Raw genomic sequence first — 72,089 nt, 5'->3', positions numbered from 1 at the left:
CCCGCATGCCCACTATACGCCCTCGCTCAAAGTCCGTCAACTGCACATACGGTTCACGTCCACGCTGTCGCGGCATACTACCAGTGTTAAAGACTGCGATGGAGCTCCGTATGCCACGGCAAACTGGCTGACACTGACGGCGGCGGTGCGCAAATGCTGCGCAGCTAGCGCCATTCGACGGCCAACACCGCGGTTCCTGGTGTGTCCGCTGTGCCGTGCGTGTGATCATTGCTTGTACAGCCCTCTCGCAGTGTCCGGAGCAAGTGTGGTGGGTCTGACACACCGGTGTCAATGTGTTCTTTTTTCCATTTCCAGGAGTGTATATTAATCCCAAAGAACAAAGGCAATGTTCTGACTGACTGTCTGATTCATAATCGACCAGCCCAAACGGCTAAGGACAGAAACTTGACATATGAAGAATTTTTGAAAAACGTCGCTATCCAGGCAATTTTGGAGCTAGACCTACAAAAATTTGTATTTGGTTTCGCGGTAAGAAATAAAGAAATATATATTTCAGCGTTTTTGAAAATTTAATCCTATGGGGGTGAAAGAATGGGAGAAAGCTTTTTTTTAAATTATTAAAGAACTACTAAAGTATTTTTAAAGCGACATCTATGAACATTGGTACTTGACTTCTCTGTTACAAATTAAAAAAAAAAAAAAATACGTATTCCAGTGTTTCTGGAAACTCAACGCCTAAGTGAGTGTAATAGGGGATGAAAATTTTTAAGAAAACATTTGGTCATATTAAAAAAAATTTAAAGCTAAATTCATGAAAACTGATATATTTTAATTCTCTGTTAGATGTAAGGATACATTTGTCATGGGATAAAAGTTGCTGAGGAAATATCTCCACCAGAGCGCATAAGGCATGATTAACAAAGACTCTGGGCTCAAGCTACCAGAATCGCTTGTTGGTCAGAAGGACATTCGAAAAAGACCATGCTTATGCGGCCTTAATTGGCATGCAAAGCTTAGAAGGTGTTGCAATTTGTGAGAAACATAGAAATTCGGTTAAATGAAAAGATCTCTGCAGGTTATACAGCCTACGCGAGCGAAGCAGCGGGCGCTAAACTATTCTGAAAATATAAACATATAATAGTTGTAAATAGCCGTAGTAAATTATAATGATCTCGCAAATGAAAAACATTGGTTGGTCGAAAGCACAAAGATGAGCAAGTTAAGTACTTTTGCTCAAAATTCTGAATAAAACCTCATGAGACAAACGAATTTTCTCACCATATGACGCTTTAACCGTCAGCACATTAAAGACTGATAAACTGCTGACCTAACCCCCCATGAACCATGGACCTTGCCGTTGGTGGGGAGGCTTACGTGCCTCACCGATACAGATGGTCGTAACGTACGCCCAACCACAACGGAGAGGTATCTGTTGAGAGGCCAGGCAAACGTGTGATGCCTGAAGAGGGGCAGCAACCTTTTCAGTAGTTGCACGGGCAACAGTCTGGATGATTGACTGATCCGGCCTTGTAACACTAACCAAAACGGCCTTGCTGTGCTGGTGCTGCGAACGGCTGAAATCAAGGGGAAACTACAGCCGTAATTTTTCCCGAGGGCACGCAGCTTTACTGTATGGTTAAATCATGATGGCGTCCTCTTGGGTAAAATATTACGGATGTAAAATAGTCCCCCATTCGGATCACCGGGCGGGGACTACTCAGGAGGACGTCGTTATCAGGAGAAAGAAAACTGGCGTTCTACGGATCGGAGCGTGGAATGTCGGGCAGGTAGGTTAGAAAATTTGAAAAGAGAAATGGATAGGTTAAAGTTAGATATAGTGGGATTAGTGAAGTTCGCTGGCAGGAGGATCAAGACTTTTGGTCATGTGAATACAGGGTTATAAATAGAAAATCAAATGGGGGTAATGTAGGAGTAGGTTTAATAATGAATAAAAAAATAGGAGTGCGGGTAATCTACTACGAACAGCATAGTGAACGCATTATTGTGGCCAAGATAGACACGAAGCCCATGCCTACTACAGTAGTACAAGTTTATATGCCAACTAGCTCTGCAGATGACGAAGAAATTGAAGAAATGTATGATGAAATAAAAGAAACTATTCAAGTAGTGAAGTGAGACGAAAGATTAATAGTCATGGGTGACTGGAATTCGAGAGTCGGAAAAAGGGAGAGAAGGAAACATAGTAGGTGAAAATGGATTGGGGGTAATAAATGAAAGAGGAAGCCGTCTGGTAAAATTTTGCACAGATAATAATTTAATCATAGCTAACACTTGGTTCAAGAATCGTGAAAGAAGATTGTATACATGGTAGAACCCTGGAGATACTAAAAGGTATCAGATAGATTATATAATGGTAAGACAGAGATTTAGGAACCAGGTTTTAAACTGTAAGGCATTTCCAGGGGCAGATGTGGACTCTGACCACAATCTATTGGTTATGAACTGTAGATTAAAACTGAAGAAACTGCAAGAAGGTGGGAATTTAAGGAGATGGGACCTTGATAAACTGACTAAACCAGTGGTAGTGCGGAGTTTTAGCGAGAGCATAAGGGAACAATTGACAGGAATGGGGGAAAGAAATACAGTAGAAGAAGAATGGGTAGCTCTGAGGGATGAAGTAGTGAAGGCAGCAGAAGATCAAGTAGGTAAAAAGACTAAGGCGGGTAGAAATCCGTGGGTAACAGAAGAAATATTGAATTTAAGTGATGAAAGGAGAAAATATAAAAATGAAGTAAATGAAGCAGGCAAAAAGGAATACAAACGTCTCAAAAATGAGATCGACAGGAAGTGAAAAACTGCTAAGCAGGGATGGCTAGAGGACAAATGTAAGGATGTAGAAGCTTATCTCACTAGGGGTAAGATAGATAGTGCCTACAGGAAAATTAAAGAGACCTTTGGAGAAAAGAGAACCACATGCATGGATATCAAGAGCCCAGATGGAAACCCAGTTCTAAGCAAAGAAGGGAATGCAGAAAGGTGGAAGGAGTATATAGAGGATCTATGCAAGGGCGATGTACTTGAGGACAATATTATGGAAATGGAAGAGGATGTAGATGAAGATGAAATGGGAGATACGATACTGCGTGAAGAGTTTGACAGAGCACTGAAAGGCCTGAGCCGAAACAAGGCCCCGGGAGTAGACAACATTCCATTAGAACTACTGACGGCCTTGGGAGAGCCAGTCCTGACAAAACTCTAGCATCTGGTGAGCAAGATGTGTGAGACAGGCGAAATACCCTCAGACTTCAAGAAGAATATAATAATTCCAATCCCAAAGAAAGCAGGTGTTGACAGATGTGAAAATTACCGAACTATCAGTTTAATAAGTCACAGCTGTAAAATACTAACGCGAATTCTTTACAGACGAATGGAAAAACTGGTAGAAGTCGACCTTGGGGAAGATCAGTTTTGATTCCGTAGAATATGGGAACACGTGAGGCAATACTGACCTTACGCCTTGTCTTAGAAGAAAGATTAAGGAAAGGCAAACCTACGTTTCTAGCATTTGTGGACTTACAGGAAGCTTTTGACAATGTTGACTGGAATACTCTCTTTCAAATTCTAAAGGTGGCAGGGGTAAAATACAGGGAACGAACCAGCTGGCAGTTATAAGAGTCGAGGGGCATGAAAGGGAAGCAGTGGTTAGAAAGGGAGTGAGACAGGGTTGTAGCCTCTCCCCGATGTTATTCAATCTGTATATTGAGCGAGCAGTAAAGGAAACAAAAGAAAAATTCGGAGTAGGAATTAAAATCCATGGAGAAGAAATAAAAACTTTGAGGTTCATCGATGACATTGTAATTCTGTCAGAGACAGCAGAGGACATGGAAATCAGTTGAACGGAATGGACAGTGTCTTGAAATGAGGATATAAGATGAACATCAACAAAAGCAAAGCGAGGATCGTGGAATGTAGTCGAATTAAGTCGGGTGATCCTGGGGGAATTAGATTAGGAAATGAGACACTTAAAGTAGTAAAGGAGTTTTGCTATTTGGGAAGCAAAATAACTGATGATAGTCAAAGTAGAGAGGATATAAAATGTAGATTGGCAATGGCAAGGAAAGCGTTTCTGAAGAAGAGGAATTTGTTAACATCGTGTATAGATTTAAGTGTCAGGAAGTCGTTTCTGAAAGTATTTGTATGGAGTGTAGCCATGTATGGGAGTGAAACATGGACAATAAATAGTTTGGACAAGAATAGAATAGAAGCTTTTGAAATGTGGTGCTACAGAAGAATACTGAAGATTAGATGGGTAGATCACATAACTAATGAGGATGTATTGAATAGAATTGGGAAGAAGAGGAGCTTGTGGCACAACTTGACAAGAAGAAGGGCCCCGTTGGTAGGGCATTTTCTGAGGCATCAAGCGATCACAAATTTAGCATTGGAGGGCAGCGTGGAGGGTAAAAGTCGTAGAGGGAGACCGAGAGATCAATACACTATGCCGATTCAGAAGGATGTAGGTTGGAGTAAGTACTGGGAGATGAAGAAGCTTGCACAGCAAACTGTGGTATGTCCTCTCTCAGAAGGTATTGATAGTCGTACACCTCGAACACCACTTGTTAGCTGATCGTTTCGCTGAACTGGGAATCTTTATTTATATGTTTACTTATTTGTAATTATAGGTACGGTATGCCGTCTAGTGGCTGTGGAATACCGTGCTTAATACTACATAGAAAGAATAAGGTAAGCGATAGATTCATAGCTCTCTTCCTGCTTTTTAAAAATTGTGCATAATATTTTATTGATACTCTTCAGTACATACATTTTAAGTTGTTTGTATGAAATTAAGTTAAAGTTACATCTTACTTACATTTCCTGTGTAATACGTATTGGTACCAGCAGACTTAGATACCAATGTGCACAGCTGAATCGTTCCAGTTAAACGCATCGTCTGTCGTTGGTTACTTGACGTGTACAATCTCTATATTATGTTACCTAATCATATCTGGTACCTAACAAATAATAATAATAACAATAATAATAATAACAGTAATAATAAGAGTAATAACCTTTATCTATTAAACTGATCTCTCCATTTGTCTTCTCATTTGTAAGTGTAACACTACAGTGGTAAATCATTTTTGTATCCTGTCATTAAGGCAATAAAATTTCTTACCATTATGTTATCAGTGCAAGACACGCATAATCCTGGACGGACACACTGTTTCCTATATCTGTTATGTACTGCTTCCTTGATGTAATGTCACCTAAAATCATCTTTCAGGAATTAACACTTTTAAGAATACAAGATTGTTACAGAAGTCAGTTTTTTTTGGGTGTGAGCGTGGTGCCAGACCACAGAAACTGTTCATCCACCTGGCAGACACAACTCAACAGATTTCTATTAGCCTTGAAAACAGCTCGACTGTACGAATGCACCCCACAGCCTCGTGATATGACGGGTTTACACGCCTACTGCGGATCTAAACATAAGCATACTAAATGTTTTGCATGATTCTCTACAATTATATGACTTTTGAACCTTTGTATAGCTGTAAGTTCGCCCATGATGGCGGAAAGACTCCTTTGTGGCAGTGTAGACTTAGGTCTTTGGGAAGTGAACGCTAGACCGTAACTCGTCGACCCCTTTCCAGTCAGCAGTGTTAAGAAAGGCTGGAAATCAGTTTGATGGGGACAACGAGCCTGTGGCAACTTTGGAGTAAGTACTAATAGTTTATAGTGGCTGTGGACATGTGAAGTAATATTTTGGCTGCCTCAGACATACTGTCGGCGGACACGCAGCTATCAGATTCTTCAGATAACAGAGTATCAGATGATCTGATGGCTTTGGACCCAAAGTGTCCAGCTTTTTATTTATGTTAGTGATAATTATTCCTTTTGTAACCTCACGTCGGTCTGATGAAAGCACATCTTTGTAGATGTACTTAAAATCCCTGATATTGATGCTGGCATAATTGTTACGTCTGAATAGAAGGGTCAGTTCTCGGTACTTTATTTACTATTGAAACGAAGCATATGAATTGTCTTGCAAGTTTTTGACTTTAGTATAAGACCTCTGTTTTCATTACCTAATAGAAGTGTCAGTGTCATTAAAAAATACAACGCAATGTCCCTTCGGACTTGCACTCAGGTCCGAAGGAAAAGGCACTGCAGTGACTACAGACGTCAAGAAATAAAGCAAATGTTTTCACAATTGCGAATATGGACCACCTCCGGTAGTACATTAGATTGACGACAGTGAAAATTTGTGCCGCAGAGCGACTGGAATCCGTACTTCTTGCTTTACGCGAGCGGTCGCTGTAACTGATTCGGCTATCTGTGCACGATTCACAGTCAGTCGCAAACTTTCATACATAGTCGTCCCTGTGTCACAATGCATAATGCCTAGTTATTAATAGCAAATTTCAAATTATGTTAAAATTTTATATGCTTTATTCACGCCAATTAAAATAAAACACAAAATAAAATATAGCGGTACGTACGTTACGTCCATTTCTGTAGTAATATACCTAATATGCAAAGACTTAATGAAAACTTCGATTCCCTGACATCGTGTAGTACAATACCTCACTTTAAAATGATTGGTACTGTGGTGATTCGTGAATTTAATAAAAATGACACTAAATTGGAGACTAATTAGCAGACACTATTACAAAATAAAACAAACGACGGTGTATTTTAACAATCTGTGGCATTCATTGTAGTAATGGGAAAGACTTGAATCATTGAAAATGGTAGGAATAAAATATATGGTATTAATCACCAAGTGTAATTATTCGTGTAGTTGGACTTTTACGAATGTAGTTTACTCATTCAAGAAGTTATTCTATCGCTTGCAAATGAAGGCACATATTGTAAAACGTAAATTTAGGATGAAAGCTGTAAAGAAAATTCCGTCTTATTGACTTTATTAATTAAACTCGTATTGTTGTAACCAGATATACGCCTAATTATAAAATTCTAGGCATCTCTTACAAATTCGGTCAATCAAAACCTGTTTCGTTTTAACATCTTAGCTTCAATTCTTGTTAGGAATGTGAGTCGTTGTGTAATTAGCGTGTATTAATTAATTTTGGGAAGTTAATTATTGTACTCATATTTAGATGGAATTTTCACATTTAAAAACATTTTTACATTACAAATTTCACATATTATTCAATTCTGTAATTCTGGACGTGTTATTCTGTGTAATCAGAACGTCTTAGTTTTGAAACTTTTAATTGTAAATACGATTAAGCATACGTTGTCATTATTAAGTAATAATGGTCCAAGTGACCATCCATTATTTAGTATATATAAATAGGGAAGCAGCGAGGCTGCTGGGACGGGCAGTTTGAGCTGATATCTCGAAATGTAACCTGTGTTAGTTACTTCAATATTATTTCACTAAGATTTAAAGTTGTGAAAAAGTATGTTTCTTTATTTTGCGAAGACATACTGTACAACTCGGCCTCTTTGCAATGTGTCATGATGGATTTGATCAGCTGTTGCGAACGGAAGAATAAATGTTTAAAAACTGGAACCGATCACTTTCATTGTAAACCACGCACTTCATGAAGATACAGGCAATCGACGAATATTTCAGTTATGTGGAGAAAAATTTCGTTTTAACCTTCTACTTATGATTCTAAATAACATCAGATGACATGCACTTTTGATAAGGCAGTTCATCTGCCTTCGAAGTTTTGAGGATTACCTTACCGACGAGTAGCTAATAATTAAGTAGAAGTGTTAAATTGTCCAAAAAGGACATACTTACTGAGAGACGAAGCCCAGGTATTGCCAAATAAATACGAAATATCAGTAATTGTGTTTTTGAGAAGTACCATGCAATGGTCCTTCGGTTATGGATGCACTTACGAAGGAACAGGGATTGCAACAACCACAGCCATCAAGAAATGCAGCATTCGTATTCGCAATTGCGCCTATGGACAACCTTCGGCTGTATATTGAAATGACGACTTGAAAATTTGTGCTTCACTGGGACTCGAATCCGGATTTCTCTCGTTACGCAAGCGGACACATTACCCACTTCGGCTATCCGTGCACGAAGCACGGCCAGTCCCAAACTTCCATACTTCGTCGTGCTTGTGTCACAATGCATAATGCTTGGATATTAGTCACACATTTCAAATTACATTAAAATTTTATGTCCTGTTCTCATGCCAATTAATGTGCAAATTGCGGTCTGTTATTTCTCATCCAGGAAGGAAATATTTAGTGAGGGTAGAGGGCCTGTTATTGGCGAATAAATAAATATTTGTGCTTGTTCTGTGCATGCATGTTCGAAGGAACAGTGCTTCGTACTGCTTAATAACAGTGTTATTGCTACTTAATATTTATTCGACAGTGCCACCCCCCATCTCTCAACAAATACGTTCCTTCACGACGAGAAAGTACGTAACGAACGACTGCTTGTTAGGACAAAGAGACGGAGACGTATGGAAGATTGTGTGTAGCCGTGATTCTTACACGAATAGCATAGATAGGCGACCACTTGCGTGGAACGGGAAATCTGGGCTCGAGTCAAAGTGCGGCACAAATTTTCACTGCCGACATTCCCTTATACAGCCGAAGGTTGTCCATTTTCACAACTTCGAACACATTACTTGTTTTGAGATTCAGAATTAGAGAGGCTTAAGGTAACGAGAATGTACGTAACGTACGAGCCCTTGTTATAATATAGGGATGGCCACACGTGGAAGTTTGTGTGTGGATTCAATTACAACCGCTGGCTTTGTTATCATTATTCAAGTGCTTTGTGTCCGACTACAGTCCCACTTTCCTTGATAGATTACCAGAGATCTTTTATGTTGGTATGGTTTATCTGTAACTCAAATTAATCGGATTTCTTTTAGTACTCACACTTTTATTATTTAGGGTCGCCTACATAGGCTTTCCACAGATAACGATGTGCCAAATGAAATGTCCAATTACACATCAAAACTGGAGTCAGAAAAGCGTTATATCACGTCTGAAGCATGTGTCTATGCATTCTGATTGGGATCAATTCAACTAAAACGTCAAGTTAATTTAAAGAGAACCAACAGTGACCTCTACTCCTTGAGTCTTGATTTGACGACTACAGTCGCCTTGTTGATATGATTATGCTATTATGTTGATACGTATGTTACTCTAAATTATACACCACTTCAGTGTGTGTTGGCACAATCTCGTGTTCAGCGAGTTGAAAACACTAGAATTGACGCGTTTCGAAGGTCAAGTCTTTATCTTCATAATTACTGTACGAGTAATGTGTAGGAGAAACACACATAAAAAATTAACAATAGCAGTAAAAATAATAATATAACGTGGCTTCTTCCCTTGTAGCCTGGTATTCTTAAGATGTACATAAAAATGCCAATCAACTGATAAAATAGACTAGAATTAAACCGCATATGTTGTCGTGCGTATTTGGCAGCGTCTCAGTAATAGCCTAACGCATGTACAGCTCATGCATCTACCTGAAAGGCACATCCCCCAGACAACCACGTAAGTAGCTTAAGTGTGCTCTTCATGAATGTAAACGTGAGATCAAAGATATACCGAAGAAACAAAGGTGGTTTACAACGATTCCTGGTACCCCAAAAATTCGAATCGCCTCACGATGCACGAACAAGAAGGTAACGCCATACTGAAACTCCTGTAAGGAACTACAGGTACTGGAAAAGATCTGAAAAAGTTATTTGTGTCAACTGCAGGCCGTTCTTTTAATGTATTATGATTTTCCACCCTATGCGGTAATCTACAATTCTTCTAGTAGATACAGTTTCTCGCCTTTATCTTGTGTATGTAGAATTGTGAGATTTTCATCAGTTTACAAAGTGGTGTCAGCAGTTCCCTGATATGCATGGCTACTGCTGATTTTCTCGAAATTGTTAAGACTAAAAGCGTCCCTTCGGTTTGGCGTGTGGAATTCACATTGCATGGTTTACATTAAATTTCATAGACACCAGATGTTTCGTATTTGTCGACTTTATGTTGTAAATTGTTCCTTAGCTTAAATCGCAGCTATGGTTAGCCTTAAATACGACATAAGCTGGGAAATGTTAGTAAATATAAGCTACTTTCTAAGAAAGATTACTGAAATAGGAAACTGTGACTTCTTTAATACTCCTTTACATTCTTGCGTAGTAATTTGCTTATTTTCATGATAGCTCGAGTTAGCTGTGTTATGTTGCTTAGCACAATCGCTCTGTCTTGCTTATTCATTGGGATTTTATTGGGACATACGCACTGGATGGCAGAACGTTTTTGACTGTTCATATGACAGGAGTTACTGCGTATCAAAAAAAATATTGTTTTCGCCGGTTTCCTACATAATATGAAGACGTGCCTAAAATATCTCTTCATAGTATGTCAATCGAGAAATTGCAGTTCACCATTTTTCTCCTGTTCTATAGTGAATTCACTTTTATTGTTTCAGTCATTAAATCTATTTACAATTTCAATATCTTCTTTTTCCTCTCCACCTATCAGAAGTTGTGTATCATCAACAAAGAGCTTGTAGTGGCCTCTAATATTTAACGTACGGGGTGTGTCAGGTTAATGAGGATCCTGTTTTCAAGATGATTAATGACAATAACATATACTGGAGACTATAGCCAGTTCGTCTTCTTGCATATAAAATTCATTATTGTAAGAAAAACAGTTATATTTGAGGATAAATTCTAGAAGTTCAATAAATCAGACAAATTCTTGCTGAGGAGTCTTTTATACTTTAGCAAATTTGCTTTTATATCCTCGGCGATCTCATTAGCAGGCCCATTCGCATGATGATTTTTAATGTCTAAATATATAAGGCAGGCAGTGTCTGTAACAGGTTCATCCTTGATTTCATTAATCAATGCTGAGTTGCCACTGATCGAAAAATTACGATTGAAGATATAAAACTCTTTTAACATTTTATCAAGAATTTTGGTGATTTTGCCCTAAAGGGCCGTTCCTGGAACTAACAGTTCTAGACGGACGATTTTCTGTGTGTATCTTTAAATGGGACCAATGCCATGGTGCTTTTAGGATTATGACAGAGAAACTTTTCCCGTCAGCGAGCAATAAAGACGTTCTTTTAAATAACTTTTTAAAATCAGCTTGTATCGCTTTCATTGGATCCTTAACACTTTCGGTAAAATAATAGCATTTCTTTGTTGAAGTATTCTGTTCACAGACAATGACCTGACCACCGCATTTTTCAGTCTTTGCTATTCATTAGCAGAACTAACAGTTCTGTAATCTGTTATTATAGTCTTTATTCGACAGTATGTCTTTTCAAGTTTGAATGGCTTTAGCGCGCTTGTGTCCCACATGCCCCTTTTCATCTAAATTAAAATTGTCGACATCTGATGCGGTTCTTCTGCTACAAACAAATCCGTTACCAATTTTTTAACGCGCGTTGCATGTTATATTTCAGACCTTTCTGAGTAGATTTAGTGCGTCAGCTTTAAAAGCAATTGATTTTTATAACAATGATCTCATATCCGTTATGGATAAAATAAAAAAATTACACCCCCTCACCTAACAAGCTGTAGTGAATGTACAGTTCAAAGGGCAAACTGAATCAAGTACAGGTTTGAACGTCACGCAAAGACAGACCATTGACAGATACTAATAAGTGACTATTTACTTGCCTTTCTTGTCCACAGTGTTCGACATGACCAATGTGAAAACACGGGAAACGGTTAGCTGTAGAGAATGATTTGAATAGGATTTTAGCACCAGCTCCACTTTCATTTTATACAGATCTGGTTTCCATCGCCCAGACCATTATCAAGATTGCTCTGAAAAAAAAAAGTATGCATTATCGCGATTCCCAGAACTCCTGAAGACAGACGTTGATAGTAGATATTTTATCAGAGACACGGTCCCTTTCTCTGTACAGAGATGTCACTAAAACCGCCAGAAGATGTAAACAACCATACATGGGCAGCGCCTATTAGACGGAGGGGCTCCGACAGCCGATCAGTTCCAGTCATTCCACTAGGGAGGAGGTACACGGCTCGTTTTATCTGTAGTTCAACCATGCTTAGACGGTCAATGCCGCGGTTCGATCGCGTCCGCATTGTTACTTTGTGCCAGGTAGGGCTCTCAGCAAGGGAAGTGTCCAGGCGTCTCGGAGTGAACCAAAGCGATGTTGTTCGGACATGGAGGAGATACAGAGAGATAGGAACTGTCGATGACATGCCTCGCTCAGTCCGCCCAAGGGCTACTACTGCAGTGGATGACCGCTACCTTCGGATTATGGCTCGGAGGAACCCTGACAGCAACGCCACCATGTCGTATAATGCTTTTCGTTCAACCACAGGACGTCGTGTTGAGACTCAAACTATTCCCAATAGGCTGCACGATGCACAGCTTCAGTCCCGACGTCCATGGCGAAGTCCGTCTTTGCAACCACGACACAACGTGCGCGATACAGATGGGCCCAACAAGATGACGAATGGACTGCTCAGAATAGGCAACAAGTTCTCTTCACCGATGAGTGTCGCATATGCCTTCAACCAGACAATCGCCGGAGACGTGTTTGGAGGAAACCGGTCAGGATGAACGCCTTAGACACACTGTCCAGCAAGTGCAGCAAGGTGGAGGTTCCCTGCTGTTTTGGGGTGGCACTATGTGGGGCCGACGTACGCCGCTGGTGGTCATGGAAGGCACCGTAACGGCTGTACGATACATGAATCCGATCCTCCGACCAACAATGCAACCATATCGGCAGCATATTGGCGAAGCATTCGTCTTCATGGACGACAATTCACGCACCCATCGTGCACATCTTCTGAATGAGTTCCTTCAGGATAACGACATCACTCGACTAGAGTGGCCAGCATGTTCTTCAGACATGGAACCCTATCGAACATGCCTAGGTTAGATTGAAAAGGGCTGTTTATGGACGACGTGACCCACCACCACTTTGAGGGATCTCCGCAGTACGCCGTTGAAGATTGGGGCAACCTGGACCAACAGTGCCTTGATGAGCTTGTGGATAGTATGCGACGACGAATACAAGCATGCATCAATGCAACAGGACGTGCTATCAGGTATTAGAGGTAGGGTGTGTACAGCAGTCTGGACCACCACCTCTGAAGGTCTCACTGTATGGTGGTACAACATGCACTGTGTGGTTTTCACGAGCAATAAAAAGGACATAAATTATGTTTATGTTGATCGCTATTGCAATTTTCTGTACAGGTTCCGGAACTCCTGGAACCGAGGTGATTCAAAACTTTTTTGATGTGTGTAAATATTATTTATTCCTTTTTTGTTTATATATGTATCTATTTATATTTGTAGGTTTGCCTTCCAATGTAATGATAATGGCTTCCGAAGTCACATGGGATCTAAATTCAGCCGTAAACAAAGAATCGACATATTGCAGTACGACCGCTAGAATATCAACAGAGCACGAGGAAATTGTTCATCAGTCTATCAACATATCTGGAAATACGTTTGAGTTCAGGTGTTTCATAACTGCTGATGGATTAATGAATAGTTTCGTCATGGGCAAGTGGTATGTTGACCGACGTACTATGTATTGATTCACGATTCATGCTCAATGCGCGAAAATGGATACTTTGCTTTTAAAAATAATTGCAGTTAAACTCCTAAGAGACAAATATAGCTATTCCTATGTAGAAATACACATTTTCTCTTGTGTGACTGTATAAATGACCTGTACGAGTTGGTTGCCATAGCTGATGCCTTTTGATGAAAAGACTGGAATAACTTTTAACGCAAAATTTGGCAAGGTAACACAATCCGTAGGACTTTTGGAATAGTTTTGTTCAGGGGGCGTAAATGTTCGGTCTTCACGCTCCGTAATATAAAAAGCAATAAAATTTGTGAAGGTTTTTGACAGTTCTACAATTTCCGCTAAGATCATTAGCACGTGTAGAAACATCACCACAGTCAGAGCTTTTCGAAATTTCTAATATGTAACCCTGATAAAAATTTTGAAAACTTTGTTCAGGCGGACAGAAATTTTCGCGAGTTCAGAAAACTTTGTTGAATTTTCAGAAATATGCTATAACTAAAGAGCGAAAAATTTATAATGTAGTAGGATGAAGTGTGAATGTATGTAGTATTCAACGACACTAAACTGAATAGCAAAATACATTCGAGGAAACAAAAAAAAGTCGCAGTACCATGAAGGAGTTGTACGACGTAAACGTAAGTTGCTAGGTACGTTTCTACATCTGAAAGACGATGTCTTTTCAGATTTTGCGCTTGTCGGTCGTGTCCCTTAGTCACCTTTGAAATTGTATGCGGTGAGTTGCTGTTAGTCAAGAACGGCCTTAAGGAAACGAATACGCCATCATCTACACCTAAGTGAGTTTCTAGCATTTGTAGACTTAGAGAAAGCTTTTGACAATGTTGACTGGAATACTCTCATTCAAATTCTGAAGGTGGCAGGGGTAAAATACAGGGAGCGAAAGGCTATTTACAATTTGTACAGAAACCAGATGGCAGTTATAAGAGTCGAGGGACATGAAGGGGCAGCAGTGGTTGGGAAGGGAGTGAGACAGGGTTGTAGCCTCTTCCCGATGTTATTCGATCTGTATATTGAGCAAGCAGTAAAGGAAACAAAAGAAAAATTCGGAGTAGCTATTAAAATCCAGGGAAAAGAAATAAAAACTTTGAGGTTCGCCGGTGACATTGTAATTCTGTCAGAGACAGCAAAGGACTTGGAAGAGCAGTTGAACGGAATGGATAGTGTCTTGAAAGGAGGATATAAGATGAACATCAACAAAAGCAAAACGAGGATAATGGAATGTAGTCGAATTAAGTCGGGTGATGCTGAGGGAATTAGATTAGGAAATGAGACATTTAAAGTAGTAAATGAGTTTTGCTATTTGGGGAGCAAAATAACCGATGATGGTCGAAGTAGAGAGGATATAAAATGTAGACTGGCAATGGAAAGGAAAGCGTTTCTGAAGAAGAGACATTTGTTAACATCGAGTATTGATTTAAGTGTCAGGAAGTCTTTTCTGAAAGTATTTTATGGAGTGTAGTCATGTATGGAAGTGAAACATGGACGATAAATAGTTTGGACAAGAAGAGAATAGAAGCTTTTGAAATGTGGTGCTACAGAAGAATGATGAAGATTAGAAGGGTAGATCATACGACTAATGAGGAGGTATTGAATAGGATTGGGGAGAAGTTTGTAGCACAACTTGACTAGAAGAACGGATGGAGCATCAAGGGATCACAAATTTATTATTGGACGGCAGCGTGGAGGCTAAAAATCGTAGAGGGAGACCAAGAGGTGAATACACTAAGCAGATTCAGAAGGATGTAGGTTGCGGTAGGTACTGGGAGATGAAGAAGCTTGCACAGGATAGAGTAGCATGGAGAGCTGCTTCAAACCAGTCTTAGGACTGAAGACCACAACAACAACAAGTGAGTTTGAACGAGGTCGTGTAATAGAGCTACGAGAAGCTGGATATTCCTTCTCCGGTAGTGCAGTAAGACTTTGCATGACTCCAGCCACTGTATATGATTACTGGCAGCGGTGGTCACGAGAATGTACGCAAAAATACCGGGCTCTGGATGACCATCGTGTTCGGTTTGTGGCTCTAGCGCGTCGTACTGCATCTGCAGCAGCAATTTAACATAAAAAGCTGTTACAAATCCGTTACTTCAAGGACATCTCCGCGCCAGACGTCCTGTAGCGTGCGTTCCACTGCCCCCAAACCGTCTCCATTTGCGACTTCAGTGATGTGAAGCGACAGCTCATTGGAGGGCAGGATGGAGATCTGTTGTTTGTAATCAAATCTGGTTCTGGCTCCGTGTCAGTGATGACCGTTTGTTGGTTAGAAGGACACCAGCTGAGGACTTACAACCAACCTGTCTGCGTACTAGGTACACTGTACCTACACCAGGAGTTATTGCTTGGGGTACGATTTTGGGTGCCAGCAGGAACACTCCTGTGGTTTCCTTTAATTTACGTCTAAGGTCACAAACTTTTTTTGTTAACAAATTACCGGTTTCGGTCTTTAATGACCGTCATCAGATCTGCAGCTAAAATGGGAAAAACATAAATACACTCCCAAAATGTATACAGCTTACATAATGAAAAGTGGTACTGACCAATTTTACATTTGCGCGCTTTAAATATGAAGAGGCATACCTGTTTCATAAAAACAAAGTCCAAAAGTGCTGCAGCCATATTTGCATCGTCAAATGTTAAATGCGGAATCAGCACCAGCATCGTCAAATATATATAAATAACAGCACATGCACGAGTCATGTTGTCAGTAAATCTACTGTTTAAAACAAGTTTCCGTACAGTAGCCACAAGATGTTTGTGTTGTAAGTTCACCAGATGTCGCTATTGTAGGCATACACTAGTTTTCAATAATTAATTGAAACAGCGAAAATAAAGGGGGGATACAATAGTTGAAGTCTGCAATAAGCTTATAACGTATAAAAGGCATTACAGTAATAAAATCAATAAAAAGAAGAACACGACAAAAGTAATATTGTTAAAAAGAGGAAGAGTTAAGAAACAGTGGTTGACATGTGCTCAAGTGCCAACATTCTAGATAGTGTTCCATCACCTTTCGGGCGTGCACTGTCTATGTAATGACCTAAACATTAAACACCGTTGATAGTGCACCGGGTAATATTATACAACCATAAAACAAATCGCTAAAGGAGCCACAAATGAAAGAAAACATAGTGCTGCACATAGTCAGGGCCCTCTGTTTTATGAAACAGGTATGCCTCTTCATATTTAATGCGCTCAAATGCAAATTTTGTCAGTACCACTTTTCATTATGGTCTATGTATTGTTCTGAAGTTGTATACAGTTTGTGAGTGTATTTATGTTTTTCCCATTTGTGCTGCAGATCTGATGATGGTCATTAAAGACCGAAACCGGTAATCTGTTAACAAAAAGGTTGTGACCAGAGACATAAATTAAAGGAAACTTATAACATATACGGGTCACTGTTTTTTCGTGACGATGTCGCAGCTTGTCACTCTCGTGGTTATCCTACACAACGTAATCGCAAAATTGTACGTCAATCTGATTGTTCGACCTGTTGTGCTGACAGTCATAAACAGTATTTCAGGGGCTTTTCCCAACACGCTAACGTTGCCCACATTCAGGTGTTGTAGCTCAACGTTCTCTATAGAGTGTTAACATGTTGTCTTGGCCTGCTCGATCACCAGATCTGCCTCCAATGAAGTACATGTGACACATCATCAGACGACATTTCCAGCGCCATCTACAATCAGCTCTAACCGTTCCTTTATTGACCGACCAAATACAGCAGGCATGGAACTCCACCACACAAACTGATATCCGGCACCTGTACAACCCAATGCAATACATGCACGTTTGCATACTTGCATCTAACATTCTGGAGATATAACCTGTTATTAATGCACCAGCGTTTCACACTTGCAATGGGCTATGCCGCGCTTACATAAACCTGTCATCTTCCGCACTTAAATGTGTCACGTAGACAAAAGTATTCGCGAAATTTCATTAACCTACATTAATTATTTGTTGGTGTTGCGATTTTTTTCCGTCAGTTTATTGCAAGCAACTATTTAATGCTGTTCTAACCAGTATTTTCAGTCTACCATCGTATGTCACCATTTCGTTTATTCCTATTATTTTTAGATCCTTTACGATCAAGCGTTGAAAATATGAGAATATACCGAAAGAAACTGGCTACATTTTTGCCACAACTTTTCAGTTCTTCGAAAGAGGTTGGGTAACTGCCTTCGAAGTTGAGCAAAAAAGGCGAAGAGTGGTTAGGAGGAGGACATTTTGCTCGTTTTATTTGCGGGCTCCGCAACAAGTTGGTTGTCGGCGAGCCCCGCGCCGCAGGGGAGATGTTGTCGAGTCCCAGTGACGCCACGCGCAGTCCGCGATTTATAGCCGGCGGGCGAGCTACTGCTCTACAACCGGTTTTTCATAAGTTTCCCGATAGTTCGCAACTTTGCGTACCGGACTGTTACTTCTTCAGACATAAATTCTTGGTATATTATGAAAAAGAAGAGAGAATTTCAGCAACTGCCGGTCGCACCCACGATCTCGTTTATAGAGCGGGAGAACTGACAAGAGCAGTATTCGTGATCACCAGTTTTCCTTTGCAGTCGCAAACCGAAAGAACTGTGAACTTCGTGATGTAGAGTCCGCTGTGTTTCATAGACCAAGGGAGGCTGTTTCCAGCTTTATGATTTTTATCGAAGTTATATATGATTTTCTGTTTAAGAGGACACAATGTTTAGTACGGATTAGTACGTGTACAGACGGACAGATTTTGCACTCTGTCTCTGCCCCCAACCCCCCCTTCTAAATGCTTTTTTACGACTAAATTAGAGAGACGAAATGCTCAGGAACGCGTCTCCTCTCCGTACATTAAAAATGGCTTCGATCTCTAAGACCTCCCAGTTTTTCTTCAAACGTAATCAAAAATTTCCAACTAGCTATAAGATGCAGAATAGAATATCTTCAGCCGGCCGCGGTGGTCTCGCGGTTCTAGGCGCGCAGTCCGGAACCGTGCGACTGCTACGGTCGCAGGTTGGAATCCTGCCTCGGGCATGGATGTGTGTGATGTCCTTAGGTTAGTTAGGTTTAAGTAGTTCTAAGTTCTAGGGGACTGATGACCACAGCTGTTAAGTCCCATAGTGCTCAGAGCCATTTGAACCATTTTTAGAATATCTTCAAGCAATTTGTTTCTACGTATCTGCTTGCTGAGTAGCATATATGGCCCTCATGTAACCTCATAACGGTCTGAAGACTGAGATGAGAAAATACCAAAAACAGCATATTCATATTTTGATACAGTATGAATTGCCGTTCTTGTTTTTCCATTTAAAAATAAGTTTTGTAATTTAAATCATAGAAAAACGTTTGGCCAGAGACTTTTGTGAAAGAGGCCTAACGGAAACGAACTCTCTATATATTTTTCTGTAAAACAAACGATTACTTAATTTTTTCTCACCATTCTGTGGCGTCCTTTATTTCTAGCTGAAGTACAGACATTTCTATCTACCATATCTTTAGATAAGGCAAAGGATAGTTTTGGGAATGCGTATGTGGAATTTAATTATAATACCACATCCGCTCATATCCCATGATAATAACCATAAATTTGTATGAATAATTGTATATTTCTTATTAGATGTGAGGAATGGATTGGTGACGAACTGTTCGAGGGTAAACTGACAGAATACATTACGGGTTCTCTCGTTACCTTTTCAATATTACTAAGCAGTGTCACCATCAGATCGAGTGGCCAATGATTTCTTTTTATTTCTCAGGTGTATTTTTTACGGAAGAATTGTGATAGGTTGATCGGTCGTATACCTTCGAACACTGACGTCGACTGTCGCTTCAGTGGCTGGACTTATAACGTGCCCCACGATACTAATAGGCGGCAACTACATAATTACATGAATACGTAATTTACGCCTTTGGGCAGTAATCATCAATCCCATTTATCTACATTTGTTACTCAAGTCTGTCATCTCTGAACGTTTCTCTAACCCATCTTGGAATTTTATAATGATCAGTATGTTTATTCGCGCCGGCCGTGGTGGCCGAGCGGTTCTGGGCGCTTCAGTCCGGAACCGCGCGCCTGCTACGGTCGCAGGTTCGAATCCTGCCTCGGGCATGGATGTGTGTGATGTCCTTAGATTAGTTAGGTTTAAGTACTTCTAAGTTCTCGGGGACTGATGACCTCTAATGAAACATCTCTCTGGAATTTATAGTATTATGTTCTCTATACGTTACTTTCATTGCCGATTCTGCGGAGAACCTCCGCGTTTATTATTTTTGTCAGTCCACATACATCTGAGTCACTTATATTATCTTATTTTTCGGTTTCCCCTGATTCACTTCCACGAAATGCCGTGTTGCAAACGCACATTTTTAGAAATTTCGTTCTCGTACACAGAATTTATTCAGTACGGAAAAGCCGGATGCATTTACTGTGTCGATGATGTCGGAATAACAAGAAGGAAATGGGGAGTATTTTAACTTCAGGAATCCATTAGCAAGGTGATATTTATCCCGACAAAATGAAGCAGGAAAATCTACAAATTTCATTGTGGCTGACCAAATTCAGTAGATAAGTCTTTAGATTGCAGTAGCGCATGTTATTTCACTGCTTTAGAGTGTCTCTATTAGTCATACAAACACCCAATAGCGACGAAAACAAGTAAGCAAACATATCTTTACATCAGCACCTTCAAATTGTTCGCCTCCGCCAGGATGAAAATGGAACACAGCATAAGCGTCAAGATTTGTCAGGACACCCGTAGCAAACAAGTGGATTGATGGAAGAGACTAGAGCTGCCATTGGGGAAACAGGGCAAGTGGGAGGACGTAGGTGTTGAGACGACGTAATCGCAATCGGGAGGACTCGACTTCAAATACACGATGAGCCACCAGGATTATTTTTTCGTAATTTCCCAAACTCTCATAAGGAAAACTTATATGACGGTTTTCGTTTGCAATCCTTCCGTAATGTGAGATTCTGCTGCATCTCGAATGACCTCTTTGTAGACACGACATTAAATTCTAAACAGCGTTCCCTTTCTTCTGAATATGTTTTGTGGTTGTATCTGCGGAAGACCTATAGCTGTGTTTCTCGTCCCACACAAACCATCAATCTACGGTCTACCGTTCTCAAGATATGGCCTCGGAAACTGGCCTATAAGAATGGGCAGAGGACTGGTGTTTTTCAGCCCTCATGAAGGTGAATACTCCACTGCAGTACAGTAAGTAAATACTCAAATGAAACTATATGGTTCCAGAGACATTTCCAGGTCTAAAACATCTATGAAGTGATGAATGAAAATAATTTTATACCATGGCTGGGATTCGAACCTAGGTGTCTTGCTCACTAGTCAGATGCGCTGGCCACTATCCCGTCCTGGCAAAATGGCTGTACAGAACTTCACGAACTACCCTAGCACGTATTCCTTATCAATCCAAATTCCCATTGACACCTCAAGTACCAAGTGGGCCGAACTGTGAATGGGAAATTGGACTGAGGAAGGCAGCGTGCTGGGGGAAAGTTAGGCAGTTGTGCGAAGCCACTGTGCCAGGATTGCGTAGTGGTTAGTGCATCCACATAGTGAGGAGGAGGCTTGCTTTCTAATCTCAGCCTTGGTACAAATTTTCGTTCATCCCTTCAGTCTGCTTACATAGATGAACGTAAACTCTCATTGGTTTCAAAAGTATCAAGCAAGCACGAAGCGATAATTACCTTAGTACGAATTCATACCAACTATGGCTCTACTTCTTACCACTTACATCGTATTGGCATCGATGATAACATTTTATGTTACTGTTAGAAGTAAGAAGAAGGAAATTTACACCACTTACTGCTTTCCTGCAGTTTTTCCGAAGCACAGGAAAATCGCTTACTGTAAAATCTTGAACCAACAAGTGGCCTGTCTTACTGTATCTGAAAGGTATTCAAATTTACAGAAAACTTTTTTGATTTTATACGAAACAAGAACTTGTGGGTACTAAATTTGGTGTCAGGTCATGGTTGCATTAACGCTTTAATCTCCAGATGTCTGCTCCCTAACCTTCTTTAGTTTTCTTCACACTTACCTTACAGGTGGTATTATCTTAAGTTTCTTTAGCGATATGTTTTGTGTATATCTGCATACTGTAAAATAATCTTAAATCATGGTACAAGCTTCAAATATAGTGATTTCACTGTATATGCTTTTATATTTGTACCAAACTGTGGCATATGTATGGTCACGCAAATGTGACTCAGATAGATTGCTTTCAACTGTTCATCTATTTCCTTATTTACTTTCACACGAAAGTGCTTAACTACCTGCTAAATTGGAACCTTGGTAACGAAATGCTCTTGTGTCGCTAGTTCTGTTTTGAAATTTTCATTTAGGTTTGCCATGGTCTGCATCAAATACATGTCACGAAGCAGTGTTTTTAGGCTGCACCCTTGGATTGCACAACTTTTAATAAAAGAACTGACTTTTGAACATTTTACGATTATTCAGACGGGTCACGCTTTTATAATTGCTGAGAAAAGATACATTATATATAAAAAATCAGTTTACGGGAATTCGCATTTAAAAAATTTATTTCAATTTTTGACAATATTGCTATATCACTAGTGACTAATGCTGTCCATATCCACAATCTTTATTTTCTTGCTCGTCTTCCTCGAGTAATCTCTTCCCCTGCCTCCTTTGCATAGCCAACTTTTAAATTTTTTCTTCTGCTGCCTGAGCTTTGTCCAGTCGCGCTTCATTGATGCTTCTTAGTATCTTCTGTATGAATGCACCTGGATGAAAGCCTAGCCTCTGCAGGCACTTATTCCTACCTACATTCCCACAGCTTAACACTAGTCAGGTATCAAATACTGTTTTTAGGCAACACATCCGTATTGAGTGATTGTAGCTCTCATTTGTAGTCTGTGTTTTCGCACGAACACATTTTTTCACCTGTTGCGGATGGGCTGGGTATCTGAAAGTTAGATTTTTAACCAGAATGAAATTTTCACTCTTCAGCGGAGTGTGCGCTTGTATGAAACTTCCTGGCGGATTAAAACTGTGTGTCCGACCGAGACTCGAACTCGGGACCTTTGCCTTTCGCGGGCAAGTGCTCTACCATCTGAGCTACCGAAGCACGACTCACGCCCGGTACTCACAGCTTTACTTCTGCCAGTATCTCGTCTCCTATCTTCCAAACTTTACAGAAGCTCTCCTACGAACTTTGCAGAACTAGCACTCCTGAAAGAAAGGATACTGCGGAGACATGGATTAGCCACAGCCTGCGGGATGTTTCCAGAATGAGATTTTCACTCGGCAGTGGAGTGTGCGCTGATATGAAACTTCCTGGCAGATTAAAACTGTGTGCCCGACCGAGACTCGAACTCGGGACCTTTGCCTTTCGCGGGCAAGTGCTCTACCATCTGAGCTACCGAAGCATTTGTAACATGTAGTACAGCAACAGCAGTATGGGAATTGTAAGTCTGCCTTGATGGAAAACGTATTGTGTTATTTATTTATTTCCCAAACGAATTTCAGCGGCAAACTATCACCATCATCAGTGGGTTCTTTGAATCTAAAACATGCAGAAAATAGCATAGTTATAAAACATTGTAAAACATTATTAAATTTGCAATGTCAATTTTTTTAACATTGTTCTCTGTGAATACTTTCAAACTGTCTCATTTATTATACGTTACAGCATGAATTTAAGACAGTTATCGCTGTTTGCGGCGCATTTTCTGTGTTTCTTCTATTGCCGTTTTTCCTCGGCATTCATCATGTCATTTGAAACTGTATAAGCGGATGTTAGCAAACAAATACAAAAACGTGAATTTACATATGTCAGCGTTATACACTTGGGATTCCGGTAGTGTTGTGGATATAGTTTCGGTGTGTACTAGTCTGTTACTTAGTTTGTCGTGTACTCATGTTCGTGGGACGGCTTGCACCTAATTACATACACAGAAAAACAAAACACATCTACTGGTACCGATATGTGGATGACATCATTTGTCTTGTAGATGGAATACAAAATGGGATAGAAGAACTACACAGTAACATCAACACCGTACACCCACAACACAAATCCACTTCACAATCGACATATAAAACAAACAAAAAAAAAAAGAAAAAAAAAGAACAAGACACTAAGTTTCTTGGATCTTACAATTACAAGACACAACCACCAACATGAATTTTCCATCTACAGAAAAGCCACATCAACTAGCACGGTTATCCATAGCTAATCCAACCACTCGACAGTGGCTAAACATGCCAGTTTCACACACATGCTCCACAGGATAAACAGAACACCTCTTAAACCAGAAAACTACAGACGAGAACTAAACAAATTGCTGTATAAAACGACAACAAAACATGCATCATAAAGAATCTCAACAACAAGGTAAAAATGAAACATAAAAACAGTGGCCACCCGCTCAGGAGTACAACCAGCACAATCTCAACAACAAGATAAAAATGGAACATAAAAATATTGGCCACTCGCTCAAGAGCACAACCAAAGGATCTGAAAACCCAAAGCAAGAAAACACAGACAACACAGCGGAATCCCACCATAACAGGAAAAAGAAACATATGGTACACGCTGACATACAATAATAAAATATCATACAGAATTGGAAACATCTTTAAGAAGCAAGGGGTTCCAATAACATTCAGAACAAACAACACGGTTAACAAAAGGCTAAGGTCAGGCAAAAGAACCTCAGACAAATTCATCATTGCTGAAATATACCAACTCACATGTAACTCCTGTCGGGCCCAATACATAGGACAAAGACGTAGAAATTTCTGAACGAGGTACACAGAACACGTAAGAGATCAAAAGAGTGACAGCACACATTCCTCTTTCGCAGTACAACTAATGAACAAAAACCATAACCCTACTAATATCGAAAGCGAACAAGATATTCGGAAACACAACAACAGTTTATACCGACAACTAACAATAGAAGAAAATCACTACATATAAAAGGCTAAGTGGAATTGAAAATGGTAATAAACGAAAACACAACACTTTGCAACAACACTCTTTACCCCTCTGAGAATACTGACCCATGACACAGAACAGAAAGCACACACACGCAAAAGAATCACTCTCCCATCACACACAAATGGTTCAAATGGCTCTGAGCACTATGGGACCCACCACCACAAAACAGACATCAAGAGTACAACCAGCACAAGTGATACATTTCTCGCGACAGACGCGAACAGCAGGATTGCTTAAGGTTTTGGATTATGGACGAAATGCGAAAGTTTCGTTTTCCTGTGTTTGAAATTAAGTGGAAGCCGTCCGACGAACGTGAGTACACGACAAACTAAGTAACAGACTAGTACGCACTGAAACTTATCCACAACACTACCGCAATCCCAAGTGTATAACGCTGACATATGTAAGTTCACGTTTTTGTGTTTGTAAACTAACATCCGCACAACTAATTGCAGATGACATGATGCAAGCCGAAAAAAATGGCAGCAGAAAACGCACAGAAAAGTCTCCGCAAACAGCGACGACTACCTTAGAACCAAGCTGTAATGTAGTATGAAAGTATTCACAGAAAACAATATTTAAATAAAAGAAAAGTAGAAATGTAATAATGTTCTACAGTGTTTTATAAATATGTTATTTTCTGCATGTTTTAAATTTAAAGAACCTCCTAATGATAGGGATATTTTGTTGCTAAAACTGGTTTGGAGAATAAATAACTAAATAACCAAAAATGGACTCACAATTCCCATATTGCTGTTTTTGTATGCAAACACGGGCCAAATGGAAAAGTTCCAACATAAAATTATTGTGTAGAACAGCAAGTGGAAAACGTGTTTGTGGGTGTACGTGTTCCCACTGCCTTCTGCCTGAAGACATTTGCACCACAAGATGTCACAAAAGAAATATTGAGGATTATCATCTTTGAAAAGTTTGGAAAGAATATTGCCCACTTGGCTTACTGCATGGTTTTCTTACTATGTACGTTATCACTGATAACTTTCCCATACCGTATTTATAAAGTGTGAATTTCCTTGTCTTACAATGATAATTCTGTCACTGTCATCATACATTCTAGGGCCCTTTGACCCACAATTACCTCAGGCACATGAAACGTTAATCATTTTGTCAAGCATTTCTTAGTCAATTGACGTGAATCGCCTGGAAAACTCGTCTTGGCACTGTACACAGCATCATCAATTCCTTTACTAATTTTGTTCTTCGATAAACTCAGTGACTGTTGAATATTGTGAGTATGTGTGTTACAAACTTACTAAAAATGAAGCCGTGCCTGGTTAGATTGTGTGGGGGTTTAGCTCCGAACTGAGTAAGAGCTAGACATAAACCTACGTGAGATACTGGGGTGGGGGCCCTCGATCCCGACACGGCGCTTCCCAGTGGCTGATAGGGGAATCTCCTGTAGATATGCAGAACAGGTGTGAATAAGGTCTAGCGAAATAAGCACCAGCGGATCAACTGAAGTGGATAGAAAATGGTCAACGGCTTCAGTAACAGAAGAGGACGTATGTCGCAATGGCAGAGAGGGTGGAAGAACCGAATTTCAAATCCACTTTGCGTCCAGCTTGGTTTGTGTGGCTAAGTGGTTATCGTCTGTTTACCTTGTAGGTACGGCTGCACACCTTACGTTCGAGGAACTAGCAATCCTTGGTCCTAAACTCCCAATGGGAACACTGGACAAATCTTCTATTACAAGCAATTATGATTCGTGAGAGCAACAATAGAACTAGCGCAGATGGTAACCAATCCACCCGTCAACGGACGGCAACTAGGTCTTTGGATTCTGGGGGACCTGGGCTACCACGTTCATAGAGGAAGTCGGATTTCTCTGGCAAACTACCATCAAAGAGACCCACTTACATCGGGACCTTCAACATCAACACCTTGCGTCAGCCAGGTAAACTACACATCTTTACATAAGAATTAGATCGACAAAAGGTACAGATACTAGCTCTTCAGAAAACACGCTTTACAGATGAAAACTCACTAGGCTATGGTAATTACCGTAAAACAGACAAACGAATAGGAAGAGGTGGCACCGCACTCCTGGATATGGCATTTGTCGTTCACAAGAGCATAGTTGATTCGATTAAAGAAGTCACTCCCATAAATAATAGACTAATGACAATGCTCATACAGTGTGCAAACAAAATATACACACTAATTAATGTATATACACCTACGAAGATTGAAAATAAGAGAGATCGGCAGAAGGTAGAGTAGTTCCGGTCTAAACTCGAGAAGATTATGGCATTAGTCCCCAAAGAAGACAAAAGATATTACTAGATGACTTCAGTGCTCAGATTGGCAGAGAAAAGGAGTACCAAAAGACCGTAGGCAAATTCTCGGCCCTTAAATTCACCAACAAGAATGGCATAAGACTCATTGAACTGTGCCAACAGAACAATCTGAAAATAATGTCCACCGCCCTGAGGAAACATCCTCAAAAACAGAAGACTTGAAGATCTCCTATACAGTCTCTCGGAGAATATCAGATCGACCACATGGCCATCGCACACCCTTCACAGAAGGAAATTCATGACGTGCAAGTCCGAAGGGGAGCCAACATTGACTCTGACAACTATCTAATGCGGATCAAAGCGAAATTTACCCAGAAAAGAATCCCCCACAAGAAAACTCATCTTCATAAATTCGACACCAAAAAGATCAAAGTAAGCAACATAAAAGAAGAATGGGAAAAGGAAAAGGCAGGCAGTTAGCACCAATTCCTTAACAAGATAATCAAGAGAGCCAGAGAGGCAGTACCATTTAAGAAGAATACGAAACACATATGGTGGCGCTTCGCATGTGAACAAGCACTGGAAGAACGAAAGATTGCTTTCCAGAAATATAACTCTAGGAAGTCACTGGAGACTCAACAATATTATCTTCAGGACAAACAAAGAGGAGGCACATGAAGGACCAGTTGGACTCAATAGAAAAAGACTTTCGAGATCACAATACTCGAGACTTTTACAGGACATTCGCAGGGAGGATTTGAAGATACATCCCTCAGAACTTATGTTTCCGAAAACTAGACGGAAAACTCGCACTGACCACTCGAGATAATTGTAAAGAATTCGCTCGATATTTCTCAGAGCTCCTCAATTGACAGCAGCCAACATCAAGATGGCCCAAAGAGACTCCCGCACAAGTAAACCCAGAACCTCCACCACCTACCAAAGAAGAAATCCACAGACACATCTTCAGATTCAAGAATAACAGGTCATCTGGAGAAGATGGTATAGTTGCAGAACTATTGAAGAACATAGGCCCAAATACACTTGAAGAGCTCACACAAATCATCAAAGACATTTGCAAAACGGAAAAGACACCTGAAGAAAGGAAATGTGCACTGATCCATCCGTTACACAAGAAAGGGGAGGAACAGATGTCAATAACTACTGAGGGATTTCTCTCCTTGAAGTCACCTACAAGATTCTATCTACGTGCCTTCTTTAAAGATCACAAGAACAGCTTTAAAACACAATTAGTGACTATCAAGCCGGTTTCCGACCGGGGCGATCTAGTGTTGGACAAATTTTCAATTTGAAGATGCTGTTGAAATGTAGAGCAACCCGAGGCTGTCCGATCATCTGTATGTACGTCGACTTCAAGGAGGCGTATGGTTCGGTCGATCGATAGTCCCTCTTTAACATCTTAAAAGAACAAGTACTTGATCGAAAGACATTAGCATTCATCAAGGAAACACTCACGGGCACGAAGTCGAAAGTGGAATTCATGAGCGAACTATCAGAGCCCTTTGAGATAAAGACCGGTGTGCGACAAGGTGATGGATTGTCACCACTGCCCTTCAACCTTGTCCTGGATAAAGTCATCCGAGAATGGGGGAAAGAATTGAAAGCCCAGGACTGCTGGAGATCCATTCAACTCGGACGAAAGAATGATGACATCAAGGTCAGCTGTTTAGCTTTCGCAGACGACGTAGCGATACTAGCGGCCTGCAAAAGTACAGCGATCAAATAGATTGAAGTCCTCAAGGAAAGCGCTGAGGAAACTGGAATACAAATTTCATTCGACCAAGTTCATTTGCACTAAATTCGACATTCAGGAACTGAACACAAAATACGGGCAGATCAAACGAGTTCCACACCTCAAATATTTCGGTGAGATCATAGAACCAACAGGGTTGGAAAAGGAAGCACAGAAAGTTCGGTTATAAAAGCTCAAACGAACATATTGGAAAATGCATGAAATTTGCGACAAGACATGTATGTCCATTCATACAAAGATCAAACATTATAATACAGTGATTAAACCTGAACTGCTGTACGTGAGTGAAACCTTGGTACTTAATAGAAAAGGCGATCTGGAGAACATCTTGAAGGAGGAAAGAAAGATCATGAGGAAAATGCTGGGACCAGATAAAACAGAAGAGGCGTATAGACTCAACTCGCGCAAAGGAACAGAAGAACAGTCCAATCTTGCCGCAGATATCAGGAAACGAAGGCTGAAATTCTATGGACACATCTTCAAGGCTAACTCACAAGATTTTGAAATACACTGCAAAAGTGAAGAACATTCCATGGATAGAAGAAGTCAAATATGACATGGAAAAGTCACAGATAGGAACATCGGACGTACTAGACAGGAAACTTCATCGTCAGAAGATAAATAGATGGGTAGTAAAGCCAAAGAATGGAGTCCCTAAAAGATCGGGGGCCAAGTGGTCAGAAGAAAGGAAGAAAGCACATAGCGAAAGAATGAAAGCTATATGGGCTACTAGAAAGGCGAATCATAAATGTAATGCGTGATCCGACAGGATCCATACGCACATAATAATAATAAAAACTGAAGTAAGTTCGTAACACATACTTTTAAAAACCATGATGCAAACAAAAGAACAAGCGAAGATAATGTTTATCACAGCCTTCTAGACTCATCTGCAGTTCGTTTCGACTGTGTGAACGAAAAATTAATGCACAAAAAATTTCTAGCGTAATGAAGGTGCGGAACACTTTATAGAAAGAGGGAGTGGCAGACGCAGACGCCCAAAAAAAATTTTTAAATGCATTTCTAGCCAGAATTAGATTATGAAACTGCGGTGTTATTCTTAAATAACCAGTCTAATAACTTATGCAATAAAAAAATTCACATTTTTTCGCAGTTTTACCCTATATCTGTCCTTAATGATGTCACGTTGGCACGAAATTTCGTAATTCTCCTCAAGTCACTGTGGACGTTTTACACTATGAGACCGTCATCTCACCCCGCCTTATCCACATACCATCATTTGTTCAAAAATGGCTCTGAGCACTATGGGACTTAACTGCTGAGGTCATTATTCCCCTAGAACTTAGAACTAGTTAAACCTAACTAACCTAAGGACATCACACACATGCATGCCCGAGGCAGGATTCGAACCTGCGACCGTAGCGGTCTCGCGGTTCCAGACTGCAGCGCCAGAACCGCGCGGCCACTTCGGCCGGCTATCATCATTTGTTTCGACGCCTCCGCGATCGAGTTAGAACTGCGATTCCAAGGGTTGAAATCACGCTGTTTTCTTATATGTGGCCTAGAAAAATATTTCAGACGTGCCACTGCACTGGATCAACACGAAAAAGTCTCATGGTGGGGCACAAAAGGGCGTCAATGAGGTGTTGATTCCATACATCTCGTAGTCGGAAACGACAATTCACGGGTAATGAGCAACAGAACAGCGTTTTTGACAATCTTTGACATTGCTGACATCCCACGGACACTTCAGCCCTTCTATAAAGATATTGTGGGCGAGCAACATCACTGAACGTCATTGTATCCCTTTGGAGTGCAGCACAACAGCAATTTTTGCTCTGGTGTGCAGTGTAGAACCATAAGGAACTGTCAGAAACTATTCGACGAAATTTGAACGCGATCCGAAGCAGTAAAGCGTGCTAATGCTTTTTCAGTCATACTGGCTCGTGATTACAGAGGTGTGTGACACTGATACATACCTAAATAAAACGATAAAGGCTTCCTATGAGAACCTCCAGTTAGGCAATAGTGACAGCGTCACCCGTTCACGTGTGTTGAGCACTTTAAAACTCTACCTGCAAGGAAAAAATCATGGATAGAGTCCTGGTCACCTGCTAGTAGCCATGCAAGAACGCTGAGGTATGAAGTGGCTACTTACCTGCAGGCCCCTACGAGCCCCGTCCTTAAAGTGCTGAACAAATGTGTGTGCGACCACATGCAGTGGTGTTACTAGCCCACAATGTCCTTAGAGAAGGGTTGAAGGGTCCACGTGGTATCAGCAGAGTCGAAGACTGTCAAGAACGTTGTCCTGTTGCTCATCACGGAGTGACCTGTCGTTTCGACGGCGAAATGAGAATCAACGCCTCAAGGGAAAGGGTGGTTTCATTGAGGCTCTTTATGCCACACCATGAGGCTCTTCTTGTTGATTCAGTGCGCTGTTTTTCTTGGACATAAATAAGATAACCTCGTGATTTCAACACTGGGCGTCGTGGTTTGGATTTTCATCGTCGAAGCGCCAAAAGAAGGACTGATATATGGGGTGGGAGGGGGGGGGGAGGTGGGATGAGACGACGTTCTCGTTATGTGAAACGCCCACGGCGGCGTTGGGTGCAACTATAATGAAATTTGGTGCCAATATATCATTAACCCACCTTGCATCTCATATGAACTTCTGAGCTGCGGCCTTTTTTCCACACTTGTCGACATCTTGCTGTTTGAAGAGTCGCCAAAGCCGAGCGCGACTTTGATGGACGTCACGCTTTTGCGTCATTGCAGAGGCACCACTGAGCCAAATTTCAAAACTAGTTTTGCTTGGCAATGTAAAATACTGAGGGTGTTTCAAAAAAGTGATCCTTTAATTGTATGGCGCCATGTGGCAGTAAAAGCTTTCTGTGAAATCTCTTGAAGCACAATAGTGAAGCATTGTTGGATATCCACCACGTCACCCAAACGTAAGGTTTTCAGAGCAATAATGGAAGGAGCGGAAACAAAAAGAAGTCTCTCTGTGCCAAATCTAGAGACTGAGGATTGTGCTGAAGAACAGTCCCCTTGCTTAGAGCGAGAAAGTTAAACACACGATTCGCGGTGTGCGGATGGGCGTGCGTTGTCGTGTGGATCGCTCCACCGTCCGCTCTGCTACGGTTCTGGTCAAACCCGCCAGATGCATTACAGTAGCCGCTTCAAAATTCACTCGTAAACTCGTAGGTTGTCAGTTTAATCCTCGGAAAGCAATTCATGATGGACCAAGCTTTCCTGTCAGAGAAGGCGATGAACATCGTCTTAATCATGAATATTATCAGCCGACTTTTTGTGGGATGTGGGTAAGATGATGACTGTCGCTTGGTCTTCAGATCGTAATGCTAACACCGGGTCTCACCTCCTGTAACGATGGTGTGCAAAAACGTGTCGATGTAACCGGCATACTAATTTGTTTCTGCTCGTCGGTCAGCGTCATCGTCGTCTTTTTTCATCCTTTATCAAGTATAGGGGGGCGTTGGACACATGGCTTTTTCAGTTGCCCTATGTTTTTCCACCATTCTTTTTCTATAGCTTCTTCGTGCAAGTTCAGACGCCTTCTTCTTAAACTAGTCCTTATTGAGTGATCTTGCTGTAGGTCTCCCTCGTGCCCTCTTGCCCTCAAACCTAGCCTCGACCATTGGTTTTGGTATTCTTTCATCTTCCATTTGCTTTACACATCCAAACCATTTTAACCTGCTTATTTTCGTTTCTCTCATTCAGCATTTATGCTCCAGTTTCGTTCTGAACATCTTCATTTCTCACGTCTCACCTTGTTTTCCATAACATGCTTTTTATAAATTTCTCTGCACTTTCTTGGAGTCTACTTTCCCTTCTTATCACTGTCCAGGTGTCCATTGAATATGTCAGTAAGGGTGTAAAGTACGTATTGTACAGCATCATCATACACTTCATTGGCACCTCCCTTCTCCAGACTAAGCCCCCCACACACTGGTAAAATGCATTGCTCCAGCCGGCAGGTGTGGCCGTGCGGTTCTAGGCGCTTCAGTTTGGAACCGCGTGACCGCTACGGTTGCAGGTTCGAATCCTGCCTGGGGCATGGATGTGTGTGATGTCCTTAGGTTAGTTAGGTTTAAGTAGTTCTAAGTTCTAAGGGACTGATGACCTCAGATGTTAAGTCCCATAGTGCTCAGAGCGATTTGAATCATTTTTTTGCATTGCTCCATTGTACACTTTTCCTAACTTCTGCCTCCGTTCTTGTATTTTCTATTATGTCCACAAATTAAGTATCATATCCTGTAATGTTAATTTGTCCCTTGCGTTCTCTAACTCCTCCACATTGTGTTTCATTCCGTCTCTATTGATTTTTTCGTTTAATATGTCTCTTTGTTCCTGTACCTCCTTACAGTTGGTTCCCCGCACTACAGTACCATCGACAAACGTCATATCCCTTCCACTATGAGCTTCTTTTGTCTCTTTTATAATTTTATCCAAACCATTATATATAATTATGGCGACACCACACTTACCTGTCTCAACTCCGTAACGTTCCTAAACCAATCAGTTCCTCCAGCTTGTGTCTGGACACAGCTGAAGCTTTCGTCATACTTTGCTTGAATGATTTCAGTTGTTTGTTTTCTCCCTTTTTCCCCAAAGCTTAACAGGCCTTTTCTCTGCGAACACTGTCACACGCTTTCACTAAGTGGAGAAATGTCATCAACAGATCTTTTACATACTGCCAACAGCTTTCCATCAACTGTCTCATACTGAGGGGGGGTGCACCGTTGACCTACCATGTCGAAAGCCCTACTGTTCGTCTCCTCTCCTTACAATGGATGCTGTACAAATTGGGCGCAAATCACCACCTTTTCAGGTAATCGTGAACGACAGAGCTTACACTGTCTTTGCGTATCTCCAACTCTTCTATCGTCATTCTTAAGGACAGTTGCCGATCGTTCTCAAATACCCGTCGCACTCGTTCACGTTGATTGTGGTTGTGCTTGTTGACGATCGTGTCGAAAGTGGCTCATTCTTGGCACCTTCCTTTCCTTCTATAAAGCATTTAAACCAGTAAAAGGTACACTTCACCAACACCGTACATTTGTACTGACATTCAACTTGTCTAAATCGCCGCTACCTTAATTAGAAATACGACTTCATGTTATCGTTTGCTGCACTTGGTAGTTAATTTTACAATGACACGAGTTCTCCCACTGACTCCACTACCTTGGTCGCAGAGTGCACCACTACTCTTCTTCGGTGATTTGCACGGCAGGGTTTCTCTCAATACATATGTACGGGTGCCTCATCACCTATGACGTCTCGTTAAAGTGTTATTGGATGTCGCTTGGCTTCTATCCCCAATTGGCTTATTATCTGTATTTAACTGAAAACAGTGCGTTAGGGGCCTCCAGACTGTAAGTTTACCTTATCAAAGACCTGTTTTCTAATTGCTAATCCTTCTGCCTCCTTCTGTTCTTCTGCCCATTTCACGTTTAGAACAACAACAAAAGTTTGTTTTGTTCAGGAAGACACTCCACAGTGGACTGAAATTTTAGAGAGTTAGGTAGTTAGGTGTTCTAATGATTTTTGGGGATGAGTTACTTATGCACTGCACTGCACTCAAAGACGTGCAGTTCAATATCATTAGGTGGTATGACTGAAGGTAGCGTATAGAACTATAGCGTTTGTAATTACTGGAACTTTGCTCCCGACGCTGGTAGAAAGGTAATACCTATAATCAGTTGAAAGTACATTAAGCTATTTATTTAGAATAATAGGGAAATATGGCTTTCATCCCATAAGTATTTAGCTACCTTTCCCAGGTAGTTTTGAGACACTCGCACATAGAGTGCACACTTAGCTCATCAGTGGGTGGTTGTGGAAATTCCTGTGCTGACTAAAATTTTCCACACCTGGCGCTGTTCATTGTGCACGGCACTATTCATTACCTAGTTTAGTAGGCAGTTACCCACTACATTATGCAGACGCCCAGTCTCTCGGTGTGACTGTTCCCTCATGATTCCTCTCCGAACTCTTTTACCATTCGAGTAAGTAACCATCGTCAGTCCCCATACCCCTCTGATTCATTGGATCCATTCTCAGAGCTGTTTGGCTTTGTACGTTTGTCATCACGAAGTTAGTTAAAAAATACGGAAGTCGTAACGTCACCTTTTCAAGGATCTACTAGAAAATACTGAAGATACTGATGTCATTCTCTATACTGTATTCAATCAGCAGAAATAAAACGCTTGTAATGGTTTTAGGTCTGGTTAAAGAAACAACGAATTTTCTTGGTACAGCAAACCAAAGTTTCGCTGAGGTAATAGACTCAAGGCGGCTGCTTTTCTGTTTCATCACAGATACCATGTAAAAATTGAATAAATAACACCTAGATATGTAACTTTAATAATGGGCTGTTCAAAAATGGTTCAAATGGCTCTGAGCACTATGCGACTTAACTTCTGAGGTCATCAGTCGCCTATAACTTAGAACTAATTAAACCTAACTAACCTAAGGACATCACACACATCCATGCCCGAGGCAGGATTCGAACCTGCGACCGTTGCGGTCGCTCGGCTCCAGAGTGTAGCGTCCAGAACCGCACGGCCACACCGGCCGGCCTAATGGGCTGTTAATATACTTTAAAGCTGAACTGTTTTTGCGGAAATCACATCTGCAGTGGATTTCCCAAATACACAAAATCGAATAATGGACAACACCAAAACTGACTTATCATCATTTACTGTAAACCTTCAAATAAATCAAGACCAGTTTGAGAAGCGATTTCACAAGCTTAATATTACTAAATTATATCAGTTGCAGATAGGTAACTTTACAATCAATGACTTTGAAGTGTCTCGAGGGATTGTATTTGAAAATCTTATAGAAGTCTCGTGTGTTGTTCGTCTTGAAGTTCAGGAAATTCGTCTTATTAGTTCATCTGTGCATTCCATTTCTGCCACAAAGTCTGCTTTTATGTCAAAAATCACGTTATATTCGACGGCACACCATAGATGTTGCTTCGGTTTTGATAGTGGGATTGTTGGTTGTCTTCGCTAATTGTTCTTGCAGCTGCTCGCAGTCTGACTCTTACGACTTCAGCATCTGGGTGCATTATTTGTCGGATTTGAGCTTTTCTGTAGCGAACAAGGCTATTTTTGTCCTTCGCGCCCTCCTAGTGTTCCTTGGAAGAAGCCTAACTTATATCTTTTAGAGATAGTGATTTGAGTCGACATTTTCACCTCCCAGAAATTTTTGACGTTATGGATCTCGAATTCTGCTTTTTTTTAGGATGCCGACGTGATCTGTTCTCAGCAAGCATATGATTTGGTTTCGTCCAAGATATCTGTTTCCTGGGCACGAGTTGGAAGGCCTCTGATTTGAGGATTAAACTGAATGTCTTGCAAAGTTTTATGAGTGTCTCATCATTTCTACACTCCTGGAAATGGAAAAAAGAACACATTGACACCGGTGTGTCAGACCCACCATACTTGCTCCGGACACTGCGAGAGGGCTGTACAAGCAATGATCACACGCACGGCACAGCGGACACACCAGGAACCGCGGTGTCGGCCGTCGAATGGCGCTAGCTGCGCAGCATTTGTGCACCGCCGCCGTCAGTGTCAGCCAGTTTGCCGTGGCATACGGAGCTCCATCGCAGTCTTTAACACTGGTAGCATGCCGCGACAGCGTGGACGCGAACCGTATGTGCAGTTGACGGACTTTGAGTGAGGGCGTATAGTGGGCATGTGGGAGGCCGGGTGGACGTGCCGCCGAATTGCTCAACACGTGGGGCGTGAGGTCTCCACAGTACATCGATGTTGTCGCCAGTGGTCGGCGGAAGGTGCACGTGCCCGTCGACCTGGAACCGGACCGCAGCGACGCACGGATGCACGCCAAGACCGTAGGATCCTACGCAGTGCGTAGGGGACCGCACCGCCACTTCCCAGCAAATCAGGGACACTGTTGCTCCTGGGGTATCGGCGAGGACCATTCGCAACCGTCTCCATGAAGCTGGGCTACGGTCCCGCACACCGTTAGGCCGTCTTCCGCTCACGCCCCAACATCGTGCAGCCCGCCTCCAGCGGTGTCGCGACAGGCGTGAATGGAGGGACGAATGGAGACGTGTCGTCTTCAGCGATGAGAGTCGCTTCTGCCTTGGTGCCAATGATGGTCGTATGCGTGTTTGGCGCCGTGCAGGTGAGCGCCACAATCAGGACTGCATACGACCGAGGCACACAGGGCCAACACCCGGCATCATGATGTGGGGAGCGATCTCCTACACTGGCCGTACACCACTGGTGATCGTCGAGGGGACACTGAATAGTGCACGGTACATCCAAACCGTCATCGAACCCATCGTTCTACCATTCCTAGACCGGCAAGGGAACTTGCTGTTCCAACAGGACAATGCACGTCCGCATGTATCCCGTGCCACCCAACGTGCTCTAGAAGGTGTAAGTCAACTACCCTGGCCAGCAAGATCTCCGGATCTGTCCCCCATTGAGCATGTTTGGGACTGGATGAAGCGTCGTCTCACGCGGTCTGCACGTCCAGCACGAACGCTGGTCCAACTGAGGCGCCAGGTGGAAATGGCATGGCAAGCCGTTCCACAGGACTACATCCAGCATCACTACGATCGTCTCCATGGGAGAATAGCAGCCTGCATTGCTGCGAAAGGTGGATATACACTGTACTAGTGCCGACATTGTGCATGCTCTGTTGCCTGTGTCTATGTGCCTGTGGTTCTGTCAGTGTGATCATGTGATGTATCTGACCCCAGGAATGTGTCAATAAAGTTTCCCCTTCCTGGGACAATGAATTCACGGTGTTCTTATTTCAATTTCCAGGAGTGTATTTGTTCTACGATGAGCAGGATGTTCTCCAACAAAGTTTTGGATTTATTTCTGTGGTGCTGTTAATTTTCTGTGGCATTCTTGTTGTGTACCTCATTCCAAAAGACTGTAACGAGCACTTATTCTCCTAGAGAACACCACTCTCATTGTAGAACGTTCAGTTGTTCGTTGAAGTTATCGTGCGGAGAAAATGCGACTGAAGGGTGTTGTAGGAGGATCACTATAATGCCCTCATTATCTTTCTGTTTTACGTGTTGTTGTGGACTTCCGTCCGGATAGTGGTCTACTGTAGCTCTGCTCACTAGTCTGTCTTGTGCTAGTTCAAATGGCTCTGAGCACTATGGATAGTGTATTTTCAAAACTCAGTTTTAGCTGCTACATTTGTAAGAGCTCTCTAGGAATGCAATACACACTGAGAGACAAATGAAGTACTACTTCATCTCGGGATAAAAGGTAAGTAAAGGGAAGGTGTTGGAGGGCGTGGGTAGGGTTAGGTGGAATTCAATAGCTCCCTACATGTTGTAGAGTTTAATTAAATTCTTTCTTGAATTAGCAGAGTTATTATCCACCAGTTATGGCCTGCAGCCTGCACGTCGTCACTCGATATGGGAGTTTTGTGACGCAGTGTTACGTACAGTGAGGAGCCGTCTCGTATCTGAGAAGGTACTGGGTTCGATCGTTATGCCCCCTAACTATGTTGACATAAGCGCAAGGTTACTTATTTGTGTATTGTGCATTCGTCGTCACTTAAAAGTAGCATTGCCAGACGCTGATGCGGCGGTTTGCTCCTTTATGAATTTCCGTCAGTATATATTAATATTTAGGGGGTTTGTTGTTTATTCCACATCTCTAAATACAGTGGACACGACCGAGTCAAAACTCGTTCAAGTAAGTGAAACAAACATGTGTGAAACTATGTTCTGTTACTCCTTTCGAGGCTCAGTTGTGTTCGTCATTTACGAAAAATTAACTTACTGCCTTTGCTTATTATGAATGTCGAGCCTGGTGGATTTGTGGTGAGGCCCATGCTTGGAAAGCAAAAGGTCGTGAGATTGAGCCCCGGTGAGATCACGGGATGTTGGTCCGCCCTTAACCTAGCCCTTACCTCACTATGACGTCAAGGCCACCCATTCCACGATTGGGACAAGTCTCGTAAGTGGAGTCCAAGTGAAAGTCTTGCACCAGAGAGATGAGCAACACGGAATTACTATTATTCCTTACCAGGATTGATCGCGACATGGATGGAACTAAATTGCGATAAACACACGGACGTATCTTGCTGATAAATCTTTGTAACTGTTACACATTGGCGACATACTTTGAATGGAACAGTGACCGGTACAATAGCGAAAAATTTATTTATTTTTCCAACTGGTACCGGTTTCGGTACGTAGTACCACTTTCAGTCCGAACATCTCTTGACACACAGTCATTAAGCTCGCTTCCCAAGTAGATGAATTATAAAGCCTTGCAAGTAGGCACAAAATTCAAACCGTTAGTTAACTTGTTAAGTTTGATGTAATGTTTCTGGACTTCGAAATGCAAAGTGTTTCTTCAGATTTGTAGTGCCGTACACCGTGCATTTCATTGTATTCCCTTGCAACAAAGTAATGTACTCCACAGTCTCTAAGCGGTCACAACTATTCGTCAGGAAGGTGCCTACAGTTACATTGTCTTTCGTATCTTCGATGACAGGTTGCCCTGATAAGTAACAGCTATATGGACTCCTTATCTATGAAATTTGAATGCAAGTATGTTAAATGTCAAGGCTACCATTGAGATTTCTGATCCTACACAGGATTCTCCTGTTCCTTTATTCCTCACTCAACAATGATACACTACTGGACATTAAAATTGCTACACCACGAAGAGGACGTGCTACAGACGCGAAATTTAACCGACAGGAAAGATGCTGCGATATGCAAATGATTAGCTTTTCAGAGCAGTCACACAAGTTTGGCGCCGGTGGCGACACCTACAACGTGCTGACACGAGGAAAGTTTCCAACCAATTTCTCATACACAAACAGCAGTTGACCGGCGTTGCCTGGTGAAACGTTGTTGTGATGCCTCGTGTAAGGAGAAGAAATGCTTACCATCACGTTTTTATGACTTTGATAAAGGTCGTATTGTAACCTATAGCGATTGCAGTTTATCGTATCGCGACATTGTTGCTCGCCTTGGTCGAGATCCAATGACTGCAGAATATGGAATCGGTGGGTTCTGGAGGGTAATACGGCAAGCAGTGCTGGATCCCAACGGCCTCGTATCACTAACAGTCAAGATGACAGGCATCTTATCCGCATAGCTGTAACGGATCGTGCAGCCACGTCTCGATCCCTGAATCAACAGATGGGGACGTTTGCAAGACCACAACCATCTGCACGAACAGTTTGACGAAGTTTGCAGCAGCATGGACTATCAGCTCGGGGACCGTGGCTGCGGTTACCCTTGACGCTGCATCACAGATAGGAGCGCCTGCGATGGTGTACTCAACAACGAACCTGGGTGCACGAATGGCAAACGTCATTTTTTCGGATGAATCCAGGTTCTGTTTACAGCAGCAAGATGGTCTCATCCTTGTTTGTCAACATCGCGGTGAACGCACATTAGAAGCGTGTATTCGTCATCGCCATATTAGCGTATCACCCAGCGTGATGGTATGGGGTGCCATTGGTTGCCCGTATCGGTCATCTCTTGTTCGCATTGGCGGCACTCTGAACAATGGACGTTACATTTCAGATGTGTTACGACCCGTGGCTCTACCCTTCATTCGATCCCTGCGAAACCCTACATTTCAGCAGGATAATGCCCGACCGCATGTTGCAGGTCCTGTACGGGCCTTTCTGGATACAGGAAATGTTCGACTGCTACCCTGGCCATCTCATTCTCCAGATCTCTCACCAATTGAAAACGTCTGGTCAATGGTGGCCGAGCAACTGGCTAGTCACAATACGCCAGTCACTACTCTTGATGAACTGTGGTATCGTGTTGAAGCTGCACAGGCAGCTGCACCTGTACACGCTATCCAAGCTCTGTTTGACTCAGTGCCCAGTCGTATCAAGGCCGTTATTACGGCCAGAGGTGGTTGTTCTGGGTACTGATTTCTCAGCATCTATGCACCCAAATTGCGCGTAAATGTAATCACACGTCACTTCTAGTATAATATATTTGTCTCATGAATAACGGTTTAGCATCTGCATTTCTTCTTGGTGTAGCAATTTTAATGGTTAATAGAGTATATTTATTTAAATGTGCTTAGGATCAATCCGGAGATTAAAGTAATGTAGCGGGGGCCAGGATTGAGGGTGTAATTGGGTGCCTTGCTACAGGTTACACAGATGCGGCTAGTTGATTAGTACGGCAGCAGGTTCCTGGCGGCAGGTGGATGCCCACTAACAAATCTGGAATGTTGTACTCAATCGGCCCTCTGTCGGAGCGCGCGCTCAAGGCATTTGTTTATGGCGCCGCGACCGCGCGATCCGACAGAGTGCGGACATGTAGTTGCACGTTTACGCATGCGCCTGCGTGCCACAGACGGAATATTGTTTGCAGTTGGCAGCCGGGGAAGGCTGCCAATGCACATGGGCCTCCGCGCCAATTTTTCCTATAAAGCGGACACCGTGAACTTGCATTCCCTAGCGGCGGGCGTCACGTGAAGACGGCTGAAAGGTTAGCGGCCGAAGTATTGTGGCAAGAAGTCATCATCATACGGGTGCAATCCCGAAACCTCATAGAATATGAGGTACATTGGGAAACCTTCAAGAATCACACAAAAACAAAATATGTAAAATAAAAACAACTCCTGTAGATCTGTTTGTGTTTAGGGATGGTAAAAGCACCATAGAGGCATCATGACATGGTGCTTGATATTGAAAGAAGACATAAGAAAAATTAATACATATTAGCAGAGCTTGTCGATCATGGAGAAGCGTTAGACAACGTAAAATGGTGCAAAATGTTCTAAATCGTTAGGAAAACAGCTGTAGGCTGAAAGATAAGTGGATAATATACAGGGTGCTCCATTGATAGTGACCGGGCCAAATATCTCACGAAATAAGCATCAAACGAAAAAACTACAAAGAACGAAACTCGTCTAGCTTGAAGGGGGAAACCAGATGGCGCTATGGTTGGCCTGCTAGATCGCGCTGCCATAGGTCAAACGGATAACAACTACGTATTTTTTAAAATAGGAACCCCCATTTTTGTTACATATTCGGGCAGTACGTGAAGAAATATGAATACTTTCGTTGGACCACTTTTGTCGCTTTGTGATAGATGGCACAAACGTATAAGTACGTGATATCACGTAACATTCCGACAGTGAGGACGGTATTTGCTTCGTGATACATTACCCGTGTTAAAATGGACCGTTTACCAATTGCGGAAAAGGTCGATATCGTGTTGGTGTATGGCTGTTGTGATCAAAATACCCAACGGACGTGTGCTATGTATGCTGCTCGGTATCCTGGACGACATCATCCAAGTGTCCGGACCGTTCGCCAGATAATTACGTTATGTAACGAAACAGGAAGCGTTCAGCCACATGTGAAACGTCAACCACGACCTGCAACAAATGATGATGCCCAAGTGGGTGCTTTAGCTGCTGTCGCGGCTAATCCGCACATCAGCAGCAGACAAATTGCGCGAGAATCGGGAATCTCAAAAACGTCGGTGTTGAGAATGCTACATCAACATCGATTGCACCCGTACTACATTTCTATGCACCAGGAATTCCATGGCGACCAATTTGAACGTCGTGTACAGTTCTGTCACTGGGCACAAGAGAAATTACGGGACGATGACCGGTTCTTTGCACGCGTTCTGTTTAACGACGAAGCGGCATTCACCAACAGCGATAACGTAAACTGGCATAATATGCACAACTGGGCAACGGAAAATCCACGATGGCTACGACAAGTGGATCAGCGACCTTGGCGGTTTAATGTATGGTGCGGCATTATGGGAGGAAGGATAATTGGCTCCCATTTTATCGATGCCAATTTAAATGTTGTAATGTATGATGATTTCCTACGTAATGTTCTACCGATGTTACTACACGATGTTTCACTGCATGACAGAATGGCTATGTACTTCCAACATGATGGATATCCGTCATATAGAACTCGCGTGCGGTTGAAGCGGTATTGAATAGCATATTTCATGACAGGTGGATTGGTCGTCGAAGTACCATCCCATGGCTCGCACGTTCACCGGATCTGACGGCCCCTGATTTCTTATGGGGAAAGTTGAAGGATATTTGCTATCGTGATCCACCGACAACGCCTGACAACACGCACCAGCGTATTGTCAATGCATGTGCGAACATTACGGAAGGCGAACTACTCGCTGTTGAGAGGAATGTCGTTACACGTATTGCCAAATGCATTGTGGTTGCGAAGATAATTTTGAGTATTTATTGCATTAATGTGGTACTTACAGGTAATCACGCTGTAACAGCATGTTTTCTCAGAAATTATAGGTTCACAAAGGTACATGCATCACATTGGAGCAACCGAAATAAAATGTTCAAACGTGCCTACGTTCTGTATCTTAATTTAAAAAACCTACCTTTTACCAACCGTTCGTCTACAATTGTGAACCATACGTTTGTGACTATTACAGCGCTATCTATCACAAAGCGAAAAAAGTGGTCCAACTAAAACATTTATATTTCCTTACGTACTACACAAATACGTAATAAAAACTGGGGATTCCTATTTTAAAAAAACGCAGTTGATATCCGTTTGACCTATGGCAGCGCCATCTGGCGGGCCAACCATAGTGCCGTCTGGTTTCCCCCTTCAAGCTAGACAAGTTTCGTTCTTTGTAGTTTTTTCGTTTGACGCTTATTTCGTGAGATATTTGGCCCGGTCACGATCAATGGACCACCCTGTATAACGGTCAGACAAAGGAAAACATTCAGATGAGAGGATGTAACTAAACTGTTTATTATTTCAAAAGTAAAAGCCGTAACTGATAATATATGTGTCCCAGTGTGAGACAATATGATCAGTGCTTCATGGAAATGATGTTTGCGGTTGTCTACGGAACCATGACTATACCCAAGCATATACCTCTTCTTTCGAAGCAAACCGACGCCCGCGAATGTCTTTCTCCGGGGCTTCATTAAAGTGGAAATCGCATGGGGTGAGATGCAGACAGTATGGAGGGTATGTAATGTCTTCCCAGCCAAACTCCTACATTGTAGGAGAAACAACCTTGGCAACATATGAAGCTGGTTACACATCCTCCGTACAGTCGCAATTTGTACCCACGAGATATTCATATTTATTGATCCCTGGAGAAAGACATTCGTGGCCGTCGATGTTCTTCGGCAGAAGGAGTGCAAGTCTGGGTACAGTCATGGTTCCATAGGCAACCGCAAACATTTTTCGATGGAGGCACTGACCATCTTGTCTTACCGTGGCGTAAATGTATTAACAGTTGCATGAGAAACGAAGAAACAATGAACAGCTGAGATAGTTTCTTTCATTTCTATCATTTTCACTTGACTGCCTCTTACACAATAAGAACGGACAACAAAGAACGAAGTATCTTCTGGTAAACCTAATATGTCAAAGAACGAAGTGCTCGGATAAAAAAGTATGCGAGATAGGGATCCAGTCCTTCTCGCACAGTGTTCAGTCTACATATCGAAGAAGCAATGATGCAAATAAAAGTGGAGGTTCAGGACTTGGACGAAAATACATGGCGAAAAAGTACCAATGATGCGATTTGCTGATGACATTCTTATACTCAGAGAAAGTGGGAAGCAGTCGAAGGACCTGCTGATTAGAACGAGGAGACTAATGAGCACACATTATGAATTTACTGTAAAAGTAAGAACGGCGGAAGTTTGAGGAGCAGTAGGTAAGTGACTAGCGACGACTGCTGAGCGACAAGTATAAGAAATGAACACTTCCGCTACCTTGCAAATAATTTGACATATTACGGATAGAGCAAGGAGGACCTAAAGGGCAGACTAGCAAAGGCGAAAGGGGAATTCCTGGTGAAAAGAAGTGTACTAGTATCAAACTCCAACCTTAATTTGAGGAAAATATTTCTTAGAAAGTACGTTTTAAGCACAGAATTGTATTTAAGTCAATTATGGATTATGAGGAAACGAGAAAAAGAGGAAACGAGAAAAAAACATATTGGCAATGTTTGGAATGTGGTGCTATAAAATGACTTTTAAAATTAGTTGGACTGATAAGAAATGAGGTTGCCCGCAGAATCGGCGACGAAAGAAAATTTGGGGAACATTGGCAATAAGAATGTGGTAAGAGATGCGCTGAGACATCAGGGAGTAACTTCCAATAGGAGAGGGAGCTGTAGAGAGTGAAGACTGTTTACATCCAGAAATTAAAAATTTTAGGACGTTGGATGCAAGTAATCGGCTGACGTGAAGTGGTTCGTACAAGACAGGACGTCATGGCGGTCCGCGTAAAACAAGTCAGGAGAATGAATCTCAATAAAATAAAAAAATGATTCAAATGGCTCTGAGCACTATGGGACTCAACTGCTGAGGTCATTAGTCCCCTAGAACTTAGAACTAGTTAAACCTAACTAACCTAAGGACATTACAAACATCCATGTCCGAGACAGGATTCGAACCTGCGACCGTAGCGGTCTTGCGGTTCCAGACTGCAGCGCCTTTAACCGCACGGCCACTTCGGCCGGCTCAATAAAATTATGGATGATTAAAATCTCCTCCGATGACGACAGTAAAATTGGGGAACCTCTGCACTAGCAAACAGAGTTTTTATCTAGGTTTCCGGTTACATGTGTGGAGTGAGTCTAGTCGTCCAATTACACCTTTATGCCTTCCCACATACTGAGTCTTGCCCTAACAATCTCGCATGGAACTTCTACGTAATGTGGAAAATTTACGATATTACCTTTCTCAACAAGAACATGGTTTGTTCGTTATAAATCTCTATCACCGCTAGCGGCTTCATTCTCATACTTTATTCCTACTTTTTGTGTCACGGATTTTGTCTCATAAACTCACTGAAGCTGTTCGATACGGGACCAAGCCAAGTAACTTTGGGTTGATGAACACCAACATTTGTCGGTGACGTGTCCTTCCGCCACGCTGTATTGACGTCCAGTTCCAACCGGCCCTAAGGCACTGAACGCCAGAGTGTGGTGTAGTGCACACAAGTCAACAGTTAGCCTCAACGAAGTATTCAAATTTTTACAACAATAACTTGAGCCTGCGTTATATTAGTTGGCTGAATTATCGATCTCCACGTTTATTACATTTATAAACAAAATTTAGAAGACAATACTTCCATGCAGTATTCGCGGAGTCATTCACGCATACACCCACAAGATGCATGTCCAGAAACTTAATATTTGCTGGTGTAGGGGCATTTTGTACGAAGACAGCCATCTGTCTGTGGGGCCTACAGGAGGTGGTCAGTTAGATGACCGCTCATTCGTACACATCCTGCAACCTTGCTTCTCAAAGAATCACAAATTCGTGCCGATCCACATGACTGCCCTCTGATCTGGTCACATGCTTTACACAAACTTAACTGTAGTGTGCGCCCGTTCTGTAGAAGTGTGGAATACACCAAAGCCTTTAAGTGTTCCCATGTTCAGAAATGTAAGGGAACGGGTGAACAAGGAGGCCATGTTAGAAGAGACTTTCAACCAATCCATTGTTTATCAAACATTTCGTATGTAGTCGTACCTCGTCATACACATCCAAAATCCACTTCACTCATAAATTCTTACTACACACTGATACTAAAGCGAACTTAATTCTCTGTTCGAATGCACGCTCGACGACTGAAGTATGTCCACACATGATTGTTGTGGGAAACCAAGATCCCTCTCTGATAATTATCGCCCCTCTCCGTGTGAATAACGCTTCATTATTCAGTAAATTGCAAGCGTAGACTACTGGTTTGCAGCACTCCGTATGACAGCTTGCTCACGCTGTACAAAGTAACTGCTCGCATCATCATTTCCTCCTTACAACATTCGCCCCTCCATATCCAGTTTCTAAACTGTGCAGGGTCTACCAGGACCTCTTGTCTGTTTTGCGAAAGGTCACATGTCTCTCTATATCTGCTAAAATTTCTTCTTTTCTTTCCATAGGTGGAATGGGGTACTGAGAAATGCGATCGGCGTACGTGATACTTGCTCTCGAATATCGCTGCTGGTTACAAATTGTTCAAATGGCTCTGAGCACTATGGGACTTAACATCTCAGGCCATCAGTCCCCTAGAACTTAGAACTACTTAAACCTAACTAACCTAAGGACATCACACACATCCATGCCCGAGGCAGGATTCGAACCTGCGATCGCAGCGGTCGCGCGGCTCCAGACTGTAGCGCCTAGAACCGCTCGGGCACTCCGGCCGGCTGCTGGTTACAATCATGGCACAATACCATCTGGGCCCTTTCCAGTGTTGAATAATAGAGCTCCATTTAAATTTTGTAGTGTTTCACCCTTCACGGAAGCACTAATCTTGTTCTGACGTCAGCACGACCACTAATCGATAGGTACGGAATGACTAATGTACGAGGCGGATGTGTGTGCCACATCTGACTACAGTATCACAGCCACAGGACTAAGGCCACAGGACTAAGTAGAAAGACGACCGAAGAGTCGAAATGACAAGTGTTCTAAGTGACAACTCTCACATACACAGGAGAATCAGAAAGCAACGTATCTCTTTTATACCTAACTTAGTTTCATTCAAAAAATGGTATGGAGAAGGTATTCTGACACCACAGAGTTATGCTACTCATCTCAACACAGCAAAAAATAATCAAACATATAATGAGACAACAAATGTCATGGGATAGCGATATGCACATATCGTGGTAGGATCGAGTACACAAGATATAAAAGGACAGCGCATTGGTGGAATTGTAATTTATAAACAGATGATCCATATGATAAGGTTTTCGACGTGATTATGGCCTCACAGAGGGAATTAACGTAACTAGAACGTGGAAGATAGATGAAGCTAGACGCATGGGACATTCTACATCTACATCTACATTGATACTCCGCAAGCCACCTAACGGTGTGTGGCGGAGGGCACTTTGCGTGCCACTGTCATTACCTCCCTTTCCTGTTCCAGTCGCGTATGGTTCGCGGGAAGAACGACTGTCTGAAAGCCTCCGTGCGCGCTCTAATCTCTCTAATTTTACATTCGTGATCTCCTCGGAAGGTATAAGTAGGGGGAAGCAATATATTCGATACCTCATCCAGAAACGCACCCCCTCGAAACCTGGCGAGCAAGCTACATCGCGATGCAGAGCGCCTCTCTTGCAGAGTCTGCCACTTGAGTTTATTAAACATCTCCGCAACGCTATCACGGTTACCAAATAACCCTGTGACGAACCGCGCCGCTCTTCTTTGGATCTTCTCTATCTCCTCCGTCAGACCGATCTGATACGGATCCCACACTGATGAGCAATACTCAAGTATAGGCCGAACGAGTGTTTTGTAAGCCACCTCCTTCGTTGATGGACTACATTTTCTAAGCACTCTTCCAATGAATCTCAACCTGGTACCTGCGTTACCAACAATTAATTTTATATGATCATTTCACTTCAAATCGTTCCGCACGCATACTCCCAGATATTTTACAGAAGTAACTGCTACCATTGTTTGTTCCGCTATCATATAATCATACAATAAAGGATCCTTCTTTCTATGTATTCGCAATACATTACATTTGTCTATGTTAAGGGTCAGTTGCCACTCCCTGCACCAAGTGCCTGTCCGCTGCAGATCTTCCTGCATTTCGCTACAATTTTCTAATGTTGCAACTTCTCTGTATACTACAGCATCATCCGCGAAAAGCCGCATGGAACTTCCGACACTATCTACTAGGTCATTTATATATATTGTGAACAGCAATGGTCCCATAACACTCCCCTGTGGCACGCCAGAGGTTACTTTAACGTCTGTAGACGTCTCTCCATTGATAACAACATGCTGTGTTCTGTCTGCTAAAAACTCTTCAATCCAGCCACACAGCTGGTCTGATATTCCATAGGCTCTTACTTTGTTTATCAGGCGACAGTGTGGAACTGTATCGAACGCCTTCCGGAAGTCAAGAAAAATAGCATCTACCTGGGAGCCTGTATCTAATATTTTCTGGGTCTCATGAACAAATAAAGCGAGTTGGGTCTCACACGATCGCTGTTTCCGGAATCCATGTTGATTCCTACATAGTAGATTCTGGGTTTCCAGAAATGACATGATACGCGAGCAAAAAACATGTTCTAAAATTCTACAACTGATCGACGTCAGAGATATAGGTCTATAGTTTTGCGCATCTGCTCGACGACCCTTCTTGAAGACTGGGACTACCTGTGCTCTTTTCCAATCATTTGGAACCCTCCGTTCCTCTAGAGACTTGCGGTACACGGCTGTTAGAAGGGGGGCAAGTTCTTTCGCGTACTCTGTGTAGAATCGAATTGGTATCCCATCAGGTCCAGTGGACTTTCCTCTATTGAGTGATTCCAGTTGCTTTTCTATTCCTTGGACACTTATTTCGATGTCAGTCATCTTTTCGTTTGTGCGAGGATTTAGAGAAGGAGCTGCAGTGCGGTCTTCCTCTGTGAAACAGCTTTGGAAAAAGGTGTTTAGTATTTCAGCTTTACGCGTGTCATCCTCTGTTTCAATGCCATCATCATCCCGTAGTGTCTGGATATGCTGTTTCGAGCCACTTACTGATTTAACGTAAGACCAGAACTTCCTAGGATTTTCTGTCAAGTCGGTACATAGAATTTTACTTTAGAATTCACTGAGCGCTTCACGCTTAGCCCTCCTTACGCTAACTTTGACATCGTTTAGCTTCTGTTTGTCTGAGAGGTTTTGGCTGCGTTTAAACTTGGAGTGGAGCTCTCTTTGCTTTCGCAGTAGTTTCCTAACTTTGTTGTTGTACCACGGTGGATTTTTCCCGTCCCTCACAGTTTTACTCGGCACGTACCTGTCTAAAACGCATTTTACGATTGCCTTGAACTTTTTCCATAAACACTCAACATTGTCAGTGTCGGAACAGGAATTTTCGTTTTGATCTGTTAGGTAGTCTGAAATCTGCCTTCTATTACTCTTGCTAAACAGATAAACCTTCCTCCCTTTTTTTGTGTTCCTATTAACTTCCATATTCAGGGATGCTGCAACGGCCTTATGATCACTGATTCCCTGTTCTGTGCATACAGAGTCGAAAAGTTCGGGTCTGTTTGTTATCAGTAGGTCCAAGATGTTATCTCCACGAGTCGGTTCTCTGTTTAATTGCTCGAGGTAATTTTCGGATAGTGCACTCAGTATAATGTCATTCGATGCTCTGTCCCTACCACCCGTCCTAAACATCTGAGTGTCCCAGTCTATATCTGGTAAATTGAAATCTCCACCTAAGACTATAACATGCTGAGAAAATTTATGTGAAATGTATTCCAAATTTTCTCTCAGCTGTTCTGCCACTAATGCTGCTGAGTCGGGAGGTCGGTAAAAGGAGCCAATTATTAACCTAGTTCGGTTGTTTAGTGTAACCTCCACCCATAATAATTCACAAGAACTATCCACTTCTTCTTCACTACAGGATAAACTACTACTAACAGCGACGAACACTCCACCACCGGTTGCATGCAATCTATCCTTTCTAAACACCGTCTGTACCTTTGTAAAAATTTCGGCAGAATTTATCTCTGGCTTAAGCCAGCTTTCTGTACCTATAACGACTTCAGCTTCGGTGCTTTCTATCAGCGCTTGAAGTTCCGGTACTTTACCAACGCAGCTTCGACAGTTGACAATTACAATACCGATTGCTGCTTGGTACCCGCATGTCCTGACTTTGCCCCGCACCCGTTGAGGCTGTTGCCCTTTCTGTACTTGCCCAAGGCCATCTAACCTTAAAAACCGCCCAGCCCACGCCACACAACCCCTGCTACCCGTGTAGCCGCTTGTTGCGTGTAGTGGACTCTTGACGTATCCAGCGGAACCCGAAACCCCACCACCGTATGGCGCAAGTCGAGGAATCTGCAGCCCACACGGTCGCAGAACCGTCTCAGCCTCTGATTCAGACCCTCCACTCGGCTCTGTACCAAAGGTCCGCAGTCAGTCCTGCCGACGATGCTGCAGATGGTGAGCTCTGCTTTCATCCCGCTAGCGAGACTGGCAGTCTCACCAAATCAGATAGCCGCCGGAAGCCAGAGAGGATATCCTCCGATCCATAGCGACACACATCATTGGTGCCGACATGAGCGACCACCTGCAGATGGGTGCACCCTGTACCCTTCATGGCATCCGGAAGGACCCTTTCCACATCTGGAATGACTCCCCCCGGTATGCACACGGAATGCACATTGGTTTTCTTCCCCTCTCTTGCTGCCATTTCCCTAAGGGGCCCCATTACGCGTCTGACGTTGGAGCTCCCAACTACCAGTAAGCCCACCCTCTGCAACTGCCCGGATCTTGCAGACTGAGGTGCAACCTCTGGAACAGGACAAGCAGCCATGTCAGGCTGAAGATCAGTATCAGCCTGAGACAGAGCCTGAAACCGGTTCGTCAGACAAACTGGAGAGGCTTTCCGTTCAGCCCTCCAGAATGTCTTTCGCCCCCTGCCACACCTTGAAACGACCTCCCACTCTACCACAGGTGAGGGATCAGCCTCAATGCGGGCAGTATCCCGGGCAACCACAGTCGTAGTCCGATCAGGGGATGCGTGGGACGAGCTGGCCGTCCCCGACAAACCCCCATCCGGACCCCCACAGTGATGCCCATTGGCAACAGCCTCAAGCTGTGTGACCGAAGCCAACACTGCCTGAAGCTGGGAGCGAAGGGATGCCAACTCAGCCTGCATCCGAACACAGCAGTTGCAGTCCCTATCCATGCTAAAAACTGTTTTGCAAAAAACGTCTGAACTAATCTACAGAGAGTGCAAACAAATCGACAAAATTTAAACGGTTATTAAAATACAAGATTGCCTAGTAAATGCAGTAATGCTGCTACTTGCGCACTGCTGACACTGCTCGGCGGCGGAAGGAGACTAAGCGAAATTACACTATTCAGGTACTAAAACGCGATGCTACACTCTCAAATACTATAAAACGCCCGAAATTTATGAATTAAACAATGCAAGTACCAAAAACACGCAAAGAAATTAAGAAATAAACTATGTAAAAAACGAGTGAGCTAGGAGTATACGACTTGCTGCTCAGCTGCTTATCCAACGGCGGCAGGGAGCACACTGACTGTGACCAACCGACACTGGCCGTTCGAAACAAAAACAGTAGACAAACGACTACGCGAATTCACACTATTCAGGTACTAAAACGCGATGCTACAACTCTCAAATACTATAATACGCCCGAAATTTATGAATTAAACAATGCAAGTACCAAAAACACGCAAAGAAATTAAGAATTAAACTATGTAACTAACGAGTGAGCTACGAGTATACGACTTGCTGCTCAGCTGCTTATCCAACGGCGGCAGGGAGCACACTGACTGTGACCAACCGACACTGGCCGTTCGAAACAAAAACAGTAGACAAACGACTACGCGAATTTACACTATTCAGGTACTAAAACGCGATGCTACAACTCTCAAATACTATAATACGCCCGAAATTTATGAATTAAACAATGCAAGTACCAAAAACACGCAAAGAAATTAAGAATTAAACTATGTAACAAACGAGTGAGCTACGAGTATACGACTTGCTGCTCAGCTGCTTATCCAACGGCGGCAGGGAGCACACTGACTGTGACCAACCGACACTGGCCGTTCGAAACAAAAACAGTAGACAAACGACTACGCGAATTTACACTATTCAGGTACTAAAACGCGATGCTACAACTCTCAAATACTATAATACGCCCGAAATTTATGAATTAAACAGTGCAAGTACCAAAAACACGCAAGGAAATTAAGAATTAAACTATGTAACAAACGAGTGAGCTACGAGTATACGACTTGCTGCTCAGCTGCTTATCCAACGGCGGCAGGGAGCACACTGACTGTGACCAACCGACACTGGCCGTTCGAAACAAAAACAGTAGACAAACGACTACGCGAATTTACACTATTCAGGTACTAAAACGCGATGCTACAACTCTCAAATACTATAATACGCCCGAAATTTATGAATTAAACAATGCAAGTACCAAAAACACGCAAAGAAATTAAGAATTAAACTATGTAACAAACGAGTGAGCTAGGAGTATACGCCCGCATCTCGTGGTCGTGCGGTAGCGTTCTCGCTTCCCACGCCCGGGTTCCCGGGTTCGATTCCCGGCGGGGTCAGGGATTTTCTCTGCCTCGTGATGGCTGGGTGTTGTGTGCTGTCCTTAGGTTAGTTAGGTTTAAGTAGTTCTAAGTTCTAGGGGACTGATGACCATAGATGTTAAGTCCCATAGTGCTCAGAGCCATTTGTCCATTTTTTAGGAGTATACGACTTGCTGCTCAGCTGCTTATCCAACGGCGGCAGGGAGCACTACTTTGGATATCGTAAGCGAATTCAGTATTCCGAGATCCACAGTATGAAGAGTGCCGAGAACATCAAATATAAGACATTATCTCACCATGGACAACGTAGTGGCCGACAGCCTTCACTTAACGACCCAGAGGAGCGGCGTTCGCTTAGCGTCGTCGGAGCTAACAGATAAGTAACACCGCGTTAAATAACCGTGGAAATCAATGTGAGATTAAGACGAACGTATCCGCTGTGACAATGCGGCGAAATCTGGCGTTCATGGGCTGTGGCAGCAGGCGACCGATGTGAGTGTCTTTGGTAACAGCACGACATTGCCTGCAGCACCTCTCCTGGGCTCGATACCACATCGGTTGGACCCTAGAGGACTGGAAAACCATGGCGTGACCAGATGAGCCCGATTTCAATTATTAAGAGCTGATGGTGGAGTACGAGTGTGGCGCAGACCCTAAGAAGCCATGGACCCAAGTTGTCAACATGGCACTGTAGAGGCTGGTGGTGGCTCCATAATGGTGCGAGCTGCTTTTACATGCATCATTGATGGGAAATGGCTCTTCCCTGCTACTTGGAGACAATTTTCAGCCGTTCATGGACTTCATGTTCCCAAAACAACTATGGAATTTTTACGGATGACAATGCGCCATGTCACTAGGCCACCGTTGCTCGCGACTGGTTTGAACAACCTTCTGGAGAATTCTAGTGAATGATTTGATTACGCAGATCGCCCGAAATGAATCCCAATGAACATTTATTGGACATAATGGAGAGGTCAGTTCATGCACAAAATTTACACAGGCAAAATATTTGCAAATATTTGGTTGTAGACGCAGGATGGCTTAGTGTTTCTGCAGGGGACCCGAGGGATTTGTTGAGTCCACGCCATGCTGAGCTTCTGCACCACGCCTGACAAAAGGACGTTTCTCATGACCTTCATCAACTCAGCCGGCCGGGGTGGCCGAGCGGTTCTAGGCGCTACAGTCTGGTGCCGCGCGACCGCTACGGTCGTAGGTTCGAATCCTGTCTCGGGCATGGATGTGTGTGATATCCTTGGGTTAGTTAGGTTTACGTAGTTCTAAGTTCTAGGGGACTGATGACCTCAGAAGTTAAGTCCCATAGAGCCATTTGAACCATGTTTTCGTCGCCTCAGTGTATGAGAAAATAAATAAAATATTCATGACACTCTATGTGCTATACCGAGGGACCGACCAGCCCTAAGTGCCAATGAGAAGGTTTATGATTCAAGTGCAATTAATACTGGGGCACTACGTTTTATTATTGGTAATACAAGTACAGAAATACAGCAGTAAGGTTTTACCTAGTAGAACTGCACTCAATGAAAACAGCTTCTCATATCTTTTAAACTGTTGACAAGAGGGCAATGAAAAACTCAAGGGAAAAATTAATCTGTAACGACTTTAGTTTCTAATGTAATTCCATTGTTGGGATCAGATGTAACAAGGTTAACTGTAGGAATCCCTGTGATGTTGAGGACGAAACGACAACATCGTTAACATATCTTTCTAGTTTACAACTTATAGACATGGAAGATCTTTCAGATGAAGTAGGTCATATCATAAATCAGACATGGTTCTTTCTTTTTAAACACACTGACATTTTCCAATTATTCTGTATCTAAGTAAGGATTTTTAATAGATATTTGAGATGGATAAATGTGAGACATATTGATCATTTTGCATTTGGAGACACACGCCTTTGTTGAAAACAATGTTTCGGAGCATCTTTAAAAGCAAAGAAGACAGGAATGGGTTCGCAGCATTAGCTGATTCAATAATCTCGTGTAAATCTTGCGGAATGTAGATCATGCATGCTTTTCCCGTTTCTCTGTAATGCTAAATCGGTCTTAATTAAAAAAAGCTTTGTCTGCTCACCAAATACTTGTGTGATATCTCTTCAGTTAATCCGAAACTTACCTGTAACATCATAATAAACAAAATGGAGGTGACTTTGACGCATAGCACTAGGAATTCGAGGGAGAAACAGTGCTTGGCGTAATAAATGTCTCGAACATTTTCTCCATGGTTTCGCATTTGCAACAAGTCTAAGGGATGCATCAGTTTATCGAAACACAAACAGCCTACACAACAGAGAACTGATCTTTCATAACCGCCGTAATACGTCTCATACTCAAAAACGGTTTGTTTTCCCACGTATTTTAATGGGATATTATTTCCTACATTCTAGCAGTACTATCTCCTACTTTAACCAGCCCTAGGGGGCGGAAGAAAGTATGGAACTATTCCAGTGAGTGACCACAACAGCAAGTTTGGTGCAGGGCAATGAGATATGTGAACGTGAAGCTAACACCAGTGCCAAGCAATCACAACAACGAGGTCGTGGCATAGACCTTGGATAGTTATGTCACAGCCACAGCTGCCACGGCCCACCGCGACTTAAGAGAAAGGCTTCGTCTGTGGTTGTATGTAACACGGATCTAGACAACTAAAGCTCTTGGCCGAAATGAAATGCTGCTACTGTCCACCAGTTTGTGCAGAGCTACTGGCATTTCGACTCTGACTCGGAATGGCTTCATACAGAACGCTAGTATTTGCTCGTGTGGTTAATGTCTTCCATTTCTTTCTGATTACTGATAGTTCCTTCTTCCTATTGTCGTTCCTCCTACTTCTGATAATCGGCCGTGTGAAATGAATGTATGTTACTAACGTTCATGAAAAGCGAAAAAGGGCGAAAGAAAGTTATTTCATTCCAATACCCAAGTCCCCCCGTTGCAGGACGGTAGCACGTGCGAGAGGCGTTCTGGAGGTAATATAAGACATTTCTTATCTCGTCCGAGTTACGTTGAAGAAATTCTGAATTTTTAATGGGAATATTTCTGCTTCAGCCCCTGTAGTTTCATGAAGTTCGGATCAGTGCCAACGCTATACGTAGCCATCAAGATGACGTCTTTACTGGAGATGTGTTCCAAGCAAAGATCTATTGGTAAGTTTCTTTCGGCAGACTACCAGAGCATCGCAGGTACTCGTAAGTACTTGCAAAATGTCTACGTAGACCTACCAGTGAACAAAGGCATAGTCAGTCGATGGGTCGCAGCAACGTCCCACAAGCCTGTTCCGATATCAAGTGTGCTGGCTTGCCGCACAAATCTGTCTCTCCCACAGTCATGGAACTTGCGGACACGCTCATTCTAGGTGATCGACGGATCACATATGAAACACGTCACTGCACAACTGGACGTCAGTGTTTATAGTGCTGCCACAGTCGTCCACCACTTACAATACTCAGAGCTATGTGTGTGCCGGGTTCCTCGGCTATAAGAAACAACGAACGACCATTTGAGAGGAACTGTGTGAGCATCACGATGCTAGTGACTTTTTTTTGTTGAACGTTGTCACAGACGAAAGACGGGTTCATCATTTAGAAAAGGAAACAAAACGGCAGTCCATGGAGTGGCGCCGCACCACCTCCCCTCTTATGAGAAAGTACCCGCCTTCGCCTAAAGGGATCGACATCCACTCTGACACTGAAGCATCATTGATTTGCCTCCGCGGACTCCGTCAATCACAACAAGGACGACAGACGGCAGAACAAGCGCCAAGAGAGGTCCTACGTGCCAGAGACCTATTTTCTCCACTGTGTCATGTGATCAGAACTGGATCGAAAAAAATTCCTTCACATCGAGGCTACATACGACGGCGCAAGCCAACAGGTCCGCAGTTCGCTCCACTGGAGCTCTGGTCCAATTCATGTGCAGCCTCTTAACAGCCGATTAGACGGAGCCCGGCCAGAGGCCACCTCAGCGATATCCCAAGACGTAGCTGTTGACCAACTACGCCGAACACCCAGCCCCCGTCGTTAGGGATTATCAGTGGCATAGTCTTCACGCCTAACTGCGTTTAGTCGTTGTGTCAACAAACCTATGCCTGTTAGTGTCTGATAAGTTGAATTAATTTTTATTGAGAAGAGTTTTCCTTTGTTATTTAATATCTCTTCTGTGCTCGTAATGAAACCTTCTTCTGGGTTACATGTGTCCTATTATATCTTATCAAGCACCTCCCTGTAGAGAATATAGCAGTGGTGACAAGGTACAAGGTGGAAATTATTGAATAATATGAAAAGAGACGTAAATTAGTTACAAACTACTGCGCACACACACTTTATTAAACATGTAAATGTCACTACGCATACTCGGATTTAGATTATAACATGTTCGATATGCCTGCCATCATTTGCGATGATGTGGCGCAGACAAACAGCGAAATTCTGCATGACTCGTTGAAGTGTCGGGACATCGATACTGTTGATGTCTTGAACGGCTGTTTTCAGCTCGGCAACGGTGCCAGTGGCCTCTGGGTAACCCAGAGCAAGAATGCGGTCCTCAAAGTGCTCCTGCTGAATATAAATCACTCTCCTGCCTCGATGGGGTCGAATTTCTTGCATGAACCACATCATGTCAAAACCAGTGTAACTTTGGATAATGGGGATGAAATCATCTTCCAGAACCTTCACGTACCGTTCGGTAGTCACTGTGTCGTCAAGGAATATCGCGCCGATTATTCCGTGACTGGAAATCCCACACCACCCACTTACCCTGTAACGGTGAAGAGACGTCTCGATCGCCAAATGCAGCTTCTCAGTCCACCAAATGCGCCAATTTCGCTTATTGACGATCTCATGCAAATGAAAATTCCTTGACACGACGCAACAAACGTTGCTCTTTGTGCAGGACATGCAGCAGGTCGTGCAAGGTTTGGTCGCCACTGTAGTGAGCTTTACAGCAGCTTTCACCGATGGCTCCCAACGCCCTTCTAGGCCAAATCTTGAGGCTGAGGGCTTCGCGGCGCATCCTCACCCCTTCCCCCGTTTGACAAGGAAGCCGAACTTTGGGCGAACTGTGTGGCGCGCCTTGAGCGGAATTTTCCGGCGTTTGATATCTCAGGCAACGCCCATTTAATGGCGATTCTCGTCGTCTATGTAAGACCGGAGGTTTACCTACTTTTTCACTAATTAACCTGAAATAGAATTGCATACCAAATCATAAGAGAAAGTAAAATAATGCTTGCAAAGACATTTTAATCTCAGTTACACGTTGCTCCATCGCTGAACAAATTTTTCAGCTGCCATATGCAACAAGATCAGTCCTATCAGGAATGGATTGCGACGCTCCAAGGTGGAATATGTGGAATTGTAACACGACTTGCAAAAGCAATTTCTTGACCCTTAGGCATGCGCTAATACAGCCCAACTGTAACTTCCTACGTTTGTCACGGCAGGCGCACCTGATTACGGTATAAGAGCCATCCTCTCGTTTACAGCCAATGGGGTAGCACGACCGGTCACCCTTCTCTTGAAGAAGCTGACACTGTTCCAGTCCAACTATGGACATGTTGAAACCCTGGCTATTATCTTTGGTTTAAAAAATCCCATCATGAGTTTATCCAACTGACAGACCAGAAACCACTGCTGCCACAGTTCGACGCTGATGCGAACATCCCAGGAAATTCGGCTGGCCACATTCAACCATGGGCTCTGTTTCTCGCCATTTATTCCTACAAAATTCAGTACCATTCTACGACTCAGCATGCCAATGCCGACCTACTTTGACTTAGCAGCTCTCGCCTCACTCCCTATCGATGCGGAGCCCGTGGCACAGCATTCTGTGGAGGACGTGGTTCTTCGCGAATTTTTCCCACTGGTGCAGCAGGGAAGGCCACTGGACAGACAGCTGACAGACGACCCAGACGTTCAGTGTTATTGGCATTTCTGGCATTAATTATATGCCCTCAATGGTGTATTGTTGCTTCACAGCGAAAATGGCCGAACTCTAATGTTAATCCCATCCTCTCTTCCCGGCAGATTCTACAGATGCTCCACCAAGATCACTGTGGTCACTTGCCGGGAAAACACCTCGCATGGTAACACCTATATTGCAGAGCTATAGACTGTGATCTTGTTGCCTTGGTGGCCACTTTCACATCTTGCAAAAGCAAGCAAGGAATCCCATGGAGTCATTATTTTCTGGGACATCGACGTCAAGGTCACGACTACACTTGGATTTTGTTGGCCCTTTTCTCATCCATTCGTGGTTCATCGTGGCAGACGCTGGATCTGGTTTCCAGGCATCTCCAAGATATCTTCTACATCATCACACCATGTTACTGATGCACTGACCTGCTACTTCGAGATTGAAGGCCTGGCAGAAACACAAGTCACAGAAATTGGGCCTCAGTTTACGTCCACCGAGGGCCCGTCCTTCTGTGCATCCAATGGGATTGCTATTGTCCTGGCAGCGTCTTTCCACTTGGCATCCAATGGCGTGGTGGAGCGGTTAATTCGAGTCTTTAAGGATCAGGTGATGATCAAAGTACGATTCCATGGTGGTTTGCACTGTCGCAAACATTTGAACCATGTCCACCCCGGGAAACAACCGTAGGAAACTGACATAGACGCAGGGCCTTTCCTTGTTCCAGATTCATCTGCTCCATACCAGGACGCTGTTGCCCAGGCACCACTTCCAACAGCCGTTTTGTCTTCACCTGTGGAGGACTGTCTTCCAGTGCCCACCCCTGGGCCAACATTAATGGACGTCGTCCAGAGTACTCGGGATCCACATCCGCCTGGGGTCCCTGTTGACTCCGGGGAAATCAGCGTGACACCGTAATCAACTACTGGATTTCTCATCATCTTGCGGGATAGGGATGCCGTGTATCTACGGTTTGCCTAAAGGGATTGGCAACCACCCAGACATTGAAGCATGACGGGTTTGTATATGTACTAGGCGTTGCCTCTGCGATCTGCGTCGATCGCAACAAGGACGAGAGGTGGCGGAAGAAGTGGCACCAGAGGTCTCCGTAACAGGGACGTATTTCCTCCACAACCCTGCTCGGTTGGGCGGCGCAAGCCAGCACGTCGGCAGTTCAGTCTACTGGAGCTCTGGGAGAATTCGTGCGCAACCTCTTAGTACACCTTCAGTTAGAGCCGGTCGCGGGCCACCTCAGCGATATACCAAGAGGTACCTACTGGCCAATTACGCCGAACACGCAGCCTCCTTCTTTAGGGATTATCGGTGGCATACTTTTTTCGCTGTGTGTTCCAGCCATATGCTTATTAGTGTCCGATAAGTTGTATTAGTTTATATGGAGAATAGTTTTCCTTTGTTATTTAATCTCTCTACTGTGGTCGTAATGAACTGTTGTTGTTGATTATCTGCGTCTTATTATATCTTATGAAGCATCTCCCCCTGGGAGATATAGCAGCAGTCTCAGCCGGAAAAAGGAATGGCGATCGTCTTCTGGGAGACTGAAGTTGTTATTCTGTTTGATGTCCACCCTCGTAGTGCAACAGTCAACTCTGAAGTGTACTGTGTTCCCTTCAGGAAATTAAAGAAGCTACTTCGTCGTGTTCGTCATCCATCCTACGGCCCGGCGATCGCAACTTCAGACTTTCTTGTTTTTGGCCCTATGAAGGTGCCCACCATGGGAGCAGTACGTGAATGATGGGGAGGCTATTAAAGCAGCAACACGTTAGCTCCGACGTCGACCAGCATAGTTGTACCCTGTGAACCTACAGACAGTCCCAGTAAAGCGCCGTAACGCTATCGCATTGAACGGAGGCTATGTTGAAGTCGGGTTTTGTGGCCGAAAGAATGGGAAATATATGATGTAGTAAAATCTTGACTAAAACCTACCTACTTTCACAAAAAAAAAAAAAAGAAAAATACGTTGCTCTACTTATTGAACGTCCAACCCTTATTTTAAACTACAAAATTGTGACCGTTCAGGAGGGAAAGAAGTTCCTTTCAAATTATTAAAGCACTCCGTCTTCAGGCCACAAGTGGCCCATTGGGACCATCCGGCCTCCGTGTCATCCTCAGATGAGGATGCGGATAGGAGGGGTGTGTGGTCAGCACACCGCTCTCCCGGTCATTATGATGGTTTTCTTTGACCGAAGCCGCTACTATTCGGTTGAGTAGCTCCTCAATTGGCATCACGAGGCTGAGTGCAGCCCGAAAAACAACAGCGCAGAGCGATCCGGATGGTCACCTATCCAAGTGCCGGCCACGCCCGACAGCACTTCGGTGATCTGACGGGAACCGGTGTTTCCACTGCGGCAAGGCCGTTCCATTTCAAATTATTAGCTCCTATACAAAAAAAAAAAAAAAAAAAAAAAAAAAAAAAAAAAAAAAAAAAAAAAAAAAAAAAAAAAAGGAGCTTGATTCTGTCTTTCCAGACTTAGGAAATGGGTCGACACTAAGACAGGACTGTACGAGGTACTTTCTCAAATATAATATGACAGCAGCTCGAAGCATTTTTCACAAAATGATAACGATGCGTAGTAAGGCAGCTTCTCAATACACGTAAACTATTCTTCACATAAGGTGAGCTGCTATCAGATTTCTCACTGACGACTTCGGAGAAAATTTCAGTTGGTGTAACGAAAATGTGAAAGAGAAGGATTCCGATAGTATCCTATTCAGAGGATTAGTGGTAAGCTTCTCAAGTCTGTCTCATTGTATAGATGTCTGAATGGTAATACTAAGAAAAAACTTGAAATATGACGAACATGTGAATCCGAAGACGACATTTATTGGAAGCGTTGATGGAGTGTGTAATGCAAGACGCTAGAGTGAGCAATTCTGAAGTTATGCTGCAGCGAGTCGTTATCACATCCACATGCAAATACCTTCTAAGACAGTAACAGAACGATAAAGCCGACCCGAAAGTCCAAGACAGCCGTCAAGGAAATCCAGATGGGAATAACTGGAAGAAATGCTACGTTGCCCCAATATAATCCTATTGCGTTAATTTAGAGAACTAGTTTTCGAGGAAAATGCAACGATCTCACTTCATCTCGCATGTAGCACAGGGATCATGAGAATAAAACATGACGGAACACGATGTGTACGAAATTTTCCTGTTCTCTGTCTTCTGAATGGTACGATGCGGCCAGCCATGATTCATTTCTCTGAGCCCTTCTTTTCATCTCGGAGTAACTCCATTGTTGTTGTAAACAGTATAATCTGTCTTCTACAGCATTTTTCGTCCTCTACAACTCTGTTAGGTACTACAAAAGTTATTCCCTGTTGCCGTAGCACGATCTATCCTTTTATTACCCTTCTACCAGTCAGTGAATTCAACATTTTCACTTCCTCACCGGTTCTGCGGAAAACCTATGCGCTCATTCCTCCATTCAAATTTCGCCACCTTTCTGAACAGTACGTCGCGAACCCTTCGGTTCTCTTCCTCTCTGGTTTTTTCACAGATCAAGTTTCACTTTCCCGTTATGCTGGGCTGCAAACGTTGTAAATTGTCTGCTGTTCTGTCCTTACGTCATAACTTCATCCACTATATTTAATTTGGTTTATAATGTCGCAGACGCCTTTGTTTACACCGTGATCCTCAGCAGTGATTCTGAATCAGTCGCGATCTCATTTTCGCCGTACCTAAATAGTTGCCTTGCTCGCAATCCATTATCTGTGCTGGGCAGATTGTTCTCTTCAGTCAGTATGCGCAGTAATACTTCTTTACTTTCACTGGGTATAGGAATGTTATTAGTAACTTATTTTTTCATTGTTATCCTTTCACCTCCACATCTGAATCTTCCTTTCAGTTCCTTCGTTTATCTACCACTCGCACAATAGTTTTAGAAATTCCTCTGGAATGTTACCTACCCTTTCTGCCTAGTTCGAGAGCAAATTTTCCAAACATACGGGAAACCATAATACGGGATTCCCTGTCATCTTCATATTGACGCTAACTGCTTCGTCTACTACGCTGGCAGAAAATTCTTCCGCTTCGCAAAAACCCACGATGTTCTCTTTACATCTGTCCTCTCTCTCCTCTGCTTAACTATGAAATCTTTTGTACTTTTAAAGTTAACTTTGTTGCTTGCAAAACTCGGGAAGATTTCTTTAAATTTTCAAGTAGTTGCCTTGCTCCCTCCGATTACTCTCTCCCTTTCGATACTTCGAAAATTTAACTGCACATATTTTGTTGCAGCTTGCAAGGATCTTCTCTATATTTCATTCTTAGGTTATACGTGTATTCTTTATTTTCATAAACGGTATTCTTTTATTTTCATAAACCGTTTTATAGTTTTTTCGTCAATCAAATGGATTGTTTGTTATGCAAACCACACTTTCTCCACAGCTGCCTTGTAATATATATATTTATCTGTTTTACTTCCGCAAATACTCCTTTTAGAGATGTTCACCCCTCGTCGACTGAACTGCCTGCTGTGTCATTCAATGCCCCAATATCGACAGACTCAGAAAAATTCGAAAGCATTTAATAATTCCTCATTACATCAGTACCGTCCTTTTTTCATTACTAAATAATGATGTGAGTTTGTATCTACTCCATTACACACCTTACAATCAAATACTTGATTTAGGAATCTATGTCTGAGCACTGTATATTTAAGCAGTTATTGTACTGTATCGTATTGTGTTTACAGGTGCACCTGCCCCTATCGTGATATTTAAATAGCGTATTTGCTGTTAATATTTGCTATTAATAACTGATATTTATTGAAAAATGTAAGGAATATTTCTCGTCTCTTGTATTCGCTTGCGGCCATGTAATCTTATGTAACTTCACCTTAAATTCCTTCCCCTGCTATACTGCACCAATACGTCGTGTTAATTATTCATCTCCACTTACGTACTGGATTACCTACCCAGTTTTATCATACCATGTTTGTTCAGCGTCTGATCGTTAAGTATACATGTATGCCTGTTGGGTTTCGAATCTGACGAGATTAATTTGCAACGCATAACTGTTCACACTAACTTGCTCTTTGCCCTACATTCCTATTCGTAACGGATCCTACTGCTGTAATACCGTTTTCTGCTAATGTTGTTATTACAATACATTAGTCTGACGATATATCTCTTCCTACTTTCCAGTTACTTCACTCGCGCCTACTGCTTCTAGTTAGAGTTTCTTTATTCCATTAACAGATTTTCTAGTTTTATCGTTTTCTGCCATTCCAAGTTCCGACTTGTGGAATGTAGAATTTTACCTTATAGTTGCGTTTTCAAACTTTTACTATCAGTCCCCTCCCTCTTGGCAGTCTCCTTTCGGAAATCTGAATGAGGGACTATCTTCATTATTTTGCTGATGGAGAAATCTTCATGAAGCTTTTTCAATACATATTTTCTGTCGATATACATTATGTGTTTTAAATGTACTGATTTCCAGTGTCTTTTGCGTTCTTCCCCCCACACCCGCCGCGCCTCCTCTCCCCATCACCCCCCTCTAACTGTTCCTGTTACCTCTTCTGACAAAGTTGTCGCCAAAATGAGCTCCTTATACCGGAAGCCTTCTAACGAATTAACTGATTATTTTTTTTAAAAAATCTTAATTTGGCTTGGATAAAACATGGTGCCGAGAAAGACGGGCCCCTGGACCACAGAAGAACATAAACAGTCACGTTACAGAACTCGCCCTTGTTGGTATACTGTGCTGTGGTTTGTGGCACTCATGTGTAGATGTGTGTGATTCAGAAGGTGAACGCCTATTGATCACGCCCTACACTATTACTTTGCGTGTATGATCAAAGCATAAGTGTCACGCTACTCTGTTGCAGTGCATAATTATTGTGGATTCTTACACTCTCGTACACGGTGTTCAGCATTTCTCAACAGATTAGAAGTAATTCCTGCGTTAATAATATTTCTTGACGTAGTCCCAGTGAGTTGCATGCGGCCACCTTTAGCTTCACTCTTCTGATTGCTTTTATGTATTATACTGTATTACACAAGCCACGTTACCGTGTGTGGCAGAGTGTATTTCCGAGTTTCTCATAGCGTCCCACCCTTCATACTCTAATCGCGAATCGTGCATAGGATGAACGCCTATTTCGAAGACTACGGGCGAGCTCTAATTTCTAGGATTTTCTCGTCGTGGTTATTATGATTTAAAAATTTTAGAAGTAAACCACACTAGAATCACAATGCCCCTCAACTAGCGTCGCCGCTAGAACACAGTGAATATTTTCACAATGCTCTCTCACTTATTAGAAGTACCCGCCACGAAACGAGTCACTGCTTGTCTTCCCTTCTTTGTATCTTAGGAAACGTTTGGGTACAAGAGAAGCAGTAATTACTCTGTAAGTCCTAGTGCAAAAATGCTGTAAGTAGCTTAAAAGCGTAAGTGTATGTTCCACTGTTCATGAACAAGACTTTGATGGAATACAACATCAGAAACAACGGATGCTATCAAAAGAATAGAAGTAAATCACAAAGAGATCCACTGAAGAGAGAATTTATACTAGACTCAGACAGCATATGTTAAGTTTAATGAAGAGGCAACCGACAACTTAATGTCTGTAGAAGAGTCGGACATGAATGCATTCTGTCACTTCTGTCATTTAGTTTGTATGCAGAGAATATGTTTCAGGAAGCACTTGGTGATATAGAAAAAGACTTAAGGAATGACTGAGTCTTCATCAACAACATTCGCTGTTCTGATTACACAGAATTGATTGTTTATAATTTAGATTATCTTCAGCAACTAGCCAGCATACTAGAATGTTGCAACAGTAATCTAAGTCTGAATATCAATAAGAGAAATAAATATTTTGTGAGTGTCACACCATAGTCCGACTGCTTTAGAAATGCAAATCTACCGTTTAGTGGCTCTTCAATAAAAGAAGTAGAGGAGTTAAAGTAACTTGAAACGTGCTTTGTGAAGATCGTAGATCAAACATGCACATAAAGGGTCACACAGAAAGCGCCACAGTAAGTTAATTTTACAGGGGAGGCATATGTAGATTACAAATATTTCATAAATCGGGTGATGGACGTAAGGGGAACATTTATTGTATTATAAGGTACTGCAGACATTAAGGAATTCTTTTGACAGGATACTGAACATTTTTAATAACTGCAAATAGTGAGAAACCATACGAAGAACAAAAAATACACAGAATCCTGTGGCTTGTCATAGTGTATCACCAAAGTCTCAGTACTAACATTTGGCTTCACTGATCAGCGTAATCTAAGATACTGCCATCAGTTCAAGCAAGTTCATCAACTTGCTCTATGGCCTCATGATAAGTGGGGATAGATAAGATCCATGATGCACTGCAGGTGTATGGGGAAGAAGGTCTATGACACCAGAGAATTTCATATTCTATATAGGAATAGGACGACGATATTTTGCTATTAAAGTCCTAATCCATTACGTGTGTGTAGGACGACCACATTGACATTAGTTTCGCGAAATTCTCCGAGGACAGAGTACCTGAGAAAAAATGAATTAGGCTTTGAGGCAAAAAATTTGAACACTAGTGTCTCTGAAATGTTAATAGGATTTACGTTTGGAGTTAAGTCTTCCTCTTTACAGAATGAAAACAGTGCAAAAAATTACTGGGAAGATGAACCTACGATTCTAAACTGACCAATACAGCAATTTAGAAGCTATGGCTGGTAAACAATAATAACCCCTGTAGCAGGCACCTAGTGATGAGGATTACAAGCATAACAATCGTTTACGATTAAAGGGGTCCAGATAAATAGTTAATAAATGATCTCATATTTTGTTGTTTCATTAAAAGTAATATTTATGGGTGCTATATTTACCGCATTCTCATGATAAACCACATTAACGCATGCAATACGGCATGCCACCCTATTGCATTTTATTGTCGCTTGCCTCTGATAATAAACACCTAAAACCTTATCATTGCACGAGGGTTGACTCTCAAAACAATCAGCTTCCAACGATCACGATGCATGTTTTCATCTAAATAACTCGCGCTGTTTCCCCTGCAAGATGCTATCTTACTGTGACTTATGATACTAACGCACAAAAATGACGTTCTGTGTTTTGGTGCAGTACGTTACATCTTTTGGTTTCTTCAAGCACTACTTCGCCAGTGGCTTGTTATTCTCCAGAAAATACGAAAAGTGTGCACATCTCAGCATTGATCAGTGCGTGTCTTACTGCTATCTAGCCCCGAGCACCTCAACTCATCCGAAGTTTTGGGACAAATACACAAACAATAGGAAATGCTAACAACTTCGAAACAAACTATCTCATGGAACATCAAATATAAACTTCCACAGTTGACAGTAGAAGGGAAGGTCGAAGTAAAATAAGGAAAGGACGAAGTAGAATATGTTGGTTAGATAACATAAAGCAGTGGATTGGATTACCAAACTTACAACAACAACTACATACTGCAGTTCATAGAATAATGAGGGATCGTATGGTCCCTAACATTCATTAATGAGTAGCCGGAAGGAGAAGAAGAAGAAGAAGAAAAGAGAAAAATGACTTCTATTGACACTACCTGGTAAGAGTCCCAGAGTGACAAGCAATACTTCGTAAAGATTTTTCCAATGACTCTCAACCTAGTATTTGCTTGTTCAGCAACGGTCAAGCACCCATGTGTATTATAGTGCTGTTCTCAGTACTATTCAAAATTACAACAACTAAATTGTACTGAAAGTTTATTCGTTTGTACTTTGCGCGAGGTACTCACTGAAGGCACCTGCAAGGTGCTGCGCGTCTCACAGGCCGACCCCGTTCCGCCGGCGGCGCTACGCGTTCTCGATTAACAGCGTCCAGACGAGATTTGTAGTCAAACTCGGCGGCCAGATTTACAGACGGGTATTACAGGAGGCCTCGCTATCGGTCGGCAACTACTCCTAGTCGCGAGTTAATCGAAGTCCTGCGGCGGTCAACCGGCCCCACGCCGAATCCGGGAAATTGTAGCCGCCGTAAGCCCGACCCGCCGGCCGGAGCAGACTGCTCCAAGTTCGCCGTTCCCGCCCCGCAACTTGGCCCCCCGCTCCTGCCCTTCTTCTCGTCAGCATTCAATTGGCTGGCCTGAGGCACTCGGCCACAAACTCATCGCGAGATAGTGACTGGACTGTCAGCTGGAGCTTACTACGATTAATGGTTTGCTTTCTGTTGTTGGGTGGACTTTATGATTTAATTTTTATGCACAATATTTAGACGAGCGACTCAGACGTCTTCATCAGCTGCGGAAAGCTGTAATACTAATACTTTGCAGTCTGGTGGCAGTCAGGGCAATGAGCACGCACAGTAACGCAGCTTGCTACATCTACATCTACGTCTACATCCATAATCCGCAAGCCACCCGACGGTGTGTGACGGGGGGCACTTTGAGTACCTCTATCTGTTCTCCCTTGTATTCCAGTCTCCTATTGTTCGTGGATAGAAAGATTGTCGGTATGCCTCTGTGTGGGCTATAATCTCTGATTTTATCCTCATGGTCTCTTCGCGAGATTTACGTAGGAGGAAGCAATATACTGCTTGACTTCTCGTTGAAGGTATGTTCTCGAAACTTCAACAAAAGCCCATACCAAGCGTCTCTCCTGCAGTGTCTTCCACTGGAGCCGGCCGGTGTGGCCGTGCGGTTTAGGCGTTTCAGTCTGGAACCGCGTGACCGCTACGGTCGCAGGTTCGAATCCTGCCTCGGGCATGGATGTGTGTGATGTCCTTAGGTTAGTTAGGTTTAAGTAGTTCTAAGTTCTAGGGGACTGATGACCACAGATGTTAAGTCCCATAGTGCTCAGAGCCACCTTCCACTGAAGTTTACCTATCATCTCCGTAACGCTTTCGCGATTATTAAGTGATCCTGTAACGAAGAGCGCTGCTCTCCGTTGGATCTTCTCTATCTCTTCTATCAACCCTATCTGGTACGAATCCCACACTGGTGAGCAATATTCAAGCAGTGGGTGAGCAAGTGCACTGTAACCTACTTCCTTTGTTTTCGGATTGCATTTCCTTAGGATTCTTCCAATGAATCTCAGTCTGGCATCTGCTTTACCAGCGATCAACTTTATATGATCATTCCACTTTAAATCACTCCTAATGCCTACTCGCAGATAATTTATGGAATTAACTGCTTCCAGTTGCTGACCAGCTATATTGAAGCTAAATGATAAAGGATCTTTCTTTCTATGTATTCGCAGCACATTACACTTGTCTACATTGAGATTCAATTGCCATTCGCTGCACCATGCGTCAATTCGTTGCAGATCCTCCTACATTTCAGTACAATTTTTCATTGTTACAACCTCTCAATATACTACAGCATCATCCGCAAAAAGCCTCAGTGAACTTCCGATGTTATCCACAAGGTCATTCATGTATATTGTGAGTAGTAACGGTCCTACGACACTTCCCTGCGGCACACCTGAAATCACTCTTACTTCGGAAGACTTCACTCCATTGAGAATGACATGCTGCGTTCTGTTATCTAGGAACTCTTCAATCCAATCACACAGTTGGTCTGATAGCCCATATGCTCTTACATAACAGGTGTTCCAAAATTCTGCAACTGATCGACGTTATAGATATAGGTCTATAGTTCTGCACATCTGCTCGACGTCCCTTCTTGAAAACGGGGATGACCTGTGCCCTTTTCCATTCCTTTGGAACGCTACGCTCTTCTAGAGACCTACGGTACACCGCTGCAAGAATGGGGCCAAATTCCTTCGCGTACTCTGTGTAAAATCGAACTGGTATCCCGTCAGGTCCAGCGACCTTTTCTCTTTTGAGCGATTTTAATTGTTTCTCTATCCCTCTGTCGTCTATTTCGATATCTACCATTTTGTGATCTGTGGGACAATATAGAGAGGGAACTACAGTGCAGTCTTCCTCTGTGAAGCAGCTTTAGAAAAAGACATTTAGTATTTCGGCCTTTAGTCTGTCATCCTCTGTTTCAGTACCAATTTGGTCACAGAGTGTCTGGACATTTTGTTTTGATTCACCTACCTCTTTGCCTTAGGACATAATTTTTTTAGGATTTTCTGCCAAGTCAGTACATAGAACTTTACTTTCGAATTCATTGAAAGCCTCTCGCATAGCTCTCCTCACACTACATTTTGCTTCGTGTAATTTTTGTTTGTCTGCAAGGCTTTGGCTATGTTTATGTTTGCTGTGAATTTCTCTTAGCTTCCGCAACAGTTTTCTAACTCGGTTGTTGTACCACGGTGGCTCTTTTCCATCTCTTACGATCTTGCTTGGCACATACTCATCTAACACATATTGTACGATGGTTTTGAACTTTGTCCACTGATCCTGATCACTATCTGTACTTGAGACAAAACTTTTGTGTTGAGCCATCGTACTCAGAAATCTACTTTTTGTCGCTTTTGCTAAACAAAAATCTTCCTACCTTTTTTAATATTTATACAAAAGGTAGGAAGATTTTTCTGTTTAAAGTGAAGATCTTGCTAACAAAGTTCAATGTCTGTGCTGTAGTCCAGGGGTAATCTAGAGGAGGTCTAACATTAAGAAATTGTGATCGTTGTATGGTACCCTAAAACATCTATACGTGTATTACTGTTAAGCTCCTGGCTGAAGGTTCTATTCACTCAGTTATGAAAACAGAAGTTTTTGGTTTACCCTCATGTGGAAATGAAACGCGAGAGAAATGAAGGAGTATTTGTTCTCAGCTTTATAGCCGCGTTAGTTGAGACAAGACCTCCGATATTTCAAGAACAGTCACCCCCATCCTCCTCAGGAGTTAAAACATTTGAGTTTCCTGAGGAGGATGACGGTGAATAGGTATCGAAAGATGGAGAGTTTAATCTCAACTGACTGGGCTTGTATATCGTGAACAGTTATGACAGAGCAGTTCCAAACGACTAGAGAAAATAAGCTTTTTGAAATAACGTGTTGCAGAAGAATGTTGAGGATTGAGTGGAAAGATGTAATAAGTAAAGAGCAGGTGGTGTGTCGAATGGGGAGAAAAATGCTTTATGGTGCATCACCACTTGAAATAGCGACTGTTAACAGTACACACCTAAGACATCAAGGGGTAGTTAATGTGGCAATGGTACAAAGGGTGGTGGGTAACAATTATAGAGGGAAATCAAGTTTTTAGTGCAGTAATCCAGTTCAAATGGAAGTACGGGTAGTAGTTAAGTAAAAACGTTTGTACAAGTAAGACCAAGGTTGCAAACCATTCTCCGACGATGCAACGACAATATTTGACTAATTTTTGATTCAACTGTGTATGTGTGTCAACGGTCAGAGATCACCGATGAAGTCATAATATGCACACAAATCCCCGAAGAAAAATAACTGTGACATTAAATGCGAAACTTTGGAGCACTGTAACAAAAATAAAACTGAAAACAATAATAATAATAACAGAACTTATACGTCAGAGAGAAATTTTCCGGCGTTGACTTCCGCGACCGCGACTGTCATGTTGTAAGAGCCACCGTTTTGCCCACTGTTGCAAGTTTCCTTCAACTGCATGTACATGCTCAGGGGGCAGGCTAAATGATGTGACCACCTGTACTTAGCTGGGAATGGTTTATTAATATGCGGTTGGACCCACATTTTCCCGTAATACAGCTGCAATACTTGTTGGAATACTGGCATATAATGTTGTATAGTCTCCAGCGGAATGTTATGACACTCATCCAAAAAAAATGGTTCAAATGGCTCTGAGCACATTAGGGACTCAACTGCTGAGGTCATTAGTCCCCTAGAACTTAGAACTAGTTAAACCTAACTAACCTAAGGACATCACAAACATCCATGCCCGAGGCAGGATTCGAACCTGCGAGCGTAGCGGTCTTGCGGTTCCAGACTGCAGCGCCTTTAACCGCACGGCCACTTCGGCCGGCACACTCATCCAATGATCAAAAATTCGGGGACTATGCTGCCCAGGGAAGACGCTGCAGTTCAGTTGCATGCTCACCATACCAAGGTAGTACTGTGTTGGCTGTATGGATGGGTGCTTTATCTTTCTCAAATAAGGCATTATTGTTGGGATACAAAATTTGAATCAAGGTGGACACCTGATCACCTAAAATGTTCACATAATCGTTGCTGTAACACGGCCTCTGAGGGTAATTATGAGACTAGCAGAATACCATGATATCGCTGCTCACACTATCACACTTCCATCTCCATGCTTAACCGTTGGAATCAAGAAATCAGTATTCTTTTGGCGTTCTCCAGACCCGGCCCAATGTTGGAAATAACGAAAACGTGACTCGTCGGACCGTATGACGTGGCTCCACTGATCAGCTGCCCAGGATTTATGCTCCTGGCAACATGTTTTACATTTCTTTGCGTTGATTTACGTCACTAACGGTTTCGGTATAGCAGCTCGTCCATAAATATTCGCTTTATGAAGTTCTTAACGGACAGTGTCGATAGATACGGGGTCTCGAAGATGCAGTCGCTTCAGACACCGCAGTTTTGTACTGTTTTGACACAATTCGTCATTTAGTTTCAATTTGCGCCCACTATTACGTTTACACAACGATGTCTTTCTATGTTTTGTGTAGGCTGTCCTGGCTGTTGAAACAGCTGCTCTTGAAACTTTCAATAAGTTGGCTGTCTTGGTTACTGAAGCTCCAGCT

This window comes from Schistocerca americana, chromosome 5 (assembly GCF_021461395.2).
Source record: "Schistocerca americana isolate TAMUIC-IGC-003095 chromosome 5, iqSchAmer2.1, whole genome shotgun sequence".
In the NCBI taxonomy this organism is placed as follows: domain Eukaryota; kingdom Metazoa; phylum Arthropoda; class Insecta; order Orthoptera; family Acrididae; genus Schistocerca; species Schistocerca americana.
The sequence above is the reverse complement of the archived record's forward strand: the minus strand, read 5'-3'. Positions refer to the sequence as shown.